Raw genomic sequence first — 64,919 nt, forward strand, 5'->3', positions numbered from 1 at the left:
AGTGTTGATGGACTCATGATCTGTCAGGTTCCCGGAGGAGTTGTTCAGCAGGGAGCTTCGCTGCTCAGGATGATGGTTTTTCATCCCACTCTTGCATTTCGATTGATGAATCACAAGTGCATCGGGAGGCAGTGTCCATTCGACTTTTCTGATGTTGAACTCTGGCTTGGTTTTGTTTTGTTCTTGGAGGAATTTCCAGCTGTCTAAGTTGCTTTCGTCAGTGGCTCTTTCCTCCGCGCGCTCTTTCAAGTCAGGGACCTGGAGGCAGGGGTCCCTCTTGAGCTCTCCTTGAGCTGCTCCCCTGTGCGTGTCTTCAGCACCAAGGGCTCTTGGTTCCCTGCCTGTTGACACCGTCTCACCGTCTCTTTCCAATTCAGTCTTCTGGATGTAAAAGAGAACATACGCCTGTTGATTCAGGGCAGAAGTCACGCCACAGGCAGTGACCTTGGCATCATCCATTTTATACCACTGGGCATCCCCAGCTCCTGCTTTGACATAAGAGAAGTAATGTCCATTGTGGCAAGTCCACCCAGCGTGGACCAGCACAGCATAAAGAACATAGAGAAGAGGTCCTGAGTTCTGCTGAGACATGTACGGCTGCATGTCAAGGCACTCAGGATATGGCACATTCTTGGCCAGTTTGTGGCCTGTGACCTGGGAGAATCTCTTCAATACAAGAATGAGGACCTTGGGGGAGGTGTGTAAAGTTAACGACTTGGAGGCCGGCACCTTCTGGAGACAAATACCACAATGATAGGCATTCTCTCCATTGAGTTCTTCAGGCTTCACCAGATGTTGCAAAGCTTGCTCTACACTCTGGGCTGCCTCGATATCCAGGGCGATGTCCAGGTAAGGGTCAAAGGTGTCTGAAGTGCCATGGCAGTGGAGACACTGGATTTGAGATCTCCAGTAGCCTCCAAATATTTGGTGGATGAGGGTGGTGTCCTCAGCGTGATCATCTAGCTGCTCGCGGCTGGGAAGGCTCGTCTTTTTCATGGCATTTAGAGTGAACATGAGAAATTCATGGGCATCTTCCTGCCTGCGTCTGTGGAAGCCAGCAGACAATGCCTGTGAAGGCTGGATGACGTGGCCAGGACGGTTGAGGGCCTGTGTCATGTGAGCTTGCATAGTACACAGCATACAGCCCTTCTGGCGATGGCAAGTTTGAGAGTGCTCCCCAGATAGCATGTACTTGGCAAGGGGTGGTGTGTATGTCAGGCACTGCAGGGAAGCATTCACATAGCAAGTATTTCCCATGTTCTGGAGCCCAGCCCCCACCGCAGCAGGTCTCCTGCTCCTCAGAGGAAGTTTCTCCCTGGGAGCCAGCTGTCTTGCTGGCTCAGGAGCCAAAGAATCAGAGAGGGCGACATGGGGCTCAGATGGAAATGATGACTTCTCAGGTGGAGACCTCGGCTTGAATTCGGCAACAGTTGCATCTGGCAGAGAAGATGTGAGTTTTGGAAAGTCATTGAAGTGCGACTCTCCTCCCAAGTGGAGTGAATCGGCCTCCATGGTGCCAGAAGTCCAGAAGTAAGGATCACCAGGTTTTGCTGCTGGGACAAGACACTTCCGCTTGCGAGAGAGCCTTCGAATGACAGGCTACCTGGCTGCACCAGCCCTTATATACCTAGCTCCCACCCAGAGGGATCATCACACCCGCCCATCAGGCACCCGATCCACCAATCAAATAGCAGCATCAATTAAGCTATGGGCCTCAGGGAATTTCCTCTTGTATTCCCCAGGGAATTCAGCGCACACAACCCACAGTCTGAATTATAGAACACCTGAAGCCGATTTACTTGTCAGGATGATGGGCAAATACAATAAGAGTGGAATCAGGTTAAGACAGCGGCCACTCATTGACCTTATATTATGGAAAATAAATGCCACAGAAGAATTAAGTACATATGAAACCGCGTGTTTGTGTGTGTGTGTGTGTGTGTGTGTGTATTGTATGTGTGTATTGTGTGTGTGTATTGTGTGTGTGCATTTGTGCATAAGGTTCTTTGTGCAAAACAGGCAAAACAACCCAATTTTCTCATGCATTCTCTCATCAATTGTTCAGGATCTGAGATCTTGCCTGAATTTCCAGTGACTTATTGTGGGGTCTACCTGCCGTTCCCACAGTTAACGCAAAATTTCATGCGGATGAAATTAGACATGGCCCTCCATGTCAGAGGGATAGAATTGGGGTGTGTCTTCAGGCCCTTTGTCTGACCAGGAATGAAGATCCGGGCTCTGTGGATTTTCTCCACATTTTTCAGACCGGTAGGAAACAGGGCAGAATTGAGGCCATGCGACAAGGCCTGGAGGTGAAAAGAAACAGGACCTGGCTCCAGGCACGTGACATGAGGATGATTGTAGGGAGCATGGTGGAATGAGAAGAGTGCGACCTTTGGCACAGTTTCTTTCACTTGCCTTTTCCAGGTGTGCTCAATCAGGAGACGTCCCGTGCCTGACAGACAGAGTCCTGTTGGAAGAAGTGAGCATGGCTGAGACGCATGCTCGACAGGGAGGAAAGAGCCCCCTTTTTCAGGAGAATCATCTCCAGAACCCTGAGATATCCAGAGGCTGTGGCTTCACACAAGACGCTGGAAGTTCTTATCTCTGGAGCCGGCACCTGGGGATCAATGTCCTTGAATGCTCCTGATTCTCGGGAAAGCCCAAGGGCTTTTGCACTGAAGTTTGCACATGTCACACAGAGACACTGTTAAGATGCACATTTGGATGCTTGAGCAGGGTTGTATCCAAGGGTCTGTGTCTCTATGGAGCCCTGAGTTCTGCCCTGGATAGCTTTCCTCTTGGGTAGATTGACTTTGATCATTGCGCCTAACGAGACGTTGATCTGTGATGATTCCCAGTCGAAGCACTTGTTGGTTTTGTGTCATTTGGATGAATTTCTATGAACCCCAGATTTGCCATGAAATGTAATCTGCAGAAACACAGGACAAAAGGGCCATTCTCCAAAATAGTTTGGACTGAAGCACTGGCACAGATCAACAAGTCTCCTTGCAACACAGAGATGGAGCTTCAAAGATGCAGCTTTCACAGCTGGACGCTTAACCCAGGGTCTATCCTGATGCCATGTTTTACATAGCAAATGCTATTTATTTGGGGGATTTCTCAGTTCATTTTAGTTTAATACACACACACTCCTGACATAGCAGTGGGAGAAGTTCCCATTTCAATTCATGTGAAATTGACAGCATCAATAGGCACCCTCTGTCTGTCTGTTCCCAGCATTATGTGGGTTCTGCCAAGGCCACCAGTTCTAGGTTGCCTGAGGTCCATTAAAAAAGCAATGTAAAAACACCAGGTCGGGGTAAAAAGGAAGAACATCCTTCTTCCAAACGCGTTCCTGTTTCTGCTATTCAGCGTTGGGAGAATGCTCCACAGATGTTTCACCTTAGCAAAATGTCAGCTTCTCGTGCCTACCAACAATTGACTCATGAAACACACCCCAAGGCAAAATAGTAAATACCATTTTCCTCACATGCAAACCTCAATGTGAAATATTCAGAAATTCACACTACTGTCATCTACTATGAACGTAAACAGACAGTCCCACCACAGGTTCAGAAGTGTCCTGACTCCAACACTCGATATTTCCCGTACGTGGGCTCATCTTGAAATGCAGGCATCACTCTCCAGTTTCCTCTCTTGCATAAACAGAAACCTGGGCTCCTTGTCCCTTGATGTAGGACTGACTGTATATGCTTGTGTGTGTGTGTGTGCGTGTGTGCACGCGCCCATGTGCACGTGGGCCTGCGTGTGGGTCGGCACCTGCCCTGAGATCACTGGCACACAAGCAGAGCCCTCCAGCTGTGCTTGTTCTTCCCTTTGGATCTCCCGGCCCTCCCTTTCACACAAGTGAGCGTGCCAGTGTTGATGGACTCATGATCTGTCAGGTTCCCGGAGGAGTTGTTCAGCAGGGAGCTTCGCTGCTCAGGATGATGGTTTTTCATCCCACTCTTGCATTTCGATTGATGAATCACAAGTGCATCGGGAGGCAGTGTCCATTCGACTTTTCTGATGTTGAACTCTGGCTTGGTTTTGTTTTGTTCTTGGAGGAATTTCCAGCTGTCTAAGTTGCTTTCGTCAGTGGCTCTTTCCTCCGCGCGCTCTTTCAAGTCAGGGACCTGGAGGCAGGGGTCCCTCTTGAGCTCTCCTTGAGCTGCTCCCCTGTGCGTGTCTTCAGCACCAAGGGCTCTTGGTTCCCTGCCTGTTGACACCGTCTCACCGTCTCTTTCCAATTCAGTCTTCTGGATGTAAAAGAGAACATACGCCTGTTGATTCAGGGCAGAAGTCACGCCACAGGCAGTGACCTTGGCATCATCCATTTTATACCACTGGGCATCCCCAGCTCCTGCTTTGACATAAGAGAAGTAATGTCCATTGTGGCAAGTCCACCCAGCGTGGACCAGCACAGCATAAAGAACATAGAGAAGAGGTCCTGAGTTCTGCTGAGACATGTACGGCTGCATGTCAAGGCACTCAGGATATGGCACATTCTTGGCCAGTTTGTGGCCTGTGACCTGGGAGAATCTCTTCAATACAAGAATGAGGACCTTGGGGGAGGTGTGTAAAGTTAACGACTTGGAGGCCGGCACCTTCTGGAGACAAATACCACAATGATAGGCATTCTCTCCATTGAGTTCTTCAGGCTTCACCAGATGTTGCAAAGCTTGCTCTACACTCTGGGCTGCCTCGATATCCAGGGCGATGTCCAGGTAAGGGTCAAAGGTGTCTGAAGTGCCATGGCAGTGGAGACACTGGATTTGAGATCTCCAGTAGCCTCCAAATATTTGGTGGATGAGGGTGGTGTCCTCAGCGTGATCATCTAGCTGCTCGCGGCTGGGAAGGCTCGTCTTTTTCATGGCATTTAGAGTGAACATGAGAAATTCATGGGCATCTTCCTGCCTGCGTCTGTGGAAGCCAGCAGACAATGCCTGTGAAGGCTGGATGACGTGGCCAGGACGGTTGAGGGCCTGTGTCATGTGAGCTTGCATAGTACACAGCATACAGCCCTTCTGGCGATGGCAAGTTTGAGAGTGCTCCCCAGATAGCATGTACTTGGCAAGGGGTGGTGTGTATGTCAGGCACTGCAGGGAAGCATTCACATAGCAAGTATTTCCCATGTTCTGGAGCCCAGCCCCCACCGCAGCAGGTCTCCTGCTCCTCAGAGGAAGTTTCTCCCTGGGAGCCAGCTGTCTTGCTGGCTCAGGAGCCAAAGAATCAGAGAGGGCGACATGGGGCTCAGATGGAAATGATGACTTCTCAGGTGGAGACCTCGGCTTGAATTCGGCAACAGTTGCATCTGGCAGAGAAGATGTGAGTTTTGGAAAGTCATTGAAGTGCGACTCTCCTCCCAAGTGGAGTGAATCGGCCTCCATGGTGCCAGAAGTCCAGAAGTAAGGATCACCAGGTTTTGCTGCTGGGACAAGACACTTCCGCTTGCGAGAGAGCCTTCGAATGACAGGCTACCTGGCTGCACCAGCCCTTATATACCTAGCTCCCACCCAGAGGGATCATCACACCCGCCCATCAGGCACCCGATCCACCAATCAAATAGCAGCATCAATTAAGCTATGGGCCTCAGGGAATTTCCTCTTGTATTCCCCAGGGAATTCAGCGCACACAACCCACAGTCTGAATTATAGAACACCTGAAGCCGATTTACTTGTCAGGATGATGGGCAAATACAATAAGAGTGGAATCAGGTTAAGACAGCGGCCACTCATTGACCTTATATTATGGAAAATAAATGCCACAGAAGAATTAAGTACATATGAAACCGCGTGTTTGTGTGTGTGTGTGTGTGTGTGTGTGTATTGTATGTGTGTATTGTGTGTGTGTATTGTGTGTGTGCATTTGTGCATAAGGTTCTTTGTGCAAAACAGGCAAAACAACCCAATTTTCTCATGCATTCTCTCATCAATTGTTCAGGATCTGAGATCTTGCCTGAATTTCCAGTGACTTATTGTGGGGTCTACCTGCCGTTCCCACAGTTAACGCAAAATTTCATGCGGATGAAATTAGACATGGCCCTCCATGTCAGAGGGATAGAATTGGGGTGTGTCTTCAGGCCCTTTGTCTGACCAGGAATGAAGATCCGGGCTCTGTGGATTTTCTCCACATTTTTCAGACCGGTAGGAAACAGGGCAGAATTGAGGCCATGCGACAAGGCCTGGAGGTGAAAAGAAACAGGACCTGGCTCCAGGCACGTGACATGAGGATGATTGTAGGGAGCATGGTGGAATGAGAAGAGTGCGACCTTTGGCACAGTTTCTTTCACTTGCCTTTTCCAGGTGTGCTCAATCAGGAGACGTCCCGTGCCTGACAGACAGAGTCCTGTTGGAAGAAGTGAGCATGGCTGAGACGCATGCTCGACAGGGAGGAAAGAGCCCCCTTTTTCAGGAGAATCATCTCCAGAACCCTGAGATATCCAGAGGCTGTGGCTTCACACAAGACGCTGGAAGTTCTTATCTCTGGAGCCGGCACCTGGGGATCAATGTCCTTGAATGCTCCTGATTCTCGGGAAAGCCCAAGGGCTTTTGCACTGAAGTTTGCACATGTCACACAGAGACACTGTTAAGATGCACATTTGGATGCTTGAGCAGGGTTGTATCCAAGGGTCTGTGTCTCTATGGAGCCCTGAGTTCTGCCCTGGATAGCTTTCCTCTTGGGTAGATTGACTTTGATCATTGCGCCTAACGAGACGTTGATCTGTGATGATTCCCAGTCGAAGCACTTGTTGGTTTTGTGTCATTTGGATGAATTTCTATGAACCCCAGATTTGCCATGAAATGTAATCTGCAGAAACACAGGACAAAAGGGCCATTCTCCAAAATAGTTTGGACTGAAGCACTGGCACAGATCAACAAGTCTCCTTGCAACACAGAGATGGAGCTTCAAAGATGCAGCTTTCACAGCTGGACGCTTAACCCAGGGTCTATCCTGATGCCATGTTTTACATAGCAAATGCTATTTATTTGGGGGATTTCTCAGTTCATTTTAGTTTAATACACACACACTCCTGACATAGCAGTGGGAGAAGTTCCCATTTCAATTCATGTGAAATTGACAGCATCAATAGGCACCCTCTGTCTGTCTGTTCCCAGCATTATGTGGGTTCTGCCAAGGCCACCAGTTCTAGGTTGCCTGAGGTCCATTAAAAAAGCAATGTAAAAACACCAGGTCGGGGTAAAAAGGAAGAACATCCTTCTTCCAAACGCGTTCCTGTTTCTGCTATTCAGCGTTGGGAGAATGCTCCACAGATGTTTCACCTTAGCAAAATGTCAGCTTCTCGTGCCTACCAACAATTGACTCATGAAACACACCCCAAGGCAAAATAGTAAATACCATTTTCCTCACATGCAAACCTCAATGTGAAATATTCAGAAATTCACACTACTGTCATCTACTATGAACGTAAACAGACAGTCCCACCACAGGTTCAGAAGTGTCCTGACTCCAACACTCGATATTTCCCGTACGTGGGCTCATCTTGAAATGCAGGCATCACTCTCCAGTTTCCTCTCTTGCATAAACAGAAACCTGGGCTCCTTGTCCCTTGATGTAGGACTGACTGTATATGCTTGTGTGTGTGTGTGTGCGTGTGTGCACGCGCCCATGTGCACGTGGGCCTGCGTGTGGGTCGGCACCTGCCCTGAGATCACTGGCACACAAGCAGAGCCCTCCAGCTGTGCTTGTTCTTCCCTTTGGATCTCCCGGCCCTCCCTTTCACACAAGTGAGCGTGCCAGTGTTGATGGACTCATGATCTGTCAGGTTCCCGGAGGAGTTGTTCAGCAGGGAGCTTCGCTGCTCAGGATGATGGTTTTTCATCCCACTCTTGCATTTCGATTGATGAATCACAAGTGCATCGGGAGGCAGTGTCCATTCGACTTTTCTGATGTTGAACTCTGGCTTGGTTTTGTTTTGTTCTTGGAGGAATTTCCAGCTGTCTAAGTTGCTTTCGTCAGTGGCTCTTTCCTCCGCGCGCTCTTTCAAGTCAGGGACCTGGAGGCAGGGGTCCCTCTTGAGCTCTCCTTGAGCTGCTCCCCTGTGCGTGTCTTCAGCACCAAGGGCTCTTGGTTCCCTGCCTGTTGACACCGTCTCACCGTCTCTTTCCAATTCAGTCTTCTGGATGTAAAAGAGAACATACGCCTGTTGATTCAGGGCAGAAGTCACGCCACAGGCAGTGACCTTGGCATCATCCATTTTATACCACTGGGCATCCCCAGCTCCTGCTTTGACATAAGAGAAGTAATGTCCATTGTGGCAAGTCCACCCAGCGTGGACCAGCACAGCATAAAGAACATAGAGAAGAGGTCCTGAGTTCTGCTGAGACATGTACGGCTGCATGTCAAGGCACTCAGGATATGGCACATTCTTGGCCAGTTTGTGGCCTGTGACCTGGGAGAATCTCTTCAATACAAGAATGAGGACCTTGGGGGAGGTGTGTAAAGTTAACGACTTGGAGGCCGGCACCTTCTGGAGACAAATACCACAATGATAGGCATTCTCTCCATTGAGTTCTTCAGGCTTCACCAGATGTTGCAAAGCTTGCTCTACACTCTGGGCTGCCTCGATATCCAGGGCGATGTCCAGGTAAGGGTCAAAGGTGTCTGAAGTGCCATGGCAGTGGAGACACTGGATTTGAGATCTCCAGTAGCCTCCAAATATTTGGTGGATGAGGGTGGTGTCCTCAGCGTGATCATCTAGCTGCTCGCGGCTGGGAAGGCTCGTCTTTTTCATGGCATTTAGAGTGAACATGAGAAATTCATGGGCATCTTCCTGCCTGCGTCTGTGGAAGCCAGCAGACAATGCCTGTGAAGGCTGGATGACGTGGCCAGGACGGTTGAGGGCCTGTGTCATGTGAGCTTGCATAGTACACAGCATACAGCCCTTCTGGCGATGGCAAGTTTGAGAGTGCTCCCCAGATAGCATGTACTTGGCAAGGGGTGGTGTGTATGTCAGGCACTGCAGGGAAGCATTCACATAGCAAGTATTTCCCATGTTCTGGAGCCCAGCCCCCACCGCAGCAGGTCTCCTGCTCCTCAGAGGAAGTTTCTCCCTGGGAGCCAGCTGTCTTGCTGGCTCAGGAGCCAAATAATGAGAGAGGGCGACATGGGGCTCAGATGGAAATGATGACTTCTCAGGTGGAGACCTCGGCTTGAATTCGGCAACAGCTGCATCTGGCAGAGAAGATGTGAGTTTTGGAAAGTCATTGAAGTGCGACTCTCCTCCCAAGTGGAGTGAACCGGCCTCCATGGTGCCAGAAGTCCAGAAGTAAGGATCACCAGGTTTTGCTGCTGGGACAAGACACTTCCTCTTGCGAGAGAGCCTTCGAATGACAGGCTACCTGGCTGCACCAGCCCTTATATACCTAGCTCCCACCCAGAGGGATCATCACACCCGCCCATCAGGCACCCGATCCACCAATCAAATAGCAGCATCAATTAAGCTATGGGCCTCAGGGAATTTCCTCTTGTATTCCCCAGGGAATTCAGCGCACACAGCCCACAGTCTGAATTATAGAACACCTGAAGCCGATTTACTTGTCAGGATGATGGGCAAACACAATAAGAGTGGAATCAGGTTAAGACAGCGGCCACTCATTGACCTTATTTTATGGAAAATAAATGCCACAGAAGAATTAAGTACATATGAAACCGCGTGTTTGTGTGTGTGTGTGTGTGTGTGTGTTTATTGTATGTGTGTATTGTGTGTGTGTATTGTGTGTGTGCGTCTGTGCATAAGGTTCTTTGTGTGTTTGTGTCTGGGATGTATGTGTGTGTGTGTGTGTGTATGTGTCTGTATGTGTGTGTGTTTTGAAAATTCCTTTGCAAAGCATGTGCATTTAAGAAATTTAATTATCCTTCAGCGACTGAAGGACAAGAAGTTGAAACCGCAGTACAGTAATCAACAAGTAATTAAGGCATATTCCTTACCTTAATTATATAGTGAGACGGATGGAGTCCAACAGACAGGAGCAAGGATCACCTGGTTTCTGCTGGGACCCGCCTGCTGCAGCAAGATGCTTCCTCTTGGGAGAGAGCCTTCAAATGATGGGCTATCTTGCCCTGCCAGCCCTTGTATACTTATCTCCTGCCTGGTGGGATCACCAAACCCACCTATCACGTACTGGGTCCACCAATCAATGAACAGCACACAATCAAGCTATGGGCCTCAGGGCCTGTCCTCTGGCATTCCTCAGGCAATTAAATGGACACAGCCCAGGTAATGAATTATAGAGCACCTGAAGCAGATTTACTTATCAGGATGATGGGCAAATATAGTAAGTGTGGAACCAGGAAGGGATGGTGGCTACACATTTGTTTTATTTCATGGAAAACAATTTCAGGGAAGATTTCTGTACCTATTGAACAGTGTATTTTTTTTTTTTTTTTTTTTTTTTTGCCAGTGTGTGTGTGTGTCAGCCTGGACATGTGTCTGTATGTGTGTTTGTGTGTTCAGTATTTTTGTAAGCATATGCATCTGGGAGATATGGTCATCTTTTCAGTGACTGAAGGACAAGATGTTAGAAGTACGGTTTCTGATTTGACTATACTCAACAAATTACCATAATGAACACAGCATATTCTTTGCCTTAAGAAAGCAAGATGTAATCAAATAGACATTCCTTCGATAACCTTCGTTTGGAAGGCTAATTGATTCTCTATCAGGGTGCAATGACCTGGCAGTGGGAACAAGACAAGTCTTTGCAATGGTCTTGTGGAAGCTAGATACTGAAATAATCAAGTGTCGAGTGGGTCTACTGCCTTAATATGTCGAAACATGCAGTGAAGATTGATGAAATTTTCAATGCACAAAGCAGACCAGGAAACACCTTCCAGAAAACATGCAATTACCAAGACTAACTGATGACATCCACTGAAGTTATGACTGCAAGTAAAGAGAAATGTTCCTTAAAGTTTATATTTCAGTGTTTCTGACATATGATGGCAACTTTAAAAAACGCAAAATAATAAAAACTTGACCAATCCATCGGTATCAAAATGAAAACTTTCGATGTATTACAGAACTAATGAAAGTTCAGACAACATAACTCAGAGCATGGGAGATAATATTTCACTGCATATCTGATAATGAATTAACATTCAATAGAGAGAAAATAAAAACTTCCAAAACTTGACAAAAGCAAACAACCAATATGACACACTGGAAAGTTCTGGGTGACCGTAGTGAGGCCCTGTCTGAAGAAGCAATAAACAATCAGTTGTTCAGGATCTGAGATGTTGCTTCAATTTCTAGTTACTCTTTGTGGTGTGGACCCGCAATTACCACATTTACTGTAAAATTTCATGCTGCTGAATGTAGACCTGTGACATAATATCAGAGGCACAGAATTGTGGTGTGTCTCCAGGCCCTTTGACTTATCAGGAATGAAGATCCTGGCTGTGTGGATTTTCTTAAGATTTTTCAGACAGTAAGAAACTGGTAGAATTTAAGCCACGCAATAAGATTTTGAGGTGTAAAGAAACAGTCCCTGGCTCAGGGCTCATGAAATTAGGATCAGTTTTAGGAAGGACGGTGGAATGGGAAGAGTGCGACCTTTGGCACAGTTTCTTTCCCTTGTCTTGTCGTGTGTCAGGTGTGCTCAATCAGGAGGCATCTCATTCCTGATGGACTGAGTCCCGGAAAAAGAAATGAATGCTGCCAAGACTGAACGGGGAGGAAGGAGCCACAGTTTTCAGGAGAAAGATCTCCAGAACCATGAGAAATCCAGATGCCGTGGCTTCACACAAGACGCTGGAGGTTGTAATCTCTGGAGCCGGGACCTGGGCATCAGTGTCCTTTCACGCTCCTAACTGATTCCCAGGTGAGCCCAAAGGACAACGTGTCTGCAGGTTGTGCTCATCGCACTGAAGTTTGCACGTGTCGCACAGAGACACTGTGAATATGCACATTTGGATGCTTGAGCAGGGTTGTACTCAAGATTCTGTGTTTCTATGGAGCCCTGAGTTCTACCGTGGACATGTTTACTCTTGGGTAGGTAAACTTTGATCACTGTACCTAATGAGAAATTGATCTGTGATGATTCCAAATTGAAGCACCTGTTGATTTTGTGCTATTTGGATGATTTTTGTTAATATTTAAATGGAAGGCCGGAGACAGTGGCTCATGTCTGTAATTCCTGTACGTTAGGAGGCCAAGTTGGGTGGATCACCTGAGGTCAGGAGTTCGAGACCAGCCTGGCCAACATGGTGAAACTTCGTTTCTACTAAATATATATATTTTAAAATTAGCTCTGCATAGTGGCAAGCACCTGTAATCCCAGTGTCTCGGGAGGCTGAGGCCGGTGATTCACTCGAGCTCAGGAGGCAGGGGTGGCAGTGAGCCGAGATTTTGCCACTGCCCTCTAGCGTGGGTAACAAGAGCAAAACTCTGTCTCAAAACGAAAAATTTAAAAGGAGTTTCTAGCCCCAGATTGAGCATGAAATGTCATAAGCAAATACACAAAACGAAGGGGCCATTCTCCAAAATAATTTCCTCGGAAACACCACCAAAGATTAATAAGTCTCATTACAGGGCTAAGATTGTGCTTCAAAGATGCAGCTTTCACAGCTGGACACTTGATTTCAGAATTTTCCCTAATGCCATTTTTTACACACCATATGCAATTGATTTCAGAACTGTCTTGTCCATTCAATCAGGCAAGTGTACTATGGGCACCGCCCTTGTCTGTCAGCATCTCCCAGGGTTTCTGCCTGGCTGCACCTTTTTGCTGTACAAGCTCAGATCCCCAACTTGGGCTGCTCACAACACTCACCACCATAGATATTTTGCCAGAAGACCACATCTAACCATGTGTGAGCTTCTGCATATGAACCCCCACCAATGTGCGTCCACACAAAGTATTCTCCCACTGTCACAGGCATGCACATTCACGGACCACACTGTGCTGTGAATGAGCATGGACCTGCTGCTACAGTGAAGAGCTTTTACTGGACCCTCCATTGGAGTTTTGTTGCTACAGGCCAGGCAATTTCAGCCTCTCCATCCCATAGATGCTTAACTGGGCCGGGCCAGATAACAAACTCTGGGAAACTACCAACCGTATCCTCCTGTTCGGAGTGATGAGTTTCCCAGGTTCCATTTGGGTCCAAAGATGCCGTCCAGGAACCAGGGACTGGAGTCAAAAACCTTAGAAATCGACATGGTATTCTATTCTGCTGCAGCTGAGCTGGCACTTAAACCACGTGACACAGATGTTCTCACTCTTCCTTCCCCTTTACCGGCAGAGGAGCCTCAGCCTGTGGCCACCATCACCACAATTCCATGGAGAGCACTGCCAGGCTACTGCTGATGTTCAGTGAAGGCCAAAGAGCTCTTCAGTCAGCTGAATGTGGCCAGGCCTGGGATGCACTTTTTCAGGGCAGTTGGCTCCCCTCTGGCCCAGGACACGTCCAGAAACGCCATCCATGAGTCTAGTCCTGAAATCAAGGATCCCAAGAGCCTGCTTCATGCACTACTATTCCGTGGCAGAGTTCTTACCTAAGGTGTACAGCGGAGTCACCTTTACACTTCCCTCTGCTTTTCTCAAGCAGAAGGATTCTCTATTCACAGCCCCCACAGCTGGGAATGTGCTCATTCTCAGCTGCAGTCAGCTGGTAGTCCCATGTTTCTGAGTCTCAGCCAAGGCCCACAGCATACTACCTGGATACTGCTGTTGGTTCTTCAGGGTTCATGGGCTTTTTCGTCCGTAGATTAGAAACACTGCCAGTACTGAGTCCTTTCTTTCAGGGCAGCAGGTTTCTGTCTGGCCCAGGAAGTGTCTAGAAGTGTCATCCAGAAGCAAGTGTCTGCAACTGGAACCTCATGACCTCATGACCCTATGACCCTGACCAGCGCCCTATCCTACTGTGGCTCAGCTGACCTCCAAGGTGCAAGACAAGGTCCTTTTTACTTTTTCTTCTGATCTCCTCTAACAGACGGAAGGGGTATCTTGTGGAGCTGCAAGCTGTGCTGTCTGGGGTTGTGGGACAGGTAATGCCAGTACTCCTTTAGCTGTCCTGGCTGGCGTCTCAGTAGGTTGTACGGCCGCTCACCTCTGTGTACTGGCTCTGCGCACAGTACTACTGTGTCTGCCGTAGTGAATGAGATGGAAAGTAAGTCTCCATTCTCCAAGACCCTTCTTGAGCATCAAGGCTGCCCTACTGCTGGGGTCTAGCCCCAGACTTTCCTTGCTGAGCCAAGCATGCATAGGTTCCTCTGCTGGAAAACAAAAATAAAAACTAACAACTCCCCACAGTGGAGTGTTCTGGGACTCAAGACTCTCTATATTATTTTGCCCCCAGGGTGCTTCCTTGATGTGATGCACTTCCTCTTTCCTCGGAGCAGGAGTCCCTGACATCCAGATGACTGTGAATGCTGCTGTTCCTCTGGAGCTAGCCACCCAGTGGGGCTGCCACACAGCAGGCCATGCTGGAGAATGTCTGCAATGGATCCAGGGATGTAATCTATCCTCAAGTCTCCCAGCAGTGTGCATCAGCAGCTGATCAGATCGGGGTGGCAGGGGAGTCACATAGACTCTGAGAGATTCCTTGGTTAAACGTAGCCCTAGTGTGTTGAATTTCTCAAATGCCAGTTGTAGTAGTAATGAACTCATCACATGGATAGACTCAGGGCCACCTGGTTAGCCAGAGTGATGTAGGCAATGGTAAGACTTGTGGCCACTCACAGATTTTCTCCTTCCTGGGTGCTCTGCTATTCTACTGCAGATGCGGTAATGGACTGTGTCAGATGACCTTCAGCCAGAGGTGGCAGTTGGGAAAGACTGCCAGCTGTGGTGGTAGTGGTGAGATTTTGACTTGCCTTATGTTACCCATGGGAGGTACTCCAGTGTCTCAGGAAGTGGGTGGAGCCAGAGAGTTCCTAAAAGTTTCCTCTGTTACTTGTGTTAATCTACCAGGGAGGGTGGTTGAGCAAACCAGGTGGGAACTGGAGCAGGTGAGGCCATGCTCTGGCTCTCTCCATGTGGGACAAGCTGTGGCTCCAGTGGGAATTGGAAGGCCGTTCTTGGGCCACTGGGATACTTTTCCAGAGGAGAGTGAAGCTGTCTCTGCCTCTGTACAAGGAGAGTCCACATGAAGAACCGGGAGTAGCAGGTTGGCAGTAAGTTCCACCCAGCTCCCCCACACTTGGCAAGGCAGGCCTCACACCCACAGTGTTCCGCTGGGAGTAGCTAGCTAAGTTTCAGGAAGTCTGCATTCAGAACGCAAAACTGATACCATAAGCCCTTCCTATGGAGATAGCAATGGCAGCCTTCAGGCCACACCCCTCCTGGTCCACCTGCAGAGCAGGGACACCCAGCTCCTATGCTCCCTGCTGCAGCACAATACCCACTCACCCCTCGGTTCTGGCCTGGGGAGTTTGTCCCCACTCAAGATTATATCAAAACTTTCAGCTGGGAAGTTCTCTCAACCTGTGACCACCGTCTGAGTTAGCGGGCAGACTTCTGGGAGGCCCTCTCTGAAGTGGAATCAGGAATGGCTTCCCTCCATCCTGCCAGAGACCGGCAGACTCAAAGCACATCCTAATGCCGCTCTGCACATACTCCCCACTCTTCACTAAACCAGGTCCAGCGTTGGGTAGGGTTCAGGCCTTCCCCCATAGCCTGGTTTGATAGGTTTCCCAGTGGAACTGTGTGTCTTAGAGTCAGTTTACTCCCATCTAACACCCCAGGCACTTAAAATGTTCCGCTAGCTCATGGTGTAAGCTGCATCCTGCTGCTTCTTTCAAAGGGTCTGTGGCTTATTTCAATTTTCCTGTGAAGTTCCTGTGATGTTTCTCGAAAGAAGTTCACAGTGTGAACGTCTACACACAGTTTTGTCTTTCCAAGTGGGAGAGGCAGGCCAACAAAATGCCTTCAATCCACTACCTTGGAAAACACAAGTAACAGTTTCGTCACTTTTAAAGGTTTGTTAAGGTCTGTTAATGACTCACGGGAGAATAGTACTTGGGTATATTTGAAATTAACGTTTACTCATTTGCACTGATAAGTGAAAATAGAAGATAGTTATCAAGATGGAAGTACTGAATATGTATATTTTAATATTCTTGGATGCAAAAACTTCACTTCTGATGTATTTTTATTTTAGGTCAGTTTCATTTCACCTTCGGTTTAAGAGGTTCTTGGTAATCTGACATGATAAGTGGTGTTGGAATTGGCATTGCAATCCACCATGCTCTACAGCACTTCATCCTTCTTCGGCAGGCACCGACTGCATCTTCTATTACTTTGCAGATATCTCTTCTGCAAACCCCACCCAAATTGAGACAATGACCTTCAGCAGGACCCAAACCACTTCTTACTGCAGAAAAGAAGATCCAGCAAGATAGTTAGTCCACAAAGAGAATGTAAATCCATAAACACTCTTAAGAAACAGAATGACTTCAGTATGAGCATTTTTATGTGGGAGCTCTTAGCATCGCTGCTGCTCATATGTCAGGGGCACATGCAGGTTAAGAGAGGTAGCAATTCCCATCCTGGTCTGGCACAACAGTCATTGTAGTTTTCATGGAAAACGGATGTGAGAGGGGACGGTACATCTTCGTCCTTTTCTCGGGGTTTTCTGTCAGGAATGGCTGCTGCTTACCCCAGTGGCAAAAAATGCCAGTGTCCTCTGCCAGAACGGGTTACTGAGGGTCATAGCGGTTTCCACCTTGTGGCTGATACAGATCGTCTCTTTCTCCTTTTTTTGTTTCTAGCCTAGCCAAAAAAGATGGTTCTGGCATCTCAGGTGTGTGATTTCACTAGTTGCTTTTTCCATGTGGCTATTCTTTTGTTTTGTTGTGTTCTCTCTCTCTGTCTCTCTCTCTCTCTCTGTCTCTCTCTCTCTCTCTCCCCACTGTGTTGCAATGGCTTCTTAAATGGTCCCTCGAACCCTCCCAGGGCTGTTTTGCTTTGTACATAGCTATACAATTTGGTGGTGATGTTTTTGTTTCCTGTAGCAGAGTAGTGTTTATAATATACTACTATATACTATAGCATATATAATATACTAATATACTTCATCAAGTTATTTAAATCTGCCTTAGAAAGGGGAGAATTGAAAATAATATAGCAGTGCATCCTGGTAAACATTTAAAAAATAATGAGAAATATATTGCCCTTACAAAGTCAAAGTTTGTCTGAATACAACCCATATAGCAATTTCATTATAAATAGCCCTATTAAAGTCAGAAGGAAAAGAAGAAAGCCTGCTGTCAATGCTGTGTTAATATAGTTCGAAAAGTTTTGGACAATGCCATATGCGGTAAGAAGAGAAGTCAGGGGAGACTTGAGCCTATCGTTTTTTCTATCCTCTGTACCTCCCCAAATACCACTGGAATGATGTAATATGTTTTGAAGAATCTATAGTAGTGCCCCAAATCATAGAACACTATCAATGCATCTTAATCTGAGATATGCCCAAAAGATACAAAATTGGTGTGAATAGAATGAAAGAAAGATTTAGGCTTTTGTCCATGACTACAAGTCAGCTGCTCTCCAGCGACTACTGCTATAGAACCAATATATTTTAGAGGATCTCTTTGAAACATTTCTATTCTTGAAAATGGTTAGGCAAGTTCTTAAAATATCCCCTCTTTCAAACACAAAAATACTCTGTGAACTGGAGCTTCAGCACTGGGCGCTTTGTACTGGCTAGCTGATGGAAGCGGGTGAGGGTTTCCCGGAAGATATTGTGGGAAGATCTGCTATTATCAGCAATGCGAATGGGGGTACTACTGACTCTTGGGCCATCGGGAATTCCAGTGTGTTAATGCAGAAGCTCCTATGTTGAGATAAAGCATTGAGTCATTTTCGCAGAAGAAGTGTGGATGATAGCATTCCCATTTTAGACCATAGAATAATGGCAGATTAAGGATGAGCAGTGAGTTCAGCATTAAAAATGATCAGGTAGGCAAGACACCATGAATAAAAGTTAGTAACAGAAACAGCATATGTGGACCCTCAAGAACTAAATGTATTGAAATTTGTAATGTGGAGAAATAATTAGGCAGCTATGTATCAATTGTTTAAAGAAACAATCTACTATGACAAAGCTGTAAAGTTCAGACCTGTCATATCTAATTGCCTGCATACGAATGTTCGTGCCCCACCGAGGCATCCCATTGAGGTCGCATTCCCTTGTATCCTTACTTTGTATTTTGAGATGCCTTGGTGAGGCATGGAAATTAAATGTGGGCAGTTATATTTGACAGGGTTGAATTTCAGCAGCATCCATTATTATATCCATTCACTAGGTCAAAAGACATGGATAGAAACTGATCAACAGGTGCTACTGCTAAATGAGTCTCTTTTCTATTTTCCCCTATTATAATCCTAGTAAAGCTGTATATATGAGATTCCTGAACCCACAGGACTCATTCTAGGATCTCGTCTGGCCAGAGACACAGCCTTCGAATCTGCCGAACTTTATCATAATCAGCTACCAACTTACCTGGGGATGAGAGAATCGAAAAAAGAAGGACAATAAAGAGAAGCAAATGGAATCTCATGGCTGAAGGGCCAGCATCCATGCGGGTTGAGCCTGGACTTTCTGGGCATGGTGGGTCTGTGCCTATTTATGATGTTCTCTGGGTGTGTGATTTGTTCTTGGTTAGCAGAGCCTAACGAAAAGAGAATAACTAAGTCTCCCACAGGACATTTCCAGGGACACAAAAGTACATAAATGTGGGCATATCTCAATGGATGAGAAAGCAGATTAATATTATTTAGTTCCCAAAGACTCCGGATGTCTTCCTTGTCAGCTGCTTTCTTTACTATTTTCTACATGCACGGGCAACATCATCGATCCTACTTTATACATCTATTGTTTGCCAGGCAATATCGTAGGAACTAGAAGTGCATGGAGTACTTCATGGTAAGATCATGGGAGAAAAAATGTGAAATGGCTTCATGCAGTAACATATGTAAAAGATACAAAAATCCAAAATAGATCATTGTTATAGTAGCAGTTTCCTTTACTGAAAGGGAGCGAATAAAAGGATGTCGGGAGAAGCATCATGTAACGGATTATACAGAATGTGCTTGAAAAGAGTTTGGTGTTTTCTTGCGTGCGGGAAGAGCAATACGTGGAGTTCTTGCTGAAGGGTTAGAGCTATATAAAATTAGTCAATGGCAGAGATAGGCTCTAAAACATAGAATGGGATATTGTGTACTTAGCAATTTGTTAAGACGGTAGATCTTAGGGGATCTGACAACGACCAAGGGACATAGGAAACTTCTCAGAGGTGATGGATATGCTATTACCTGGATGTTGGTTGTGGTAATAGGAATAATATATAAGTGCATACTTGCCAAATTGTATCCACTAATTATGTACAGTTTGTGTATAACAATTTTACTTCTATATATCTGGAAGAAAGAATTTGGTATTTCATTTTACAGCAACATTATTAAGTTGAAAGCATATTTCAACCTCTTTTAAAATCATTAGTTATTGTTTTAAATAAACATTGATTTTTCAAGTAAAGCTTGGCATTAAAAAATTCAACAAACTGAAGAAAAGAAGGAAAATTACTTGGAATTCCGCTACTGAAATTCAATAGCTAAAGATTTTGAAACATTTTTGCTAGCATAAGCAGCCTTTGTCATCTCTACAGAATAGTCCCTATAGTAATTAAAAAATGTGAACCTAAATATAGCTATCTGAATAAAAGTCTACACCACTGAATGTTACTGTCAGCTTCCACGGTGGTCCCCAGCTATCCTTCCTTCCTGATGTTCATGCCCTTGCGTAACACCTCCTTCTGAGAGTAGGCTGGACTTAACTGCTTCTAGTAATTGCAGTGCAGCAGACGGGATAGGTTGTCACTTCGTAATTCGGAACAATCTTGGGCATCCTTGCTCTCCTTGGCTTATTTAATCACTCTAAGAAAAGTCAGTTTCCATGTTCTGAGCTACCTTATGGAAAAACCAATGCAGCAGGCTGGAGTGCAACGGCACAATTTCGGCTCACTGCAACCTCCTCTTCCCAGCTTCAAGCAATTCTTCTGCCTCAGCCTCCTGAGTACCTCGGACTACAGATGTATACCACCACATCCGGCTAATTTTTTTTGTATTTTATTTTTTATTCGAGATGGGGTTTCACCATGTCGGGCCAGGATGGTCTAGATCTCCTGACCTCGTGATCCACCCACCTCGGCCTCCCAAAGTGCTGAGATTACAGGTTTGAGCCACTGCACCCAGCCTCATTTGTAATTTCTTTGACGCTGATGCTTTTTGGTTGATTGCTGGTGAGAATGTCTCATGGTGACTCTAGCGGTAGCCTGAGATAGGCCGAGCTGCCCTCCGGGGAATCGCTCAGATGCCCCAAGGTGTCCGTTGGGAAGCACCTGGGACAGCACTTTTTATACAGAGGACACCTTCACCTCACCCCCAGTCCTTGGCGGCCAGAGCACATCTGAAAACTGTAGTCACAGCCATCCCTTGGAAAAATGTTTTGAAGCACAATGGCCAGCAAGCCTGGGTCACCCCCTGTTGTGTGTGAGATTCATGCAGATGTCAGAGGCAGCTGCTCTGCTGCTCAGCCCTGGGCCTGGGTGGGTTCACATCCCATCTTGTTCAATCACAAGATGATTCTAACATGTAAATAAACCTCCTTTTATATGGAATAAAAATGTTAACAATGATACTGGAATGTCTAGAAATCACGTTCATACGCTACATTCTTAGGCATTTAAGGCACAAAGTTACATGGGCTCAGACCATATAAGACAACGTAAAGCAGTGATTGCTGTCACAAAGAGTACCTATAATGTCAAAACCTTCCACTTCATCCCAGGTAAAGGACAAGGTCATGACAACAGCCCGCGGGCCTGGCTGTCTCTTCACTCACACTGCTCAGGTGCGTTTTCCACCCTGCTTTTCCTCACACTTGGCAGTCCTGTTCTACCATTAGGGTCTTTGCACTGGTTCTGCTTTCAAGAACTCTACATTTTTATATGTCTGACTCATTTGCTTCCTTTCATCATTGGTTTGAATGTCATAGCCTCTTCAAACTATCACTGACATGTTATTTAAAAATTTAACCTCAAAATACATTATCTTTATTATTCTATCTTCATTTGTCTATTTTTATTTTTGGTGTATATTGCCTTTTTCTTCCATCTAGACTGTATCCTTCAATGAAAGCATCAATTTTGATACATTGGGTTTGCATCTATAACAGCACCTTAAAGATAGAAAGTACATAATAAATGTTAGTTGAAAGACTAAATCATTAATAAACAAGTCTCTTGTCAATAAAACAAACCAAAAATAGCATGCCTACAGACTCTAGAAAATAGCCTCAAAAGGGCAAATCTAAGAGTTATTTGCCTTAAAGAGGAGGCAGAGAGACAAATGGGATGAAACGTTTATTTTCAAAGTAGTAACAGAAACCTTCCCAAACCTAGAAAATATATCAATAGTCAAATACAAGAAGGTTATAGAACACCAGGCAGATTTAACCCAAATAAGACTACCTCAAGATATTTAATACTCAAACTCCCAGAAATCAAGGACAAAGAGAAGTTTCAGGTAGGTGTGGTGGCTCATGTCTGTAATCCCAGCACTTTGGGAGGCTGAGGAGGGAAGATCACTTGAGCTTAGGAGCTTGAAACCAGCCTAGGCAACAGAGTGAAAATACAGAAAAAATTGGCTGTGTGTGGTGGTGCACGCCTGTAGGTCCAACTACTCCGGAGGCTAAGGGGAGGGCTGCTTGAGCCCAGGAGGTCAAGGCTGCAGTGAGCTGAGACCGTGCCCCTGTACTGCAGCCTGGGTGACAGAGTGACACCCTATCTTAAACAAAAACAAACTTTTTAAAATGGGCTCTAAAACCAGCAAGAGGAAGAAGCAAATAACATACAATTGCGCTCCACTATATCCTGGCCTGCCTGGATTCATCACTTGCTGCCTAAAGAGCCCTGGGGTCCCGAATGACGAGCGGCAGTAAGCATGCAGTGCAGGTAGCGGGCCTTGGGTAAGACTGAGATTTACTGCCTTCAGGTGTGACCTGAAGCACATTCACAGTTGTGGTGCCTGTAGAGAATAACTCCTTCTGCTTGGGAAGTGTTTTCTTTTTTTTTTCTTTTGTCTCCTTTGACTTTGTACTTTCAAATAGCCTGTCTTCAAGAGGACTAATTTATTCTGCTTGATCAATTCTGCTGGTAAAAGACTTGAATACATTTTAACTATGTCAATTGCGTTTTTCAACTCCAGAATTTCTTTTTCATTGTTTTGAGTTATTTCAATGTTCTTGTTAAATTTATCTGATAGGATTCTGACTTCCTTTCCCGTGTTATCATAAAGCTGTCTGGCTTTTCTCAACACAGCCATTTTTATTTATCTGTTTAAAAGGGCATATATCTCTGTCTTTTCCGAATTAGTCCCTGGTGCCTCATGTAGTTCATTTGGTATTTTGCTTTTGAGGTCTAGCAACTGCTAGTAAACTGGCCTAATTAATTCACATGTAGAGGTAGCGTAAAGAGGGTTTCAAGCACTTGAAACACCACTGATTTCATTTCATGTGAGTTGCTATGCAGAACTAATGGGCTATGAGGCTGCAGGTCTCTCAGCCAATAAATAGGTCTTCTAGATGTCCGATGAGACTCTCTTCTCTGGGCATAGGTGATTTTGCTCTTGCTTTGAGTATTATAGCACCACAAGGTGTCAGACACTCTACTTTTACCGAGGCTTACACGAAATTTATCTTGTTATCTGGTAGAGCTTGGCTCATGAAAAAAGGGAATGGTAAAGAGAAGGACAGCAATCCTCATGGCTGAAGAAACAAGAAACCTTGACTTTATTTCCAGGAGGCAATGGAAACTTCCGTCTGTGGCTCTCTAGCACAAATGGAATGTCTTTGTTTGGATACTAAGTGTCCTTCTGTACCTCATTAGGGATATTCACAGACAGAGATGTACTATGCATGCAAAATCAGCTTCATGTGATGACTAAGAGTCCATGTTTTATTGGACACTCAGTTCATTAGAATGATGTGGGCGCACAGTTTTGACCAGAAAACCTTGTTAAATGGGAACATAAGCTACAAATGTTTTGGCAAAAGATGAAGGTTTATGAACAAACAACCATTTATATTAAGTTACAATTAGTTGGGCCATGTTGGGAAACCATTTGATTTAGTTAATGACTAGACATTTTGTTAGCGAACACTTCCCTGACTTTACTAGCCCTATTAAGAATTAATCAGCCCCTTTGCTCCTGGTCTGAAGCCCCACAGTGCTTTGTTATGGTACTGTGCCTGCTGCATTGTATGTCAGATTAGCGAATGTGTGTTTGCCTCCTCCTCTACTGTCTGAGCTTTCTGCTTCCCAGGACAAGTCTATACTCCCCAGAGCTGAGGAGGGAGTTGAATTATGTGGTCATTTATTCTCTAATCCCTTCATCAAGTGGAGAAAAACAGGACAGTGAAATGCCACTGCACATGGAAGCAGGAGGTCTGGATTTGAGTTTTAAATCTCTGATCTGTGCTAACTGGAGGTATGGATATAGTCAGAAAAATTTTCTTCCTTAAATCTTCACAGCACCTATGTAGGTCCTGATCTGCTGAATCTAGATAAGGGGATTCTCAATAATTACTGTGCATAACATCTACTGAAAGAGTTGTTTTTGCAATGCAGATTCCTAGCCCCATACTACAAAATTTTTGTTTTATAAGTTGATCAAGAATTTTTATTAGACAATGTAAATTTCCTTACCTGTACTAGCATACAAAAACATTGAATACTATTAGTAGCAGAATCTTTCAACAAAATAACTATACACAGCTATTAAACCACTTTGTTTCACCACTGTCTTCATCACGATCATCACCATCATCATCACCGTCATCACCATCATCATCACCATTATCACACATTGTTGAACACCCGTCATGGACCATTTGACATAAACATTGTTCCTGTTCATAAGGAGCATATATTCTCCATACGTTTATAAAATTAATGCCTGAACAAAGTTGCTTAAACAAGGCAGAAGTTGATTTTTTTTTCCACTTAAAGTTAATCTGTAGTTCTATCATTCAGGGCTAGTACGGATACTTTCCAATGTCACTAAGGATGCAGGGCCCTTCCGGCTCTCTGCTGTGCTATACTTTAGAAACGGCCCTAATCTGGCTGCTAAATTCCCACCTATTATTTCTGAATTCTAGACAGCAGGGAGAAAAAAGGCATGAGGGAACGGCAAAGGAACATCTACCCTTCCTTTATAAATTGTTTAATCAAGTCCTCCTTAAAAAACACTTTGTTGCGATATGATTACATATAAAAAGCTATACCGATTTAATGTATATATCTCAGTGAGTTTGAGGATAAGGATACATTGTGAAAGCATCACTACCATCAAAATTATAAACATATAAACATACCATCAGAATTATAAACATAAGGATATCAAAGTTCAAAGACCAATTTAATGAAATAAAACAAGAAGACAAGATTAGAGAAAAAAGGATAAAAAGGAATGAGCAAAGTCTCTCCAGAAATATGGGACTATGTGAAAAGACCTAATTTACATTTGATAGGTGTACCTGAATGTGACAAAGAGAATGAATTCAAGCTGGAAAATACTCTTCAGGATATTATTCAGGAAAACTTTCCCAACCTAGCAAGGCAGGACAATATTCAACTCCAGATCATACAGAGAACACCACAAAGATATTCCTCAAGAAGACCAACCTCAAGGCACATAATGCTCAGATTCACCAGGGTTGAAATGAAGGAGAAAATACTAAGGGCAGCCAGAGAGAAAGGTCAGGTTACCCACAAAGGGAAGCCTATCGGACTCACAGCAGATCTCTCAGCAGAAACCCTACAAGACAGAAGAGAGTGGGGGCCAATATTCAACATCCTTAAAGAAAAGAACTTTCAACCAGGAATTTCATATCTTGCCAAACGAAGCTTCATAAGTGAAGAAAAAATAAAATCTTTTGTGAACAGGCAAGTACTCAGAGATTTCATCACCACCAGGCCCGCTTTACAAGAGCTTCTGAAAGAAGCACTACACATAGAAAGGAACAACCAGTATCAGCCTTTCTAAAAAATACCAAAAAGTAAAGAGCATCAACATAATGAAGAATTGACATCAACTAATGGGCAAAACAGCCAGCTAACATCAAATGGCAGTATTAAACTCACATATATTATTACTAATCGTAACCTTAAATCGACTAAATCCCCCAATCAAAAGACACAGCCAAAACCCATCGGTCTGCTGCATCCAGACCCATCTCACATGCAGAGGTACAGAAAGACTTGAAACAAAGGGATGGAGAAAGATTTACCAACCAAATGGAGAGCAAAAATAAAGAAACAAATAAAAAGCAGGAGTTGCAATTCTCACCTCTGATAAAATAGACTTTAAAGCAACAAAGATCAAAAGACGCCAAGAAGGACATTACATAACGGTGAAAGGATCAATGCAACAAGAAGAGCTAACGATCCTAAATATATACGCACCCAATACAAGAGCACCCAGATCCATAAGACTTATAAAGAGATTAGACTCCCACACAATAATAGTGGGACACTTCGACATCAATATTAGACAGATCGACGAGACAGATAATTAACAAGGATATCCAGGACTTGAACTCAGATCTGAAACAAGTAAACTCAATTAACATTTATACAACTCTCCACTTTAAATACACAAAATATACACTCTTATCAGTACCACATCACACCTACTTACAGGTTTAAATGAAATATTGGTTGGCTGCTTGTTTGTTATTTTCTTCCCTCATTTTTTCTTGTCTCCATTATTAAGCACAATTATTGGTATAAAAGAGGTTTTCAGTACCCATTTTTAAACTGCATTCTAGCCTGGGCAATAAAGCAACACTTCTGTTCTCTCTCCCTTTTCCTCTTCCTCTTTCTTCCTCTCCTTCATTCTTTTCTTTTAATTATTTTTTTTTCAAAAATTAAAAAAAAAGACAACCATATTCTTCACCTCCCAAAGCTCTCCCTCCCAATATAATGATTTTTATAGGTAAGAACAAATAACATAAAATTCACCCTCTGATTATAACCATGCAACACAGTATTCAGAGCTATAAGCACTATGCTTTAAATTCGACCTCCTTAACTTATTTGTGTGGTATATCTAAACCTTTGTGCTATAATCACACCTACTTATTTACCTGCACAGCAGCTCCTGGCAACCTCCAGTCTACTCTCTGCTTCTGAGTTTGTTTTCTATTTCAAATACAAGTGAAATCATACAATATTTGTTATTCTGTGTTTGGCTTCTTTCACGTGCCTTCATGCCCTTGAGATCCATCAATATTGTCACAAATGACAGGGTTGTATCATTATATTTATATAATACTGAATGATATGCCATTGTGCAGATATAGTAATATATATAAATGTTAATAAATGTATATATAATATCTATAATATACATGTAAAACATGCATTCGTCCATCCATGAATGGATGATCACCTGTATATTTTCTCCATATATCTTGACTATCGTGAACAGTGCTCACAGGAACATAGGAGTGCAGATAATCTCTTTCATATACTGATTTTAAATACTTCATATATATAAGTGGGATTACTAGAACAAAGTGGTACTTTCATTATTAATTTTCGAGAAAACTCCATGTTGTTTTCCAAGGTGGCCATACTAATTGACATCCCCACCGCCAGTATACAAAGGTTCCCTTTTCTCCACATCCTTACCAGCACTTGATATCATCCATCTTTTTTTTTTTTTTTTTTTTTTTTGAGATGGAGTTTCGCTCTTGTTACCCAGGCTGGAGTGCAATGGCGCGATCTTGGCTCACCGCAACGTCCGCCTCCTGGGCTCAGGCAATTCTCCTGCCTCAGCCTCCTGAGTAGCTAGGATTACAGGCATTCACCACCATGCCCAGCTAATTCTTCTTGTATTTTTAGTAGATACGGGGTTTCACCATGTTGACCAGGATGGTCTCGATCTCTTGACCTCGTGATCCACCCACCTCGGCCTCCCAAAGTGCTGGGATTACAGGTTTGAGCCACCGAGCCCGGCCATCCATCTTTTCTATAGCAGCTATTCTAACAGGTGTCAGGGGACAGTTCACGGAAGTTTTCATTTGCATTCCCGTGATGACTAGAGATGGTGAGAAATTTTTATATATATGTTGTTCATTTGCATCTCCTCTTTTGAGAAATGCCTGCTCATAGCTCTTTGTTCATTTTTAAAATTTTTAATTTTTATTTTAGACACAGAAGATGCACGTGCAGGTTTGTTCCATGGATGTATTATGTGATGCTGAGGCTTAGAGTATGAATGATCTCATCATCCACACAGTGAACGTCATTCCCAATAGGTAGTTTTTCAGGCCCTGCACCCAACCCTCCCCACTCCCTCTAAGAATCTTCACTGTCTATTGTTTCCATAGAAGAGAACTAAACAATGTACAACCCAATGTTTAGCTCACATTTATAAACGACAATATGTAGTATTTGGTTTTCTATTCCCGTGCACCACACCACACTGGGCTAATTTTTGTATTTTCGGTAAAGGCAAAGTAGTTTCACCATGTTGCCCAGGCTGGTCTTGAACTCCTAAGCTCATGTGATCCACCCACCTCACAAAGTGCTGGCATAAGAGGTGTGAGCCATCACACCTGGTTTTTCTGAACTTTTTTTTTTTTAACCTTATATTAGGTTTGTCTGTTCTAGAATTTTGTATAAATTTATATTATGGGACACTTTTCAGCTTAGCTCTCCCCACTCAGGGTTGGAAAGATTTTATTGATCCATGATGTTGATTATTTCCCTTTATTGGTAAATATTACTCTATAATATGCATATAATTTATCAATTTCCTGTCGATAGACTTTTGAGTTGTTCCCAGGTTTCAGCTACTGACAAGAGAACTCAAGGACATCTTTTTAAATGAAAAAAATTCCAATCCGATATTGTGTCATAGTTGTATTTCTGTTGTCTTGAAAATCCAATTCCACTAAACAGCATGTGTTTCCAGAATCAAGGTTTTGTGTGTGTGTGGTCTGGGTGTGTCCCTGGAACGCAGCCCTTATTAGGTTTATTAAGCATTTTCCTATGTAAATTGGAATCGAGTAGAAGATGCATTTTTGCACAGTAGGAGAAACAACAGTTGAGAACTTTGGAGAAAGAGTAACTTGCTGCTTGCCTGTGCAAGCTGCCTCAAAAGATTCAACTCCTCTAACTTTGGCTTTCTGGTGACTTGTCCAAACAATTAGATGTGAACTGACCTCATTCCCTTACAATGCTACAAGTCCATCTTCTGCACCTGGCCTAATACAGTATAAAACTGATGGGCACACACTTCTTTTGGTTTCATACTTTCTATTTAAAACTATTCTCTTGGCTGGGGTGCTGTGGCTCAGGCCTGTAATCCCAGCAGTTCGGAAGGCTAAGGTGGATGGATCACTTGAGGCCAGGAGTTCAAGACCAGCCTGGCCAACAGGGTGAAAGTTGTCTATACAAAAAATACAAAAATTTTCCCAGTATGGTGGCACATGCTTGTAATCCCAGCTGCTTGGGAGGCTGAGACAGGAGAATTGCTTGAACTCAGGAGGCAGAGGTTGTAGTGAGCAGAGATCCTGCCTCTGTACTCCAGCCTGGGTGGCAGAATTAAACTCCATCTCAAAAAAAAAAAAAAATAACAAATCTATACTTTTCTTTTGGTTCATTATTAGAATGCAGTCGACAAGGCAGAACTATTGTGGGTCTGAATGTGTATCTGCAGCACTTAGGATAGTGCCTAGCGCATCACTTGTGATGAAAATGGATAGAACCTTCTTAATAGCACTCTAGTTCTGAATTTAAAGAAAGAAAAAGACTGGTTAGCAAATACAGGTATCAGTCATTTCTACTGACAGATCATTTGGAGAACACGTTTTGGGTATGGGAGAACAAAGGTGTCTAACTCTCCACTCCAGAAATAATTTTGCTAATATAAAAATTAGCTATCCAGGGCGGTGCACACCTGTAATCCCAGCTACTTAGGAGAGTGAGGTGGGAAAATAACTTGAACCCAGGAGGCAGAGATTGCAGTGAGCCAAGAGTGCCCCATTGACCGCCAGCCTGGGGAACAGAGAAAGACTCTGTCTGAAGGAAATAAAATTTAACTATATAGCACATAATCTTATTGTCATCTCATTTAAAATTGAATGGTACATTTGGGTTGAATTCTTATGACTACAGAGACAGTTACTTCTGGCTGAAAATCATTGGTTTCAGGAGCAAACTCCACCAGAGGGCACCATAAGGATTGCACAGTGTCTGAGCTCATCTTGGTCAATTCCCAAACAATTCCTGGCAATTCTGTTAGGTCTTGAACCTCACTTAGTTTTTACATGTTTAATAAAAAGAAGTTCAAAACGTTACCATGGCTGTTGCATTCCCACGGATTGTCTTCCCTTTAAAATTCATCACATGGTTTGTATTCTTTTGTAAATATAATGCATAAGTTTGGAGGTGGATACTTTCAGCCGTTAAGTTTAAAAGCATCCCTACATGGGCCGGGCATGGTGGCTTAGGCCTGTAATCCCAGAACTTTGGGAGGCCGAGGTAGGAGGATCATGAGGTCAGGAGATGGAGACCATCCTGGTCAACATAGTGAAACCCCCATCTCTACTAAAAATACAAAAATGGCTGGGCATGGTGGCGTGTGCCTCTAGTTCTAGCCACTCAGGAGGCTGAGACAGGAGAGTCATTTGAACCAGGGAGGCAGAGGTTGCAGTGAGCCGGGATTGCAACACTGCATTCCAGCCAAGCAACAGAGCGAGACTCCGTCTCAAAAACATAAATGTTCTAAATGGACATCCATTGTTCAGGCATCTCTGCTATAACAGCTGAGGAATGATCAAGAATGCCTGTTCATTTCTTTAACTCCAATTTTGTGTTGTGTCCCTTGGTCTGCCATACCATAAATTGTATTATTCATAAAATGGACTCTTTATCTGTAATTATGTCCCTCAGTATGCTACATCCTTTCAGCATTTAAACATATAGTGTCTCCTAACCTAAAATTTGGATTTTTGAAAAACTAGAAAAACCCAAACATCTTTGGAGACCTTTAATTTCCAGCTGTTTTCATCTCCTCTCCTTTTGAATCCAAGTTGAGGGTAAAGTCCATTTGTTAGCATTTCTCCTCAACTCACAACAGCTTCTTCCCACTCCAACAGGACTTTTGTCCCCATGAGTTAATATGCATAATTCTTGCTGGCAGTGGTAATGTTCTAACAGAAAAAATCATGAGACGGCATCAGACTTTACCTTATTTTCTAGCTCAGCAGAATTTGATTCCTGTCTGATAAGGAAATGCTATTTTCCCTAGAAACCTTTCACTTTTGTCACAGGTTTGGTTCCCAGGGAGCTGGATATAGATGAAGCTTAGTGTGCAGGATGTTTATTAGGAAGTGATGTCGGGATCCACCTCTGTGCAAAGGACTGGAGGGAAGCCCTATGTGCAAAATGATTGCAGCCCGACATTGTCAGGCGGCCGCAGACAGAGCTGCAGAGCAAGGAAGGCCTCCCCTGTTTCTCCCAATTGAAGCACATGGTGAAGCCTAGGCACCCCTTGCCACCATTAATCATTGTGTGATTGCCACTTGTGGAGGGTGAGACTTTGAAGAAGGTGGCTTTCTGCAGCTGAAGAAAACCTTACATGTGCTGACAAAGTTTTCCAAAGAGACACAGAATGGCATGGACCACGAGTGTCGCCCCTTTCCAAAGAGGAAGCAGCAGGGTAATGGCCTCCAATAGCTCTGTACCCAGACAGGTGGACAGTAACATCTGGACCTCCTGTGAGCTAAGAAGAGCAGAGGGCAGACACGCAGCCAGGCAGTAGAGGTGACACGGTGTTGGCAGATAAACACCTGTCATAAGTGGAGCTTCTTTGAATTAGGTGTGACATGAGCCTTGCAGCCCATGCACCGACCCCTTCCCTGTTATCCTGCTGTCCTACCTCATGAAGGTGGGTGAGGGCTGGCTGGTGGGCACTTTACCCGCAGGGTTCCCACCTGAGTTCCAAGGCAGCCCATGTGCTCATTCATGAACTGTGTGTTTTCCTCGTCCTGCTCACCTTTGCCTTTGAGGATCAAGTTTCATTGGACTCTGAATACAGACAACTCACGTGTTCCTCTCTGTACATCAACCTTCACAGAGGGGAATCTTTTTTTTTTTTCTTTTCTTTTTGTTTTTTAGATGGAGTTTTACTCGTTACCCAGGCTGGAGTGCAATGGCGCGATCTCGGCTGACCACAACCTCCGCCTCCTGGGTTCAGGCAATTCTCCTGCCTCAGCCTCCTGAGTAGCTGGGATTACAGGCACACGCCACCATGCCCAGCTAATTTTTAGTATTTTTTTTAGTAAAGACGGGGTTTCACCATGTTGACCTGGATGGTCTCGATCTCTTGACCTCGTGATCCACCCGCCTCGGCCTCCCAAAGTGCTGGGATTACAGGCTTGAGCCACCGCGCCTGGTCGGGAATCTTTAATCTCTAATGCCTTTGTTTGATTTTACTATCAATATAATAATATCATTATTACCTTGATTATTGATATTCAGTTATTTTTATCAATGGAGTTAATATGAATTGTTATTTTGTGGCTACTTATGCCATGATAAAGAAGTTATTAGTTCAGGAAGAACCTGCATTCTCAAGGTGAACAGAGGATCCCACCACACATGTGCAGACACATGCCTTCCTGCTGGACCTGTTAGTGCCTCCTGACCGTAAGGAACCTCCTGAATGAGCCAAGACTCCACCAAGGCAGGTATCTGCTCGTGCATGCCTGAGAGCACCCAGGATGAAGCGAGGCGCTGAGAAACTGCATGACTTCCCGCCTGATCCCAAAAAGTTTACAGGTGAACTGGATGCCACAGAAAGAGGACTGGCAAAACACAGTCACCAAAATTATGCCTAATTCTATTAAGAAACCCAGGAGCCACACTTGCTGCCATTAAGTGGACGAGCAGGAGCCTGTGAATGGGATCTTAGTCCTGCCTGAGATTCCACAGATGTTTCTATGTGACTTCAGATTTGATTTGTATTCATTCATTATTCATGATTCAGGCTGGAACACCTGCTTACATCCCCACCCCCCTGGGGCTCCACCCCCACCCCCCACCCCGAGCTGTCCTCTGAGTTTTCTGATTACATCGTTTCCTTCCACGCTCTTTGGTCATTTTGGTCATGGTTCCTTTTGCTGTCAGGGGAGCAGAGAGTTTATCTTATTGATTCTGGATACTGATACTTTCCAGGTGATCTAGGTAATCAAGATAACAACGCTCCGAAGCAAGGAAAAGGGAGCAGCCTCTTGGTCTTTCTCAGAAAATCCCTCTCAGTTGAGAGGCCTCCTAATGTGGAATCCTGGTCAGAGTTGTTCCCAGCGCGGCTTTGCTGGGGTCTATTTGGCAAATGAAACTGTGCCTAGTTCTCGTGTGTACACCTGAAAGCGGCTTCATGGGGACCATCACAACTATCAATGCACACTTAGCATCACTATGAGCCAATTTCGGGCTTGCGGGTGCAAGCGTTACTCACCAGGTCTGCAACGTGTGTGAGATTCACTTGGCGGAATTGGACTCGGTGCGGGTGTCGGTAGAGTGGGGCGGAGATTTTCCGGCTCCTGTGGAATTGTAGGAAGTCAAAGGTCCTGCCAAGGCCCGCCGCCCTCTAAGTCAACTCCGTCTCGGAGAAACAGTCTTGTCAAAGGTTTGGATTGCTAACGAAGTCAAGAACTGGGAAAGCTCCCGGAAAATTTGACGCAGACGCGGGGGTACTTGTTGGGGGTCGGGGATCCAAACGCTCCTGCTCCTGACCCACCGCTGTTGCCTCTCGCCGAGGAACAAGACGGCCAGGAAACCACGCAGCAGCCATGGCTTTTAAGGATACCAGTAAAACACCTGAATTCGAATCACTCTAATGAGCTGCAACGGAAAACCCATGGAGAAAGTGTGTGCTGACTGGATCAGAGGAGCAAAGGAAAAGAATCTCAAAGCGAAAGGAGCAGTTCGAATGTCTGCCAAGACTTTTAGAATGATGACAAGAAAAACTCCTTGTGGGGAAGGTTCTAAGACATGGGATCATTTCCAGATGAAAATCCAAAAGCTACTCATTGGCTTGCACAGTCCTTCTGAGATTGTGAAGCAGATGACTTCCATCACTACTGAGCCAGGAGTTGGGCTGGAAGTCACCATTACACATGCTTAAGTCAAATATTTTAATAAATTGATTACCAGTTGTTAAAAAAAAAAACACCACGAAATGAGAGTAAAAGAGAGTCTGTCATCGTTTCCAATAATTTTATTAACTTCCAAACAAATTAATCACACATATTTACAAAGGCATTCCCTAGCACAATGTTCAAGGCTGAGGAAAACCCCAACAATGCTTTCTGCAGAACCCATCCCAGGGTCCAAAACACCAATCTCAGGGCAGGGTGTGGCTGAAGAGGGGCACCTGTCAGGGTTCCCTAACTTTTCCTATATTTACTCATGTAGGGAGCAGACACAGAGTAATTCGTCTGTTTCCAGTCTCTTACACAACGAATCCCTGGCACAGAAGCTTTTCAGGGTGGGTTTCAGGAGACCCATTCCAAATACAGTTTTCCTCACCAGAATTCAAGTAGGCAGAGTCTCTGCAGCTGGTCCCTGCCTGAGCTGGGCTCCGACATGCACAGGAGCGCCTCAGATGCTGGGGAGCTTCGGAGTCACCACACAAAGTCTGCTCCCCGCTCTGTGCTCCTCAGTCCAACAGTCCCCTCCGAGTCACGGGAGCTGGAGGCCAGGGATCTCTGCCACCTGCAGTCTCGCTCCAGGTCAGACCAGCTCCTCCTCGGAGGAAGAGGACACCTGAAGGTCCTCACAGAGGACACTCCGTGGGACACAAACACAGGGCCCCTCAGACTTCTCTGGGACATGAGGGCTCTGAGTCGGGAAGGCTCCCGGCCTCTTCGCAGAGTCGGGTGACGGAGCCGTGAGGAACGTGGAGCTCCACCCTCCGTCTCCCAGTCTCCTGAAGAGCATTCTGAGAGGCTGGTATCCATCCTGGCCGGCCGCTGGCTGGTGGGACACGGTGCAGGCCCGGACGGTAGGCAGGCAGGGTCTGCTGTGAGGAGGCTGCAGGTCGAGGCTGGGCACCTGGGCGGGTGTCCTCCTGCTCATCTGGGGTGACCTATTTGGTCTAAGTTCGGTTAGAGCTGGCGGAGGCTGTAGAGGCTCCAGGGCGCCCGGCTCCCCTCCCTGGATGCTGTTTTCGGCGTTCTGGACGGGACCGAGTCTGGCTTTCTTGGGGACACTCAGGCAAGCCTGAATCGGAGCCTGGGCAGGCCTCTTGGCTCCTGGCCTGAAGCTGAGATTGGAGTCTAGGCCCGAGCTGTGTGTGGCGGCTGGTGGGCAGGGCCGTGAGGTCACAGCAGGACGTTTGGCTTGTACCTGGGGGTTGATGACAGGGTTCAGGCCGAGGGTGCTGGAGGCAGCCTGGGGAACCTCACGGGAACCACCCTCAGGGCGGCTGTTTGTGGGCTTCACCAAGAGGAGAGGCTGCGGGCCACGGCCCCGGGATGCAGCCTGAGGGATGTGGGCCACGGCCCCTGTCTGTGGTTCCGTGGGTCCACGACTTGAGGAGGAGCTCACACTGGCTTTCCTGAGGGGAGACAGTGAAGCCCAGGTGGTGCCCCTGTCAGCAATTTTGGGAGCTGCGCCGTCGGTGAGAGCAGCGTCCACGACTGGCCTCCTCTTGGTGGTGTGGACTGGCATTGGCCTGCCTGCCCCCTGAAAGAAAGGAAACCACACACGTTAGATGTTCCTCCGCATCCAGCTGACAAAAAATCCAGCACAGCCAAACACAAGGTGCTTGCACCCAGACACTCTCCAGACAGTCTCGACAGGCAGTCATTGGAAGCAGGGACTGATCCTCAAGTGAGTGCTGGCCAGGACAAGACACTTGAAAAATGTGCCGTGGAACTAGGTGTAGTGATCTACAGAATATCACTGTTGAAGTGACTGTGTCTTGGGGATTCACTGGAGTGACCTAATGTCCTCCTGCCGCTAGGAAAGTGTTGTTGGCAGGCTTGCAATAGTCCGACAGAGAGAAAGCACCAGGAAATATGGCATCTTCTGATGCCTTCACCTGGAATCAATTAACCTGAAAGGGTCGTTGAGACCCTGAGGCTGAGAATGCCCCCAGTTCCCTCCCACAGCTGCGGGCCTGAACGGAAATGCCCCAGGGTAACCTGTAGGAGAGAAAGAGCAGGGGCCCAGGGTGACACTCACCGTCAGATAGTCACAGGGTTCCCCCGATTCTTTTCCACCGGGCAGCCGCTTGGATTGAGGTTTCCCGGAAATTATCTGGAGGAGAGCCTTCCTCTGCTGGTCCTGCGGCCTGCAGAACAGAAAAAGCTCAGGTGCTGCCCCCTAGTTTTCCCAGGGGACGGGGAGAACCCTATCTGAGCCCAGTCCCGTTTCCTGTTTGGGCACCTTCCCTCATGGGCCAGGCTTCCCTTCCTCCAGGCGGCCCTCTAGGCTTCCCAGCTAAGGACGTTCCTCTACATTCCATTGCTTTCCCCCTGTCCTGGGCAACCTCCATGAAACACCCCTGCCCCCCACCCCTGAATCTGTCTCCCAGGGTGAAGGGAGCTCCTGGGTGTGGCACCTAGGAGAACACCCAGCTCTTAGGTGGCAGTACCCAAAGAGCTGTGAAAACCCCTCCCACTGCTCACCTTGGTCTCTCTTCATTCTCTGCCTTCTCCTTGCTCCAGGGCCCCGGGTTCCCCTCAACCCGGGGCTTCCATGGCTTGAGGTTTTCCTTCCCTTCCTCTTTGCCAGAGGTCTGGGGGACCAAGGCTCCGTTCCAGCGCTTCATGGGGCACCTCGTACTTGTGGCCTTGTGGCCAAACGCCCCGCAGTCTTTGCACTTGACCTGAGGGTGGAAAGAAAGTGCTGTCAGTGCACGAGCCTTTGAGGCAGAAATCAAAGATCAAAAATGAGACAGGTTGTGAATTCAGAGCTCAGTAGGGATTCTAGGGAGGGGACGGTGGTATGGGAGTCGCTAAGTGCTGGGAGAGCTCAGATACGGCGTTCCTTCCCAGAGCCCGTGTTACAGAGAAACCCTTAACGGGAAACACTCAGGGTTCTAATGGTCATGAGCATGAACCCAGTGTCAACAACACAGCCAAAGCTGGCTACATGGGATTCCAGGCAGGAAGGGAAGCTGCTCTCTAGGGTCTCTCAAGGGACCTATGGGGCCTGAGAGGAGGACCCAGCCAGGCCCACCTTGGATAGAAAAAGAAATTTGGGCCGGGTGTGGTGGCTCATGCCTATAATACCAGCACTTTGGGAGGCCGAGGCAGGTGGATCTCCTGAGGTCAGGAGTTCAACCAGCCTGGCCAACATGGTGAACCCTGTCTCATTGAAAAAAAGAAAAGACAAGAAAAGAAAAGAAAAGAAAAGGAAAAAAAAGAAAAGAGAAGAAAAGGAAAGAAAGAAAAGAGAAAGTAATCTTGGTGGTGGTGACAGAACTGTTTTCAATTCTACCCAGTCCCTGAGGACCACGAGATCCCCGGATGCTCAAAAGATCCAGGGCTAGACTTACCCTGGGATTTTCCTCATCGGGTGGGGGAACCCTTGGCCCAGCTGGGGCCCTCTGCTGCTTCTTGAGGGTCTGGGCTCTCATGAGTCTGTTTGCCCCTCTCTTGGGGTCACGGTGTGCCATCATCTTCACTTCCTGGCGGTTTGATGTCCACCTTTTTCAGGGTCGACCGTCGGGTCACCTGAATCACACACAAACAACACAAATCCATGGTTAAGCACACTGGACATTCACACACCCACAAGCCCTCACCTAATTCCTTGCTGGTGTGGTCATGCGGAGACCCGCCCAGCAGTTGGTCCAATCTGTGGGTCACAATGTGATGTGCATCCTCAGATGACCATAAGTTCCTCTGCCAGGATTGCCTGGTCCAAGAGGAAACCTTGCCTGCCACGGGTCCCGTGGCCTCTGTATGGCGAGTGAGATTTCAACCCCCAACCACTGATTCTGGAGACTGGACTTAAGTCTATCATGATTCAGCCTACTAGGAAAGACATTCATTCTGTCTCCCTTGACGCTCACAACAATCCAAAGTTTAGGGCATGGTCTACGGGCCCCTTTGGCAGGTCTATTTTAAATCAGGAATAACAGATGCTTCCTATCACCACTTGATTCGCTCCTCTGGACATTTGATTTGGCAGCCAAATAGAAATTCATAAAAAGAAATCATGTTTCTCTCCATCACCCCAGCTGGTTATGGTCTTTCCTGTTGTATCTTTTTGGCTGAGCTCCAGCCCCAGTCCCTGTCTTTATTTTTCTGGTATTTTATAGGAGCCATACGAATTATGGAAACAAAGGGTGAACCTAGCCCGTAACAATTTCTTACATGACTAAAAGGCAAACCACCCTCGTTCCAAAATTCTCTTTCCATTAACTCAGCAATTTGACATGATGGAGAACATTTATGTTCCCATTTCCATCTCGATCATCTTTCCAGAAGTGGAAAGAAGATGGAAATACGTTCTGAGTTTCTGTTCCAGGAAATACTAGTAACAAGAACACACATCTTACCCTATCATGTAGTCATTACCCCAATGTGACCTGTTCCTTTCACTCTTCTTTGTCTATTTTCCTCCCAACCCCTCAGGGATGATGTGAGACAAACCATTTTTTAGTGAAACTAACCTGAAATGGCAGGTCTGCTATAGTTCCTCGGCTGGCGCTCAGGTGGGCAGATATCAGAGCAGCCCGGCTGGAAGCGATGCAGCCTCCAGGACGCCAGAGGAAGTGGCCGAGAGGGAGCCAGGCTCTGCAGGCTGCCTTTTATACTGCCTCTGGAGACACCCTTCCGGAAATGTACCCTGACCTAATCAACTTAATTCAATTACGTGACCCGGCAATGTCTGTCTACAAAGCCCACTCCAAGATGATGTTCCCTACTGACAAACATTCTAAAACCCTGATGTACACCAGCAAGCTTTGAAGATTCTGTGTCTCCTCTCAGGAAGATTCCATTTGCACATGTAGCTCTGTCTCATTTTACATGGTGTTTTTTAGAAGGTGGGGAAATAGACACAGTTGAACTGGGCCATTTCCCATGGGATGCACTGCAGCTGTTGAAGCTTGATTTCCCCTTTAATTTGCCTTTCATTAATTGTTCATGATTCAGGTTGCAACACCTGCTTACCAACTCCCCACGCCCATCACCAGCCCCCCACCCAACCACCTTGAGCTGCTTCCGTGAGCTTTCTGATCATATTGTTTCCTTCCATGCTCTTTGGCCATTTTGGTCATGATCCTGTTTGCTCTCAGGGGAGCAGAGAGTTTATCCTGTTGATTTTGGATACTGACACTTTTTAGATTATGTAGATAATCAAGATAATGACCCTGAATAGCAACGGATGGGGAGCCATTTGTTGGTCTTTCTCAGAACATCTCTCTCAGTTCAGAGACCTCCTAGATGTGGAATTCTGGTCAGGGTTGTTCCCAGGTCCGAGGATGGAGTCAGCCTGTGCATGACGGATGTCTTTGCCTGACTCTTTCAGTGATTGTCAACCTCACCTACTCTTAGGATCATGTGGGAAGTGACTAAAAGGCTCTGGGCTCAGGCATCCGAAAAGAAGAGGGGATGAATCTTTGACCTCGGAATGTACTTCAGCTTTACTGGGGTCTATTTGGGAAATGAAACTGTGCCTAGTGTTCTTGTGCACACCCAGATGCAGCTTCATGGGAACCATCACAATCTTCACCGCACACTTGGCATCCCGGTGAGGCACCCAGGGACTCCTTGGGGCAGGCAGTGCTCACCACGTCTGCAATGTGTGTGATTCCCTTGGTGGAATTTGACTGGGTATGTGTGTTGGCAGAGTGGGGTGGAGATTTTCCAACACCTGTGGATATTTAGGAAACCAAAGGGAGAAACACTCTGGTCTCTGCTATGGATTGCTAACAGAGTCCAGAAATGTTCAAGCCCTAGGAAAATGGGCAAAGAACAAACATGCAATTAGAGTCGAAAGACACGATGTGATGTTTTCCAATAATTTTATTAACTTCCAAACAAATTAATCACACATATTTACAAAGGCATTCCCTAGCACAATGTTCAAGGCTGAGGAAAACCCCAACAATGCTTTCCGCAGAACCCATCCCAGGGTCCAAAACACCAATCTCAGGGCAGGGCGTGGCTGAAGAGGGGCACCTGTCAGGGTTCCCTAACTTTTCCCATATTTAGTCACGTAGGGAGCAGACACAGAGTAATTCGTCTGTTTCCAGTCTCTTACACAACGAATCCCTGGCACAGAAGCTTTTCAGGGTGGGTTTCAGGAGACCCATTCCAAATACAGTTTTCCTCACCAGAATTCAAGTAGGCAGAGTCTCTGCAGCTGGTCCCTGCCTGAGCTGGGCTCCGACATGCACAGGAGCGCCTCAGATGCTGGGGAGCTTCGGAGTCAGCACACAAAGTCTGCTCCCCGCTCTGTGCTCCTCAGTCCAACAGTCCCCTCCGAGTCACGGGAGCTGGAGGCCAGGGATCTCTGCCACCTGCAGTCTCGCTCCAGGTCAGACCAGCTCCTCCTCGGAGGAAGAGGACACCTGAAGGTCCTCACAGAGGACACTCCGTGGGACACAAACACAGGGCCCCTCAGACTTCTCTGGGACATGAGGGCTCTGAGTCGGGAAGGCTCCCGGCCTCTTCGCAGAGTCGGGTGACAGAGCCGTGAGGAACGTGGAGCTCCACCCTCCGTCTCCCAGTCTCCTGAAGAGCATTCTGAGAGGCTGGTATCCATCCTGGCCGGCCGCTGGCTGGTGGGACACGGTGCAGGCCCGGACGGTAGGCAGGCAGGGTCTGCTGTGAGGAGGCTGCAGGTCGAGGCTGGGCACCTGGGCGGGTGTCCTCCTGCTCATCTGGGGTGACCTATTTGGTCTAAGTTCGGTTAGAGCTGGCGGAGGCTGTAGAGGCTCCAGGGCGCCCGGCTCCCCTCCCTGGATGCTGTTTTCGGCGATCTGGATGGGACCGAGTCTGGCTTTCTTGGGGACACTCAGGCAAGCCTGAATCGGAGCCTGGGCAGGCCTCTTGGCTCCTGGCCTGAAGCTGAGATTGGAGTCTAGGCCCGAGCTATGTGTGGCGGCTGGTGGGCAGGGCTGTCAGGTCACAGCAGGAAGTTTGGCTTGTGCCTGGGGGTCGATGACAGGGTTCAGGCCGTGGGTGCTGGAGGCAGCCTGGGGAACCTCACGGCAGCCACCCTCAGGGCGGCTGTTTGTGGGCTTCACCAAGAGGAGAGGCTGCGGGCCCCGGCCCCGGGATGCAGCCTGACGGATGTGGGCCACGGCCCCTGTCTGTGGTTCCGTGGGTCCACGACTTGAGGAGGAGCTCACACTGGCTTTCCTGAGGGGAGACAGTGAAGCCCGGGTGGGGCCACTGTCAGCAATTTTGGGAGCTGAGCCGTCGGTGAGAGCAGCGTCCACGACTGGCCTCCTCTTGGTGGTGTGGACTGGCATTGGCCTGCCTGCCCCCTGAAAGAAAGGAAACCACACACATTAGATGTTCCTCCGCATCCAGCCGACAAAAAGTCAGCACAGCCAAACACAAGGTGCTTGCACCCAGACATTCTCCAGACAGTCTCGACAGGCAGTCATTGGAAGCAGGGACTGATCCTCAAGTGAGTGCTGGCCAGGACAAGACACTTGAAAAATGTGCCGTGGAACTAGGTGTAGTGATCTACAGAATATCATCGCTGAAGTGACTGTGTCTTGGGGATTCACTGGAGTGACCTAATGTCCTCCTGCCGCTAGGAAAGTGTTGTTGGCAGGCTTGCAATAGTCCGACAGAGAGAAAGCACCAGGAAATATGGCATCTTCAGATGCCTTCACCTGGAATCAATTAACCTGAAAGGGTCGTTGAGACCCTGAGGCTGAGAATGCCCCCAGTTCCCTCCCACAGCTGCGGGCCTGAACGGAAATCCCCCAGGGTAACCTGTAGGAGAGAAAGAGCAGGGGCCCAGGGTGACACTCACCCTCAGATAGTCACAGGGTTCCACCGATTCTTTTCCACCGGGCAGCCGCTTGGATTGAGGTTTCCCGGAAATTATCTGGAGGAGAGCCTTCCTCTGCTGGTCCTGCGGCCTGCAGAACAGAAAAAGCTCAGGTGCTGCCCCCTAGTTTTCCCAGGGGACGGGGAGAACCCTATCTGAGCCCAGTCCCGTTTCCTGTTTGGGCACCTTCCCTCATGGGCCAGGCTTCCCTTCCTCCAGGCGGCCCTCTAGGCTTCCCAGCTAAGGACGTTCCTCTACATTCCATTGCTTTCCCCCTGTCCTGGGCAACCTCCATGAAACACCCCTGCCCCCCACCCCTGAATCTGTCTCCCAGGGTGAAGGGAGCTCCTGGGTGTGGCACCTGGGAGAACACCCAGCTCTTAGGTGGCAGTACCCAAAGAGCTGTGAAAACCCCTCCCACTGCTCACCTTGGTCTCTCTTCATTCTCTGCCTTCTCCTTGCTCCAGGGCCCCGGGTTCCCCTCAACCCGGGGCTTCCATGGCTTGAGGTTTTCCTTCCCTTCCTCTTTGCCAGAGGTCTGGGGGACCAAGGCTCCGTTCCAGCGCTTCATGGGGCACCTCGTACTTGTGGCCTTGTGGCCAAACGCCCCGCAGTCTTTGCACTTGACCTGAGGGTGGAAAGAAAGTGCTGTCAGTGCACGAGCCTTTGAGGCAGAAATCAAAGATCAAAAATGAGACAGGTTGTGAATTCAGAGCTCAGTAGGGATTCTAGGGAGGGGACGGTGGTATGGGAGTCGCTAAGTGCTGGGAGAGCTCAGATACGGCGTTCCTTCCCAGAGCCCGTGTTACAGAGAAACCCTTAACGGGAAACACTCAGGGTTCTAATGGTCATGAGCATGAACCCAGTGTCAACAACACAGCCAAAGCTGGCTACATGGGATTCCAGGCAGGAAGGGAAGCTGCTCTCCAGGGTCTCTCAAGGGACCTATGGGGCCTGAGAGGAGGACCCAAGCCAGGCCCACCTTGGATAGAAAAAGAAATTTGGGCCGGGTGTGGTGGCTCATGCCTATAATCCCAGCACTTTGGGAGGCCGAGGCAGGTGGATCTCCTGAGGTCAGGAGTTCAACCAGCCTGGCCAACATGGTAAACCCTGTCTCATGTGCACGTGGGCCTGCGTGTGGGTCGGCACCTGCCCTGAGATCACTGGCATACAAGCAGAGTCCTCCTGCTGTGCTTGTTCTTCCCTTTGGATCTCCCGGCCCTCCCTTTCACACAAGCGAGCGTGCCAGTGTTGATGGACTCGTGATCTGTCAGGTTCCCAGAGGAGTTGTTCAGCAGGGAGCTTCGGTGCCACCAGTTCTAGGTTGCCTGAGGTCCATTAAAAAAGCAATGTAAAAACACCAGGTCGGGGTAAAAAGGAAGAACATCCTTCTTCCAAATGCGTTTCTGTTTCTGCTATTCAGCGTTGGGAGAATGCTCCACAGATGTTTCACCTTAGCAAAATGTCAGCTTCTCGTGCCTACAAACAATTGAGTAATGAAACACACCCCAAGACAAAATAGTAAATACCATTTTCCTCACATGCACACCTCAATATGGAATATTCAGAAATTCACACTACTGTCATCTACTATGAACGTAAACAGACAGTCCCTCCACAGATTCAGAAGTGTCCTGACTCCAACACTCGATATTTCCCGTACGTGGGCTCATCTTGAAATGCAGGCATCACTCTCCAGTTTCCTCTCTTGCATAAACAGAAACCTGGGCTCCTTGTCCCTTGATGTAGGACTGACTGTATATGCTTGTGTGTGTGTGTGTGCGTGTGTGCACGCGCCCATGTGCACGTGGGCCTGCGTGTGGGTCGGCACCTGCCCTGAGATCACTGGCACACAAGCAGAGCCCTCCAGCTGTGCTTGTTCTTCCCTTTGGATCTCCCGGCCCTCCCTTTCACACAAGCGAGCGTGCCAGTGTTGATGGACTCATGATCTGTCAGGTTCCCGGAGGAGTTGTTCAGCAGGGAGCTTCGCTGCTCAGGATGATGGTTTTTCATCCCACTCTTGCATTTCGATTGATGAATCACAAGTGCATCGGGAGGCAGTGTCCATTCGACTTTTCTGATGTTGAACTCTGGCTTGGTTTTGTTTTGTTCTTGGAGGAATTTCCAGCTGTCTAAGGTGCTTTCGTCAGTGGCTCTTTCCTCCGCGCGCTCTTTCAAGTCAGGGACCTGGAGGCAGGGGTCCCTCTTGAGCTCTCCTTGAGCTGCTCCCCTGTGCGTGTCTTCAGCACCAAGGGCTCTTGGTTCCCTGCCTGTTGACACCGTCTCACCGTCTCTTTCCAATTCAGTCTTCTGGATGTAAAAGAGAACATACGCCTGTTGATTCAGGGCAGAAGTCACGCCACAGGCAGTGACCTTGGCATCATCCATTTGATACCACTGGGCATCCCCAGCTCCTGCTTTGACATAAGAGAAGTAATGTCCATTGTGGCAAGTCCACCCAGCGTGGACCAGCACAGCATAAAGAACATAGAGAAGAGGTCCTGAGTTCTGCTGAGACATGTACGGCTGCATGTCAAGGCACTCAGGATATGGCACATTCTTGGCCAGTTTGTGGCCTGTGACCTGGGAGAATCTCTTCAAGACAAGAATGAGGACCTTGGGGGAGGTGTGTAAAGTTAACGACTTGGAGGCCGGCACCTTCTGGAGACAAATACCACAATGATAGGCATTCTCTCCATTGAGTTCTTCAGGCTTCACCAGATGTTGCAAAGCTTGCTCTACACTCTGGGCTGCCTCGATATCCAGGGCGATGTCCAGGTAAGGGTCAAAGGTGTCTGAAGTGCCATGGCAGTGGAGACACTGGATTTGAGATCTCCAGTAGCCTCCAAATATTTGGTGGATGAGGGTGGTGTCCTCAGCGTGATGATCTAGCTGCTCGCGGCTGGGAAGGCTCGTCTTTTTCATGGCATTTAGAGTGAACATGAGAAATTCATGGGCATCTTCCTGCCTGCGTCTGTGGAAGCCAGCAGACAATGCCTGTGAAGGCTGGATGACGTGGCCAGGACGGTTGAGGGCCTGTGTCATGTGAGCTTGCATAGTACACAGCATACAGCCCTTCTGGCGATGGCAAGTTTGAGAGTGCTCCCCAGATAGCATGTACTTGGCAAGGGGTGGTGTGTATGTCAGGCACTGCAGGGAAGCATTCACATAGCAAGTATTTCCCATGTTCTGGAGCCCAGCCCCCACCGCAGCAGGTCTCCTGCTCCTCAGAGGAAGTTTCTCCCTGGGAGCCAGCTGTCTTGCTGGCTCAGGAGCCAAATAATGAGAGAGGGCGACATGGGGCTCAGATGGCAATGATGACTTCTCAGGTTGAGACCTCGGCTTGAATTCGGCAACAGCTGCATCTGGCAGAGAAGATGTGAGTTTTGGAAAGTCATTGAAGTGCGACTCTCCTCCCAAGTGGAGTGAACCGGCCTCCATGGTGCCAGAAGTCCAGAAGTAAGGATCACCAGGTTTTGCTGCTGGGACAAGACACTTCCTCTTGCGAGAGAGCCTTCGAATGACAGGCTACCTGGCTGCACCAGCCCTTATATACCTAGCTCCCACCCAGAGGGATCATCACACCCGCCCATCAGGCACCCGATCCACCAATCAAATAGCAGCATCAATTAAGCCATTGGCGTCAGGGAATTTCCTCTTGTATTCCGCAGGGAATTCAGCGCACACAGCCCACAGTCTGAATTATAGAACACCTGAAGCTGATTTACTTGTCAGGATGATGGGCAAACACAATAAGAGTGGAATCAGGTTAAGACAGCGGCCACTCATTGACCTTATTTTATGGAAAATAAATGCCACAGAAGAATTAAGTACATATGAAACCGCGTGTTTGTGTGTGTGTGTGTGTGTGTGTTTATTGTATGTGTGTATTGTGTGTGTGTATTGTGTGTGTGCGTCTGTGCATAAGGTTCTTTGTGTGTTTGTGTCTGGGATGTATGTGTGTGTGTGTGTGTGTATGTGTCTGTATGTGTGTGTGTTTTGAAAATTCCTTTGCAAAGCATGTGCATTTAAGAAATTTAATTATCCTTCAGCGACTGAAGGACAAGAAGTTGAAACCGCAGTACAGTAATCAACAAGTAATTAAGGCATATTCCTTACCTTAATTATATAGTGAGACGGATGGAGTCCAACAGACAGGAGCAAGGATCACCTGGTTTCTGCTGGGACCCGCCTGCTGCAGCAAGATGCTTCCTCTTGGGAGAGAGCCTTCAAATGATGGGCTATCTTGCCCTGCCAGCCCTTGTATACTTATCTCCTGCCTGGTGGGATCACCAAACCCACCTATCACGTACTGGGTCCACCAATCAATGAACAGCACACAATCAAGCTATGGGCCTCAGGGCCTGTCCTCTGGCATTCCTCAGGCAATTAAATGGACACAGCCCAGGTAATGAATTATAGAGCACCTGAAGCAGATTTACTTATCAGGATGATGGGCAAATATAGTAAGTGTGGAACCAGGAAGGGATGGTGGCTACACATTTGTTTTATTTCATGGAAAACAATTTCAGGGAAGATTTCTGTACCTATTGAACAGTGTTTTTTTTTTTTTTTTTTTTTTTTTTTTTTTTTTTTTTGCCAGTGTGTGTGTATGTCAGCCTGGACATGTGTCTGTATGTGTGTTTGTGTGTTCAGTATTTTTGTAAGCATATGCATCTGGGAGATATGGTCATCTTTTCAGTGACTGAAGGACAAGATGTTAGAAGTACGGTTTCTGATTTGACTATACTCAACAAATTACCATAATGAACACAGCATATTCTTTGCCTTAAGAAAGCAAGATGTAATCAAATAGACATTCCTTCGATAACCTTCGTTTGGAAGGCTAATTGATTCTCTATCAGGGTGCAATGACCTGGCAGTGGGAACAAGACAAGTCTTTGCAATGGTCTTGTGGAAGCTAGATACTGAAATAATCAAGTGTCGAGTGGGTCTACTGCCTTAATATGTCGAAACATGCAGTGAAGATTGATGAAATTTTCAATGCACAAAGCAGACCAGGAAACACCTTCCAGAAAACATGCAATTACCAAGACTAACTGATGACATCCACTGAAGTTATGACTGCAAGTAAAGAGAAATGTTCCTTAAAGTTTATATTTCAGTGTTTCTGACATATGATGGCAACTTTAAAAAACGCAAAATAATAAAAACTTGACCAATCCATCGGTATCAAAATGAAAACTTTCGATGTATTACAGAACTAATGAAAGTTCAGACAACATAACTCAGAGCATGGGAGATAATATTTCACTGCATATCTGATAATGAATTAACATTCAATAGAGAGAAAATAAAAACTTCCAAAACTTGACAAAAGCAAACAACCAATATGACACACTGGAAAGTTCTGGGTGACCGTAGTGAGGCCCTGTCTGAAGAAGCAATAAACAATCAGTTGTTCAGGATCTGAGATGTTGCTTCAATTTCTAGTTACTCTTTGTGCTGTGGACCCGCAATTACCACATTTACTGTAAAATTTCATGCTGCTGAATGTAGACCTGTGACATAATATCAGAGGCACAGAATTGTGGTGTGTCTCCAGGCCCTTTGACTTATCAGGAATGAAGATCCTGGCTGTGTGGATTTTCTTAAGATTTTTCAGACAGTAAGAAACTGGTAGAATTTAAGCCATGCGATAAGATTTTGAGGTGTAAAGAAACAGTCCCTGGCTCAGGGCTCATGAAATTAGGATCAGTTTTAGGAAGGACAGTGGAATGGGAAGAGTGCGACCTTTGGCACAGTTTCTTTCACTTGTCTTGTCATGTGTCAGGTGTGCTCAATGAGGAGGCATCTCATTCCTGATGGACTGAGTCCCGGAAAAAGAAATGAATGCTGCCAAGACTGAACGGGGAGGAAGGAGCCACAGTTTTCAGGAGAAAGATCTCCAGAACCATGAGAAATCCAGATGCCATGGCTTCACACAAGACGCTGGAGGTTGTAATCTCTGGAGCCGGGACCTGGGCATCAGTGTCCTTTCACGCTCCTAACTGATTCCCAGGTGAGCCCAAAGGACAACGTGTCTGCAGGTTGTGCTCATCGCACTGAAGTTTGCACGTGTCGCACAGAGACACTGTGAATATGCACATTTGGATGCTTGAGCAGGGTTGTACTCAAGATTCTGTGTTTCTATGGAGCCCTGAGTTCTACCGTGGACATGTTTACTCTTGGGTAGGTAAACTTTGATCACTGTACCTAATGAGAAATTGATCTGTGATGATTCCAAATTGAAGCACCTGTTGATTTTGTGCTATTTGGATGATTTTTGTTAATATTTAAATGGAAGGCCGGAGACAGTGGCTCATGTCTGTAATTCCTGTACGTTAGGAGGCCAAGTTGGGTGGATCACCTGAGGTCAGGAGTTCGAGACCAGCCTGGCCAACATGGTGAAACTTCGTTTCTACTAAATATATATATTTTAAAATTAGCTCTGCATAGTGGCAAGCACCTGTAATCCCAGTGTCTCGGGAGGCTGAGGCCGGTGATTCACTCGAGCTCAGGAGGCAGGGGTGGCAGTGAGCCGAGATTTTGCCACTGCCCTCTAGCGTGGGTAACAAGAGCAAAACTCTGTCTCAAAACGAAAAATTTAAAAGGAGTTTCTAGCCCCAGATTGAGCATGAAATGTCATAAGCAAATACACAAAACGAAGGGGCCATTCTCCAAAATAATTTCCTCGGAAACACCACCAAAGATTAATAAGTCTCATTACAGGGCTAAGATTGTGCTTCAAAGATGCAGCTTTCACAGCTGGACACTTGATTTCAGAATTTTCCCTAATGCCATTTTTTTACACACCATATGCAATTGATTTCAGAACTGTCTTGTCCATTCAATCAGGCAAGTGTACTATGGGCACCGCCCTTGTCTGTCAGCATCTCCCAGGGTTTCTGCCTGGCTGCACCTTTTTGCTGTACAAGCTCAGATCCCCAACTTGGGCTGCTCACAACACTCACCACCATAGATATTTTGCCAGAAGACCACATCTAACCATGTGTGAGCTTCTGCATATGAACCCCCACCAATGTGCGTCCACACAAAGTATTCTCCCACTGTCACAGGCATGCACATTCACGGACCACACTGTGCTGTGAATGAGCATGGACCTGCTGCTACAGTGAAGAGCTTTTACTGGACCCTCCATTGGAGTTTTGTTGCTACAGGCCAGGCAATTTCAGCCTCTCCATCCCATAGATGCTTAACTGGGCCGGGCCAGATAACAAACTCTGGGAAACTACCAACCGTATCCTCCTGTTTGGAGTGATGAGTTTCCCAGGTTCCATTTGGGTCCAAAGATGCCGTCCAGGAACCAGGGACTGGAGTCAAAAACCTTAGAAATCGACATGGTGTTCTATTCTGCTGCAGCTGAGCTGGCACTTAAACCACGTGACACAGATGTTCTCACTCTTCCTTCCCCTTTACCGGCAGAGGAGCCTCAGCCTGTGGCCACCATCACCACAATTCCATGGAGAGCACTGCCAGGCTACTGCTGATGTTCAGTGAAGGCCAAAGAGCTCTTCAGTCAGCTGAATGTGGCCAGGCCTGGGATGCACTTTTTCAGGGCAGTTGGCTCCCCTCTGGCCCAGGACACGTCCAGAAACGCCATCCATGAGTCTAGTCCTGAAATCAAGGATCCCAAGAGCCTGCTTCATGCACTACTATTCCGTGGCAGAGTTCTTACCTAAGGTGTACAGCGGAGTCACCTTTACACTTCCCTCTGCTTTTCTCAAGCAGAAGGATTCTCTATTCACAGCCCCCACAGCTGGGAATGTGCTCATTCTCAGCTGCAGTCAGCTGGTAGTCCCATGTTTCTGAGTCTCAGCCAAGGCCCACAGCATACTACCTGGATACTGCTGTTGGTTCTTCAGGGTTCATGGGCTTTTTCGTCCGTAGATTAGAAACACTGCCAGTACTGAGTCCTTTCTTTCAGGGCAGCAGGTTTCTGTCTGGCCCAGGAAGTGTCTAGAAGTGTCATCCAGAAGCAAGTGTCTGCAACGGGAACCTCATGACCTCATGACCCTATGACCCTGACCAGCGCCCTATCCTACTGTGGCTCAGCTGACCTCCAAGGTGCAAGACAAGGTCCTTTTTACTTTTTCTTCTGATCTCCTCTAACAGACGGAAGGGGTATCTTGTGGAGCTGCAAGCTGTGCTGTCTGGGGTTGTGGGACAGGTAATGCCAGTACTCCTTTAGCTGTCCTGGCTGGCGTCTCAGTAGGTTGTACGGCCGCTCACCTCTGTGTACTGGCTCTGCGCACAGTACTACTGTGTCTGCCGTAGTGAATGAGATGGAAAGTAAGTCTCCATTCTCCAAGACCCTTCTTGAGCATCAAGGCTGCCCTACTGCTGGGGTCTAGCCCCAGACTTTCCTTGCTGAGCCAAGCATGCATAGGTTCCTCTGCTGGAAAACAAAAATAAAAACTAACAACTCCCCACAGTGGAGTGTTCTGGGACTCAAGACTCTCTATATTATTTTGCCCCCAGGGTGCTTCCTTGATGTGATGCACTTCCTCTTTCCTCGGAGCAGGAGTCCCTGACATCCAGATGACTGTGAATGCTGCTGTTCCTCTGGAGCTAGCCACCCAGTGGGGCTGCCACACAGCAGGCCATGCTGGAGAATGTCTGCAATGGATCCAGGGATGTAATCTATCCTCAAGTCTCCCAGCAGTGTGCATCAGCAGCTGATCAGATCGGGGTGGCAGGGGAGTCACATAGACTCTGAGAGATTCCTTGGTTAAACGTAGCCCTAGTGTGTTGAATTTCTCAAATGCCAGTTGTAGTAGTAATGAACTCATCACATGGATAGACTCAGGGCCACCTGGTTAGCCAGAGTGATGTAGGCAATGGTAAGACTTGTGGCCACTCACAGATTTTCTCCTTCCTGGGTGCTCTGCTATTCTACTGCAGATGCGGTAATGGACTGTGTCAGATGACCTTCAGCCAGAGGTGGCAGTTGGGAAAGACTGCCAGCTGTGGTGGTAGTGGTGAGATTTTGACTTGCCTTATGTTACCCATGGGAGGTACTCCAGTGTCTCAGGAAGTGGGTGGAGCCAGAGAGTTCCTAAAAGTTTCCTCTGTTACTTGTGTTAATCTACCAGGGAGGGTGGTTGAGCAAACCAGGTGGGAACAGGAGCAGGTGAGGCCATGCTCTGGCTCTCTCCATGTGGGACAAGCTGTGGCTCCAGTGGGAATTGGAAGGCCTTTCTTGGGCCACTGGGATACTTTTCCAGAGGAGAGTGAAGCTGTCTCTGCCTCTGTACAAGGAGAGTCCACATGAAGAACCGGGAGTAGCAGGTTGGCAGTAAGTTCCACCCAGCTCCCACACACTTGGCAAGGCAGGCCTCACACCCACAGTGTTCCGCTGGGAGTAGCTAGCTAAGTTTCAGGAAGTCTGCATTCAGAACGCAAAACTGATACCATAAGCCCTTCCTATGGAGATAGCAATGGCAGCCTTCAGGCCACACCCCTCCTGGTCCACCTGCAGAGCAGGGACACCCAGCTCCTATGCTCCCTGCTGCAGCACAATACCCACTCACCCCTCGGTTCTGGCCTGGGGAGTTTGTCCCCACTCAAGATTATATCAAAACTTTCAGCTGGGAAGTTCTCTCAACCTGTGACCACCGTCTGAGTTAGCGGGCAGACTTCTGGGAGGCCCTCTCTGAAGTGGAATCAGGAATGGCTTCCCTCCATCCTGCCAGAGACCGGCAGACTCAAAGCACATCCTAATGCCGCTCTGCACATACTCCCCACTCTTCACTAAACCAGGTCCAGCGTTGGGTAGGGTTCAGGCCTTCCCCCATGGCCTGGTTTGATAGGTTTCCCAGTGGAACTGTGTGTCTTAGAGTCAGTTTACTCCCATCTAACACCCCAGGCACTTAAAATGTTCCGCTAGCTCATGGTGTAAGCTGCATCCTGCTGCTTCTTTCAAAGGGTCTGTGGCTTATTTCAATTTTCCTGTGAAGTTCCTGTGATGTTTCTCGAAAGAAGTTCACAGTGTGAACGTCTACACACAGTTTTGTCTTTCCAAGTGGGAGAGGCAGGCCAACAAAATGCCTTCAATCCACTACCTTGGAAAACACAAGTAACAGTTTCGTCACTTTTAAAGGTTTGTTAAGGTCTGTTAATGACTCATGGGAGAATAGTACTTGGGTATATTTGAAATTAACGTTTACTCATTTGCACTGATAAGTGAAAATAGAAGATAGTTATCAAGATGGAAGTACTGAATATGTATATTTTATTATTCTTGGATGCAAAAACTTCACTTCTGATGTATTTTTATTTTAGGTCAGTTTCATTTCACCTTCGGTTTAAGAGGTTCTTGGTAATCTGACATGATAAGTGGTGTTGGAATTGGCATTGCAATCCACCATGCTCTACAGCACTTCATCCTTCTTCGGCAGGCACCGACTGCATCTTCTATTACTTTGCAGATATCTCTTCTGCAAACCCCACCCAAATTGAGACAATGACCTTCAGCAGGACCCAAACCACTTCTTACTGCAGAAAAGAAGATCCAGCAAGATGTTTAGTCCACAAAGAGAATGTAAATCCATAAACACTCTTAAGAAACAGAATGACTTCAGTATGAGCATTTTTATGTGGGAGCTCTTAGCATCGCTGCTGCTCATATGTCAGGGGCACATGCAGGTTAAGAGAGGTAGCAGTTCCCATCCTGGTTTGGCACAACAGTCATTGTAGTTTTCATGGAAAACGGATGTGAGAGGGGACGGTACATCTTCGTCCTTTTCTCGGGGTTTTCTGTCAGGAATGGCTGCTGCTTACCCCAGTGGCAAAAAATGCCAGTGTCCTCTGCCAGAACGGGTTACTGAGGGTCATAGCGGTTTCCACCTTGTGGCTGATACGGATCGTCTCTTTCTCCTTTTTTTGTTTCTAGCCTAGCCAAAAAAGATGGTTCTGGCATCTCAGGTGTGTGATTTCACTAGTTGCTTTTTCCATGTGGCTATTCTTTTGTTTTGTTGTGTTCTCTCTCTCTGTCTCTCTCTCTCTCTCCCCACTGTGTTGCAATGGCTTCTTAAATGGTCCCTCGAACCCTCCCAGGGCTGTTTTGCTTTGTACATAGCTATACAATTTGGTGGTGATCTTTTTGTTTCCTGTAGCAGAGTAGTGTTTATAATATACTACTATATACTATAGTATATATAATATACTAATAGACTTCATCAAGTTATTTAAATCTGCCTTAGAAAGGGGAGAATTGAAAATAATATTAGCAGTGCATCCTGGTAAACATTTAAAAAATAATGAGAAATATATTGCCCTTACAAAGTCAAAGTTTGTCTGAATACAACCCATATAGCAATTTCATTATAAATAGCCCTATTAAAGTCAGAAGGAAAAGAAGAAAGCCTGCTGTCAATGCTGTGTTAATATAGTTCGAAAAGTTTTGGACAATGCCATATGCGGTAAGAAGAGAAGTCAGGGGAGACTTGAGCCTATCGTTTTTTCTATCCTCTGTACCTCCCCAAATACCACTGGAATGATGTAATATGTTTTGAAGAATCTATAGTAGTGCCCCAAATCATAGAACACTATCAATGCATCTTAATCTGAGATATGCCCAAAAGATACAAAATTGGTGTGAATAGAATGAAAGAAAGATTTAGGCTTTTGTCCATGACTACAAGTCAGCTGCTCTCCAGCGACTACTGCTATAGAACCAATATATTTTAGAGGATCTCTTTGAAACATTTCTATTCTTGAAAATGGTTAGGCAAGTTCTTAAAATATCCCCTCTTTCAAACACAAAAATACTCTGTGAACTGGAGCTTCAGCACTGGGCGCTTTGTACTGGCTAGCTGATGGAAGCGGGTGAGGGTTTCCCGGAAGATATTCTGGGAAGATCTGCTATTATCAGCAATGCGAATGGGGGTACTACTGACTCTTGGGCCATCGGGAATTCCAGTGTGTTAATGCAGAAGCTCCTATGTTGAGATAAAGCATTGAGTCATTTTCGCAGAAGAAGTGTGGATGATAGCATTCCCATTTTAGACCATAGAATAATGGCAGATTAAGGATGAGCAGTGAGTTCAGCATTAAAAATGATCAGGTAGGCAAGACACCATGAATAAAAGTTAGTAACAGAAACAGCATATGTGGACCCTCAAGAACTAAATGTATTGAAATTTGTAATGTGGAGAAATAATTAGGCAGCTACGTATCAATTGTTTAAAGAAACAATCTACTATTACAAAGCTGTAAAGTTCAGACCTGTCATATCTAATTGCCTGCATACGAATGTTCATGCCCCACCGAGGCATCCCATTGAGGTCGCATTCCCTTGTATCCTTACTTTGTATTTTGAGATGCCTTGGTGAGGCATGGAAATTAAATGTGGGCAGTTATATTTGACAGGGTTGAATTTCAGCAGCATCCATTATTATATCCATTCACTAGGTCAAAAGACATGGATAGAAACTGATCAACAGGTGCTACTGCTAAATGAGTCTCTTTTCTATTTTTCCCTATTATAATCCTAGTAAAGCTGTATATATGAGATTCCTGAACCCACAAGACTCATTCTAGGATCTCGTCTGGCCAGAGACACAGCCTTCGAATCTGCCAAACTTTATCATAATCAGCTACCAACTTACCTGGGGATGAGAGAATCGAAAAAAGAAGGACAATAAAGAGAAGCAAATGGAATCTCATGGCTGAAGGGCCAGCATCCATGCGGGTTGAGCCTGGACTTTCTGGGCATGGTGGGTCTGTGCCTATTTATGATGTTCTCTGGGTGTGTGATTTGTTCTTGGTTAGCAGAGCCTAACGAAAAGAGAATAACTAAGTCTCCCACAGGACATTTCCAGGGACACAAAAGTACATAAATGTGGGCATATCTCAATGGATGAGAAAGCAGATTAATATTATTTAGTTCCCAAAGACTCCGGATGTCTTCCTTGTCAGCTGCTTTCTTTACTATTTTCTACATGCACGGGCAACATCATCGATCCTACTTTATACATCTATTGTTTGCCAGGCAATATCGTAGGAACTAGAAGTGCATGGAGTACTTCATGGTAAGATCATGGGAGAAAAAATGTGAAATGGCTTCATGCAGTAACATATGTAAAAGATACAAAAATCCAAAATAGATCATTGCTATAGTAGCAGTTTCCTTTACTGAAAGGGAGCGAATAAAAGGATGTCGGGAGAAGCATCATGTAACGGATTATACAGAATGTGCTTGAAAAGAGTTTGGTGTTTTCTTGCGTGCGGGAAGAGCAATACGTGGAGTTCTTGCTGAAGGGTTAGAGCTATATAAAATTAGTCAATGGCAGAGATAGGCTCTAAAACATAGAATGGGATATTGTGTACTTAGCAATTTGTTAAGACGGTAGATCTTAGGGGATCTGACAACGACCAAGGGACATAAGAAACTTCTTAGAGGTGATGGATATGCTATTACCTGGATGTTGGTTGTGGTAATAGGAATAATATATAAGTGCATACTTGCCAAATCGTATCCACTAATTATGTACAGTTTGTGTATAACAATTTTACTTCTATATATCTGGAAGAAAGAATTTGGTATTTCATTTTACAGCAACATTATTAAGTTGAAAGCATATTTCAACCTCTTTTAAAATCATTAGTTATTGTTTTAAATAAACATTGATTTTTCAAGTAAAGCTTGGCATTAAAAAATTCAACAAACTGAAGAAAAGAAGGAAAATTACTTGGAATTCCGCTACTGAAATTCAATAGCTAAAGATTTTGAAACATTTTTGCTAGCATAAGCAGCCTTTGTCATCTCTACAGAATAGTCCCTATAGTAATTAAAAAATGTGAACCTAAATATAGCTATCTGAATAAAAGTCTACACCACTGAATGTTACTGTCAGCTTCCACGGTGGTCCCCAGCTATCCTTCCTTCCTGATGTTCATGCCCTCGTGTAACACCTCCTTCTGAGAGTAGGCTGGACTTAACTGCTTCTAGTAATTGTAGTGCAGCAGACGGGATGGGTTGTCACTTCGTAATTCGGAACAATCTTGGGCATCCTTGCTCTCCTTGGCTTATTTAATCACTCTAAGAAAAGTCAGTTTCCATGTTCTGAGCTACCTTATGGAAAAACCAATGCAGCAGGCTGGAGTGCAACGGCACAATTTCGGCTCACTGCAACCTCCTCTTCCCGGCTTCAAGCAATTCTTCTGCCTCAGCCTCCTGAGTACCTCGGACTACAGATGTATACCACCACATCCGGCTAATTTTTTTTGTATTTTATTTTTTATTCGAGATGGGGTTTCACCATGTCGGGCCAGGATGGTCTAGATCTCCTGACCTCGTGATCCACCCACCTCGGCCTCCCAAAGTGCTGAGATTACAGGTTTGAGCCACTGCACCCAGCCTCATTTGTAATTTCTTTGACGCTGATGCTTTTTGGTTGATTGCTGGTGAGAATGTCTCATAGTGACTCTAGCGGTAGCCTGAGATAGGCCGAGCTGCCCTCCGGGGAATCGCTCAGATGCCCCAAGGTGTCCGTTGGGAAGCACCTGGGACAGCACTTTTTATACAGAGGACACCCTCACCTCACCCCCAGTCCTTGGCGGCCAGAGCACATCTGAAAACTGTAGTCACAGCCATCCCTTGGAAAAATGTTTTGAAGCACAATGGCCAGCAAGCCTGGGTCACCCCCTGTTGTGTGTGAGATTCATGCAGATGTCAGAGGCAGCTGCTCTGCTGCTCAGCCCTGGGCCTGGGTGGGTTCACATCCCATCTTGTTCAATCACAAGATGATTCTAACATGTAAATAAACCTCCTTTTATATGGAATAAAAATGTTAACAATGATACTGGAATGTCTAGAAATCACGTTCATACGCTACATTCTTAGGTATTTAAGGCACAAAGTTACATGGGCTCAGACCATATAAGACAACGTAAAGCAGTGATTGCTGTCACAAAGAGTACCTATAATGTCAAAACCTTCCACTTCATCCCAGGTAAAGGACAAGGTCATGACAACAGCCCGCGGGCCTGGCTGTCTCTTCACTCACACTGCTCAGGTGCGTTTTCCACCCTGCTTTTCCTCACACTTGGCAGTCCTGTTCTACCATTAGGGTCTTTGCACTGGTTCTGCTTTCAAGAACTCTACATTTTTATATGTCTGACTCATTTGCTTCCTTTCATCATTGGTTCGAATGTCATATCCTCTTCAAACTATCACTGACATGTTATTTAAAAATTTAACCTCAAAATACATTATCTTTATTATTCTATCTTCATTTGTCTATTTTTATTTTTGGTGTATATTGCCTTTTTCTTCCATCTAGACTGTATCCTTCAATGAAAGCATCAATTTTGATACATTGGGTTTGCTGATGTATACCCAGTATCTATAACAGCACCTTAAAGATAGAAAGTACATAATAAATGTTAGTTGAAAGACGAAATCATGAATAAACAAGTCTCTTGTCAATAAAACAAACCAAAAATAGCATGCCTACAGACTCTAGAAAATAGCCTCAAAAGGGCAAATCTAAGAGTTATTTGCCTTAAAGAGGAGGCAGAGAGACAAATGGGATGAAACGTTTATTTTCAAAGTAGTAACAGAAACCTTCCCAAACCTAGAAAATATATCAATAGTCAAATACAAGAAGGTTATAGAACACCAGGCAGATTTAACCCAAATAAGACTACCTCAAGATATTTAATACTCAAACTCCCAGAAATCAAGGACAAAGAGAAGATTCAGGTAGGTGTGGTGGCTCATGTCTGTAATCCCAGCACTTTGGGAGGCTGAGGAGGGAAGATCACTTGAGCTTAGGAGCTTGAAAGCAGCCTAGGCAACAGAGTGAAAATACAGAAAAAATTGGCTGTGTGTGGTGGTGCACGCCTGTAGGTCCAACTACTCTGGAGGCTAAGGGGAGGGCTGCTTGAGCCCAGGAGGTCAAGGCTGCAGTGAGCTGAGACCGTGCCACTGTACTGCAGCCTGGGTGGCAGAGTGACACCCTCTCTTAAACAAAAATAAATTTTTTAAAATGGGCTCTAAAACCAGCATGAGAAAGAAGCAAATAACATACAATTGCGCTCCAATATATCCTGGCCTGCCTGGATTCATCACTTGCTGCCTAAAGAGCCCTGGGGTCCCGAATGACGAGCGGCAGTAAGCATGTAGTGCAGGTAGCGGGCCTTGGGTAAGACTGAGATTTACTGCCTTCAGGTGTGACCTGAAGCACATTCACAGTTGTGGTGCCTGTAGAGAATAACTCCTTCTGCTTGGGAAGTGTTTTCTTTTTTTTTTTTCTTTTGTCTCCTTTGACTTTGTACTTTCAAATAGCCTGTCTTCAAGAGGACTAATTTATTCTGCTTGATCAATTCTGCTGGTAAAAGACTTGAATACATTTTAACTATGTCAATTGCGTTTTTCAACTCCAGCATTTCTTTTTCATTGTTTTGAGTTATTTCAATGTTCTTGTTAAATTTATCTGATAGGATTCTGACTTCCTTTCCCGTGTTATCATAAAGCTGTCTGGCTTTTCTCAACACAGCCATTTTTATTTATCTGTTTAAAAGGGCATATATCTCTGTCTTTTCCGAATTAGTCCCTGGTGCCTCATGTAGTTCATTCGGTATTTTGCTTTTGAGGTCTAGCAACTGCTAGTAAACTGGCCTAATTAATTCACATGTAGAGGTAGCGTAAAGAGGGTTTCAAGCACTTGAAACACCACTGATTTCATTTCATGTGAGTTGCTATGCAGAACTAATGGGCTATGAGGCTGCAGGTCTCTCAGCCAATAAATAGGTCTTCTAGATGTCCGATGAGACTCTCTTCTCTGGGCATAGGTGATTTTGCTCTTGCTTTGAGTATTATAGCACCACAAGGTGTCAGACACTCTACTTTTACCGAGGCTTACACGAAATTTATCTTGTTATCTGGTAGAGCTTGGCTCATGAAAAAAGGGAATGGTAAAGAGAAGGACAGCAATCCTCATGGCTGAAGAAACAAGAAACCTTGACTTTATTTCCAGGAGGCAATGGAAACTTCCGTCTGTGGCTCTCTAGCACAAATGGAATGTCTTTGTTTGGATACTAAGTGTCCTTCTGTACCTCATTAGGGATATTCACAGACAGAGATGTACTATGCATGCAAAATCAGCTTCATGTGATGACTAAGAGTCCATGTTTTATTGGACACTCAGTTCATTAGAATGATGTGGGCGCACAGTTTTGACCAGAAAACCTTGTTAAATGGGAACATAAGCTACAAATGTTTTGGCAAAAGATGAAGGTTTATGAACAAACAACCATTTATATTAAGTTACAATTAGTTGGGCCATGTTGGGAAACCATTTGATTTAGTTAATGACTAGACATTTTGTTAGCGAACACTTCCCTGACTTTACTAGCCCTATTAAGAATTAATCAGCCCCTTTGCTCCTGGTCTGAAGCCCCACAGTGCTTTGTTATGGTACTGTGCCTGCTGCATTGTATGTCAGATTAGCGAATGTGTGTTTGCCTCCTCCTCTACTGTCTGAGCTTTCTGCTTCCCAGGACAAGTCTATACTCCCCAGAGCTGAGGAGGGAGTTGAATTATGTGGTCATTTATTCTCTAATCCCTTCATCAAGTGGAGAAAAACAGGACAGTGAAATGCCACTGCACATGGAAGCAGGAGGTCTGCATTTGAGTTTTAAATCTCTGATCTGTGCTAACTGGAGGTATGGATATAGTCAGAAAAATTTTCTTCCTTAAATCTTCACAGCACCTATGTAGGTCCTGATCTGCTGAATCTAGATAAGGGGATTCTCAATAATTACTGTGCATAACATCTACTGAAAGAGTTGTTTTTGCAATGCAGATTCCTAGCCCCATACTACAAAATTTTTGTTTTATAAGTTGATCAAGAATTTTTATTAGACAATGTAAATTTCCTTACCTGTACTAGCATACAAAAATATTGAATACTATTAGTAGCAGAATGTTTCAACAAAATAACTATACACAGCTATTAAACCACTTTGTTTCACCACTGTCTTCATCACGATCATCACCATCATCATCACCGTCATCACCATCATCATCACCATTATCACACATTGTTGAACACCCGTCATGGACCATTTGACATAAACATTGTTCCTGTTCATAAGGAGCATATATTCTCCATATGTTTATAAAATTAATGCCTGAACAAAGTTGCTTAAACAAGGCAGAAGTTGATTTTTTTTTCCACTTAAAGTTAATCTGTAGTTCTATGATTCAGGGTTAGTACGGATACTTTCCAATGCCACTAAGGATGCAGGGCCCTTCCGGCTCTCTGCTGTGCTATACTTTAGAAACGGCCCTAATCTGGCTGCTAAATTCCCACCTATTATTTCTGAATTCTAGACAGCAGGGAGAAAAAAGGCATGAGGGAACGGCAAAGGAACATCTACCCTTCCTTTATAAATTGTTTAATCAAGTCCTCCTTAAAAAACACTTTGTTGCGATATGATTACATATAAAAAGCTATACCGATTTAATGTATATATCTCAGTGAGTTTGAGGATAAGGATACATTGTGAAAGCATCACTACCATCAAAATTATAAACATATAAACATACCATCAGAATTATAAACATAAGGATATCAAAGTTCAAAGACCGATTTAATGAAATAAAACAAGAAGACAAGATTAGAGAAAAAAGGATAAAAAGGAATGAGCAAAGTCTCTCCAGAAATATGGGACTATGTGAAAAGACCTAATTTACATTTGATAGGTGTACCTGAATGTGACAAAGAGAATGAATTCAAGCTGGAAAATACTCTTCAGGATATTATTCAGGAAAACTTTCCCAACCTAGCAAGGCAGGACAATATTCAACTCCAGATCATACAGAGAACACCACAAAGATATTCCTCAAGAAGACCAACCTCAAGGCACATAATCCTCAGATTCACCAGGGTTGAAATGAAGGAGAAAATACTAAGGGCAGCCACAGAGAAAGGTCAGGTTACCCACAAAGGGAAGCCTGTCGGACTCACAGCAGATCTCTCAGCAGAAACCCTACAAGCCAGAAGAGAGTGGGGGCCAATATTCAACATCCTTAAAGAAAAGAACTTTCAACCCAGAATTTCATATCTTGCCAAACGAAGCTTCATAAGTGAAGAAAAAATAAAATCTTTTGTGAACAGGCAAGTACTCAGAGATTTCATCACCACCAGGCCCGCTTTACAAGAGCTTCTGAAAGAAGCACTACACATAGAAAGGAACAACCAGTATCAGCCTTTCTAAAAAATACCAAAAAGTAAAGAGCATCAACATAATGAAGAATTGACATCAACTAATGGGCAAAACAGCCAGCTAACATCAAATGGCAGTATTAAACTCACATATATTATTACTAATCGTAACCTTAAATCGACTAAATCCCCCAATCAAAAGACACAGCCAAAACCCATCGGTCTGCTGCATCCAGACCCATCTCACATGCAGAGGTACAGAAAGACTTGAAACAAAGGGATGGAGAAAGATTTACCAACCAAATGGAGAGCAAAAATAAAGAAACAAATAAAAAGCAGGAGTTGCAATTCTCACCTCTGATAAAATAGACTTTAAAGCAACAAAGATCAAAAGACGCAAAGAAGGACATTACATAACGGTGAAAGGATCAATGCAACAAGAAGAGCTAACGATCCTAAATATATACGCACCCAATACAAGAGCACCCAGATCCATAAGACTTATAAAGAGATTAGACTCCCACACAATAATAGTGGGACACTTCGACATCAATATTAGACAGATCGACGAGACAGATAATTAACAAGGATATCCAGGACTTGAACTCAGATCTGAAACAAGTAAACTCAATTAACATTTATACAACTCTCCACTTTAAATACACAAAATATACACTCTTATCAGTACCACATCACACCTACTTACAGGTTTAAATGAAATATTGGTTGGCTGCTTGTTTGTTATTTTCTTCCCTCATTTTTTCTTGTCTCCATTATTAAGCACAATTATTGGTATAAAAGAGGTTTTCAGTACCCATTTTTAAACTGCATTCTAGCCTGGGCAATAAAGCAACACTTCTGTTCTCTCTCCCTTTTCCTCTTCCTCTTTCTTCCTCTCCTTCATTCTTTTCTTTTAATTATTTTTTTTTTTCAAAAATTAAAAAAAAAGACAACCATATTCTTCACCTCCCAAAGCTCTCCCTCCCAATATAATGATTTTTATAGGTAAGAACAAATAACATAAAATTCACCCTCTGATTATAACCATGCAACACAGTATTCAGAGCTATAAGCACTATGCTTTAAATTCGACCTCCTTAACTTATTTGTGTGGTATATCTAAACCTCTGTGCTATAATCACACCTACTTATTTACCTGCACAGCAGCTCCTGGCAACCTCCAGTCTACTCTCTGCTTCTGAGTTTGTTTTCTATTTCAAATACAAGTGAAATCATACAATATTTGTTATTCTGTGTTTGGCTTCTTTCACGTGCCTTCATGCCCTTGAGATCCATCAATATTGTCACAAATGACAGGGTTGTATCATTATATTTATATAATACTGAATGATATGCCATTGTGCAGATATAGTAATATATATAAATGTTAATAAATGTATATATAATATCTATAATATACATGTAAAACATGCATTCGTCCATCCATGAATGGATGATCACCTGTATATTTTCTCCATATATCTTGACTATCGTGAACAGTGCTCACAGGAACATAGGAGTGCAGATAATCTCTTTCATATACTGATTTTAAATACTTCATATATATAAGTGGGATTACTAGGACAAAGTGGTACTTTCATTATTAATTTTCGAGAAAACTCCATGTTGTTTTCCAAGGTGGCCATACTAATTGACATCCCCACCGCCAGTATACAAAGGTTCCCTTTTCTCCACATCCTTACCAGCACTTGATATCATCCAACTTTTTTTTTTTTTTTTTTTTTTTTTTTGAGATGGAGTTTTGCTCTTGTTACCCAGGCTGGAGTGCAATGGCGCGATCTTGGCTCACCGCAACGTCCGCCTCCTGGGCTCAGGCAATTCTCCTGCCTCAGCCTCCTGAGTAGCTAGGATTACAGGCATTCACCACCATGCCCAGCTAATTCTTCTTGTATTTTTAGTAGATACGGGGTTTCACCATGTTGACCAGGATGGTCTCGATCTCTTGACCTCGTGATCCACCCACCTCGGCCTCCCAAAGTGCTGGGATTACAGGTTTGAGCCACCGAGCCCGGCCATCCATCTTTTCTATAGCAGCTATTCTAACAGGTGTCAGGGGACAGTTCACGGAAGTTTTCATTTGCATTCCCGTGATGACTAGAGATGGTGAGAAATTTTTATATATATGTTGTTCATTTGCATCTCCTCTTTTGAGAAATGCCTGCTCATAGCTCTTTGTTCATTTTTAAAATTTTTAATTTTTATTTTAGACACAGAAGATGCACGTGCAGGTTTGTTCCATGGATGTATTATGTGATGCTGAGGCTTAGAGTATGAATGATCTCATCATCCACACAGTGAACGTCATTCCCAATAGGTAGTTTTTCAGGCCCTGCACCCAACCCTCCCCACTCCCTCTAAGAATCTTCACTGTCTATTGTTTCCATAGAAGAGAACTAAACAATGTACAACCCAATGTTTAGCTCACATTTATAAATGACAATATGTAGTATTTGGTTTTCTATTCCCGTGCACCACACCACACTGGGCTAATTTTTGTATTTTTGGTAAAGGCAAAGTAGTTTCACCATGTTGCCCAGGCTGGTCTTGAACTCCTAAGCTCATGTGATCCACCCACCTCACAAAGTGCTGGCATAAGAGGTGTGAGCCATCACACCTGGTTTTTCTGAACTTTTTTTTTTTTAAGCTTATATTAGGTTTGTCTGTTCTAGAATTTTGTATAAATTTATATTATGGGACAGTTTTCAGCTTAGCTCTCCCCACTCAGGGTTGGAAAGATTATATTGATCCATGATGTTGATTATTTCCCTTTATTGGTAAATATTACTCTATAATATGCATATAATTTATCAATTTCCTGTCGATAGACTTTTGAGTTGTTCCCAGGTTTCAGCTACTGACAAGAGAACTCAAGGACATCTTTTTAAATGAAAAAAATTCCAATCCGATATTGTGTCATAGTTGTATTTCTGTTGTCTTGAAAATCCAATTCCACTAAACAGCATGTGTTTCCAGAATCAAGGTTTTGTGTGTGTGTGGTCTGGGTGTGTCCCTGGAACTCGGCCCTTATTAGGTTTATTAAGCATTTTCCTATGTAAATTGGAATCGAGTAGAAGATGCATTTTTGCACAGTAGGAGAAACAACAGTTGAGAACTTTGGAGAAAGAGTAACTTGCTGCTTGCCTGTGCAAGCTGCCTCAAAAGATTCAACTCCTCTAACTTTGGCTTTCTGGTGTGACTTGTCCAAACAATTAGATGTGAACTGACCTCATTCCCTTACAATGCTACAAGTCCATCTTCTGCACCTGGCCTAATACAGTATAAAACTGATGGGCACACACTTCTTTTGGTTTCATACTTTCTATTTAAAACTATTCTCTTGGCTGGGGTGCTGTGGCTCAGGCCTGTAATCCCAGCAGTTCGGAAGGCTAAGGTGGATGGATCACTTGAGGCCAGGAGTTCAAGACCAGCCTGGCCAACAGGGTGAAAGTTGTCTATACAAAAAATACAAAAATTTTCCCAGTATGGTGGCACATGCTTGTAATCCCAGCTGCTTGGGAGGCTGAGACAGGAGAATTGCTTGAACTCAGGAGGCAGAGGTTGTAGTGAGCAGAGATCCTGCCTCTGTACTCCAGCCTGGGTGGCAGAATTAAACTCCATCTCAAAAAAAAAAAAAATAACAAATCTATACTTTTCTTTTGGTTCATTATTAGAATGCAGTCGACAAGGCAGAACTATTGTGGGTCTGAATGTGTATCTGCAGCACTTAGGATAGTGCCTAGCGCATCACTTGTGATGAAAATGGATAGAACCTTCTTAATAGCACTCTAGTTCTGAATTTAAAGAAAGAAAAAGACTGGTTAGCAAATACAGGTATCAGTCATTTCTACTGACAGATCATTTGGAGAACACGTTTTGGGTATGGGAGAACAAAGGTGTCTAACTCTCCACTCCAGAAATAATTTTGCTAATATAAAAATTAGCTATCCAGGGCGGTGCACACCTGTAATCCCAGCTACTTAGGAGAGTGAGGTGGGAAAATAACTTGAACCTAGGAGGCAGAGATTGCAGTGAGCCAAGAGTGCCCCATTGACCACCAGCCTGGGGAACAGAGAAAGACTCTGTCTGAAGGAAATAAAATTTAACTATATAGCACATAATCTTATTGTCATCTCATTTAAAATTGAATGGTACATTTGGGTTGAATTCTTATGACTACAGAGACAGTTACTTCTGGCTGAAAATCATTGGTTTCAGGAGCAAACTCCACCAGAGGGCACCATAAGGATTGCACAGTGTCTGAGCTCATCTTGGTCAATTCCCAAACAATTCCTGGCAATTCTGTTAGGTCTTGAACCTCACTTAGTTTTTACATGTTTAATAAAAAGAAGTTCAAAACGTTACCATGGCTGTTGCATTCCCACGGATTGTCTTCCCTTTAAAATTCATCACATGGTTTGTATTCTTTTGTAAATATAATGCATAAGTTTGGAGGTGGATACTTTCAGCCGTTAAGTTTAAAAGCATCCCTACATGGGCCGGGCATGGTGGCTGAGGCCTGTAATCCCAGAACTTTGGGAGGCCGAGGTAGGAGGATCATGAGGTCAGGAGATGGAGACCATCCTGGTCAACATAGTGAAACCCCCATCTCTACTAAAAAT

General features: G+C 45.4%; 7 protein-coding genes and 1 pseudogene across 7 annotated transcripts in view; all 8 read right to left on the reverse strand.

Annotated features, from left to right (window-relative positions):
* LOC141580971 (ubiquitin carboxyl-terminal hydrolase 17-like protein 6) overlaps window positions 1-1,512 on the reverse strand; it is a 1,599-nt gene extending 87 nt beyond the window's left edge. Inside the window, exon 1 of the mRNA XM_074384284.1 lies at window positions 1-1,512. This exon is cut by the window's left edge and continues 87 nt beyond it. Within this exon, the coding sequence (XP_074240385.1) occupies window positions 1-1,512 (1,512 nt within the window).
* Window positions 1,513-3,794: 2,282 nt separating this feature from the next.
* Window positions 3,795-5,393, reverse strand: LOC141580972 (ubiquitin carboxyl-terminal hydrolase 17-like protein 6). Its single transcript, XM_074384285.1, has one exon. The coding sequence runs from the start codon at window positions 5,391-5,393 to the stop codon at window positions 3,795-3,797; it is 1,599 nt and encodes a 532-aa protein (XP_074240386.1).
* Window positions 5,394-7,675: 2,282 nt separating this feature from the next.
* LOC141580973 (ubiquitin carboxyl-terminal hydrolase 17-like protein 6) lies at window positions 7,676-9,274 on the reverse strand. Its single transcript, XM_074384286.1, has one exon. The coding sequence runs from the start codon at window positions 9,272-9,274 to the stop codon at window positions 7,676-7,678; it is 1,599 nt and encodes a 532-aa protein (XP_074240387.1).
* Window positions 9,275-16,135: 6,861 nt separating this feature from the next.
* Window positions 16,136-18,532, reverse strand: LOC141580974 (beta-defensin 109). Its single transcript, XM_074384287.1, has 2 exons — window positions 18,475-18,532; window positions 16,136-16,341 (listed from the first exon to the last, which is right to left on the reverse strand). Exons 1-2 carry the CDS (start codon window positions 18,530-18,532, stop codon window positions 16,136-16,138), a joined length of 264 nt encoding a protein of 87 aa, XP_074240388.1.
* Window positions 18,533-33,581: 15,049 nt separating this feature from the next.
* On the reverse strand, window positions 33,582-37,825 carry LOC141579942 (protein FAM90A5-like). The gene is made up of 5 exons (XM_074384288.1): window positions 37,737-37,825; window positions 36,615-36,792; window positions 35,743-35,942; window positions 35,297-35,405; window positions 33,582-34,795 (listed from the first exon to the last, which is right to left on the reverse strand). Exons 2-5 carry the CDS (start codon window positions 36,735-36,737, stop codon window positions 33,842-33,844), a joined length of 1,386 nt encoding a protein of 461 aa, XP_074240389.1. The 5' UTR covers window positions 36,738-36,792; window positions 37,737-37,825; the 3' UTR covers window positions 33,582-33,841.
* Window positions 37,826-39,097: 1,272 nt separating this feature from the next.
* Window positions 39,098-42,769, reverse strand: LOC141580914 (protein FAM90A5-like; annotated as a pseudogene).
* Window positions 42,770-42,922: 153 nt separating this feature from the next.
* Window positions 42,923-44,521, reverse strand: LOC141580975 (ubiquitin carboxyl-terminal hydrolase 17-like protein 17). Its single transcript, XM_074384290.1, has one exon. The coding sequence runs from the start codon at window positions 44,519-44,521 to the stop codon at window positions 42,923-42,925; it is 1,599 nt and encodes a 532-aa protein (XP_074240391.1).
* Window positions 44,522-51,392: 6,871 nt separating this feature from the next.
* LOC141580976 (beta-defensin 109) lies at window positions 51,393-53,770 on the reverse strand. The gene is made up of 2 exons (XM_074384291.1): window positions 53,713-53,770; window positions 51,393-51,598 (listed from the first exon to the last, which is right to left on the reverse strand). The coding sequence occupies exons 1-2, from the start codon at window positions 53,768-53,770 to the stop codon at window positions 51,393-51,395; spliced, it is 264 nt and encodes an 87-aa protein (XP_074240392.1).
* Between the last annotated feature and the right edge of the window lie 11,149 nt (window positions 53,771-64,919).

The sequence above is a fragment of the Saimiri boliviensis genome, chromosome 13 (assembly GCF_048565385.1).
Source record: "Saimiri boliviensis isolate mSaiBol1 chromosome 13, mSaiBol1.pri, whole genome shotgun sequence".
NCBI lineage: Eukaryota > Metazoa > Chordata > Mammalia > Primates > Cebidae > Saimiri > Saimiri boliviensis.

What these genes read in the sequence shown, in the direction of transcription:
- LOC141580974 (XM_074384287.1), bottom strand. Translation starts at nt 18,532, where the DNA reads ATGAGATTCCATTTGCTTCTCTTTATTGTCCTTCTTTTTTCGATTCTC. An exon ending in TTCGATTCTCTCATCCCCAG is followed by an intron (nt 16,342 to 18,474) that starts GTAAGTTGGTAG and finishes TCTTTTCTGCAG; the next exon opens with TAAGAAGTGGTTTGGGTCCT.
- LOC141579942 (XM_074384288.1), bottom strand. Translation starts at nt 36,737, where the DNA reads ATGATGGCACACCGTGACCCCAAGAGAGGGGCAAACAGACTCATGAGA. An exon ending in GAGAATGAAGAGAGACCAAG is followed by an intron (nt 35,406 to 35,742) that starts GTGAGCAGTGGG and finishes TCTGTTCTGCAG; the next exon opens with GCCGCAGGACCAGCAGAGGA. An exon ending in AACCCTGTGACTATCTGACG is followed by an intron (nt 34,796 to 35,296) that starts GTGAGTGTCACC and finishes CCTTTCTTTCAG; the next exon opens with GGGGCAGGCAGGCCAATGCC.
- LOC141580972 (XM_074384285.1), bottom strand. Translation starts at nt 5,393, where the DNA reads ATGGAGGCCGATTCACTCCACTTGGGAGGAGAGTCGCACTTCAATGAC.
- LOC141580973 (XM_074384286.1), bottom strand. Translation starts at nt 9,274, where the DNA reads ATGGAGGCCGGTTCACTCCACTTGGGAGGAGAGTCGCACTTCAATGAC.
- LOC141580976 (XM_074384291.1), bottom strand. Translation starts at nt 53,770, where the DNA reads ATGAGATTCCATTTGCTTCTCTTTATTGTCCTTCTTTTTTCGATTCTC. An exon ending in TTCGATTCTCTCATCCCCAG is followed by an intron (nt 51,599 to 53,712) that starts GTAAGTTGGTAG and finishes TCTTTTCTGCAG; the next exon opens with TAAGAAGTGGTTTGGGTCCT.
- LOC141580975 (XM_074384290.1), bottom strand. Translation starts at nt 44,521, where the DNA reads ATGGAGGCCGGTTCACTCCACTTGGGAGGAGAGTCGCACTTCAATGAC.